Source organism: Anser brachyrhynchus, assembly GCF_964034855.1.
Source record: "Anser brachyrhynchus genome assembly, chromosome: 9".
NCBI classification, from domain to species: Eukaryota; Metazoa; Chordata; class Aves; order Anseriformes; family Anatidae; genus Anser; species Anser brachyrhynchus.
Genome location: NC_137703.1, coordinates 21976593 through 22048681, shown reverse-complemented (window position 1 = coordinate 22048681; position 72089 = coordinate 21976593). Strand labels below are relative to the sequence as shown.

The window sequence follows — 72089 nt, the reverse complement described above, 5'->3', positions numbered from 1 at the left end:
TAAAAATGCCCCTTCGTTATTTTTCCTAAACCCAAGAATTAACAAGATAAATCCAAATTCCCATCAATGTTTTGGTCTATCATGAAGTCTTCTTTTAAATACCCAGCTAGCTCTCTGGGAAGAGCACGCAGAAGAGAACAAAAGAGCAGACAGCACATGGTCACTGCGGCACTGGATGATGGGCTGTGCTGGGTTGCAGGCTGGAGGCAGCGAGAGGAGAAAAACCTTATTCTCATCTCCTGTGGGACACGGTAGCAAAGAACCAGACCAGAATAAAACAAAAGTCACATCTTTCAACTATGAGAAGGATAAAAGGCAACTGCAAAATCATTCAAAACCAGGAGCCCCGTCCCTGTGGCACTCAGCAGACTGCATATCATGGGATGCTGAGCCCCTGTAGGAAGCCCACGGCCCCAGGAGTGCTCTCTCACTAGCTCCCACTGTGCTCCATTTCTAAGGACAGAAAATGTCTGCTATATTACAGGCGGTCAAGAAGCACGGGCTTAGCCTGTGAACTTCTCATTTCCGTTAGATACGGCAAATCCTCCCAAGGGTCATTTCCACTGAAGTTGCTGGGTTTGTTTGTTTTTTTTATAAGGTGAATCATATTCTGCCCTTTAGGCTTAAAACCTAAATCCCTTCATAGATAAAATTCCTACTAACTCTACTAGCTCTGCAAGTTGCCAGCCTAATAACATCATATCCCATTGATGTCAATAGCCATGACGATCGATCAGCTCTACATAGCACTCCAAAACAACACGTCTGTCTGACTACAAGTCTGTCATCTGTCCTACTGCAGACGTTGCTGTAGCACCTCCAGGTCTCAGGGTCTACTGTTTCCCAGTTTCTGGTATAGCCCTGTCGTTCCCTCCATCTCACGCACAGCCCATCTTCTGTCTGCAATACCTCCTGCAGGTAGTAGAGCCTCCTCACAGATGAAAAGCCCTGTGGGGGAAGCCTAGGTCATTGCCAAAATACCGAGTTGTCCTTTTAGTTTTTTTTGTTGTTGTTTTTTTTTCTAATGAATGGTTTCAGGTATGATGAATCTCAAAAAGGGAAAAAAAATAAAAAAGATAGAGGCATTGACTCAGTTATCCAGCTCTCAGATACATCAAATAAATTGCCCAGCTCCTCTCAATAATCATCTGCTTTCCTGAGCCAAATTAACTAAATTAAATTTCCAGAAGTCTTGTTAGTACAGTGAACCGAGGCTTTGCCCCCTAATTTATTACAGCTTTCATTTCATTTCCGTTATCTGACTCAACCCTTCATTTCAGAACTGGTCAATTTTAAAGCAAGTAGGTTCGGTAGCACATGGAAAAAGCCATGTGCTGGACCGCAACAGAGCCCGAAAAGCAGCAGCTGCTGTGGGAGCAGCCGCCCCGTCCCTGGGCTGCCCGGCGTGGTGTCACCCATCCCGGTGTGGTGTCACCCATCCCGGTGTGGTGTCACCTATCCCGGCGTGGTGTCACCCATCCCGGTGTGGTGTCACCCATCCCGGCGTGGTGTCACCCATCCCGGCGTGGTGTCACCCATCCCGGCGTGGTGTCACCCATCCCGGTGTGGTGTCACCCATCCCGGTGTGGTGTCACCTATCCCTGAATGTTGCCGTGGCTACGAACGAGGCTCGGCAGCAAAGGCTGCTGCGGAAATGAGATTGCCATGGCACCGAGGCAAGCAGGATGCTGTGCTGGGCAGGTAACGCGCTCCAAATGCTGGACAGCATTTTGATTAATAAGGGAATGTACCGTGGTCTCTTACAGGCAGGCGATGCACTGCTTTGGTAGCGTCCGCTAGCATTGTTAAACTGGTGGGGTTTCATCTGTCTTTAAAAATGAACAGCAAAATGAAAGATCTTGTTAACAAATCAAAGTAAGGACAACTAGAGTAGATTTGCATTTTTATAAGAGTAAAATGAAAACAAATCATATGCACTAATTACAAGTGAAAACCAAATGAGAATTTCTTGCATCCATATTAACTACATATCGCTGCCTTTCTAGAGATGAAGGGCTTCTCGGGGGGGGCAGTTGTGGTGCACAGGACACCAAGCAAGAAGCAAAGTGCCATCCAAATCCCCAGGGACCCGTCCATGGCTGGGGGCGTGCCGGGCCCAGCCCGCATGCTGCACCAACACCGCCAAGCAGGAGCTGCGCTCCCGGCTGCAGCCATTTCGCGAGGAGCAGGGCGTTGTGGCGGTACTCCTACTCCTTGCGCTGCTCAGACGTTGTCAGGGCACCAGTCCCACTTCCCCGTCAGCCGCAGCTAATGATCGTCTGCTGGCTGCTTTCCAGAGGGCTCCAGAAGGAGTCAGGCTGCTAAGAGAACAAGGCGGAGGAGAGAAGCGGCTTGCTCTGTGCTCAGAGGTTAGCCTATGGCTTTGGGAGCCCCGGATAACCAAAAAATGCAACACCAAATCCCTTACTTCCTTAAACTTAATCATCCGGGGATCTGAGTTGTGAGTGCTTGGAGTTCGCGTGAGCAATCCGGACATGACAAGATCCCCTGTTTCCACCCTGCTCTCCCTCGAGGACCAGCAGGTCTATCCCCGCGCTCACACCCGCGCCTGGGTCCCCAAAGGCCCACAGCAGAGCCCTGCGTTTCTCAGCCGCTTTCCCCTGCTGCTCTGAGCAGGGGTGGTCTGACCAAGGCTCACGCGGGGCACAGAAATGGCTCACCCCGGGCCGAGCTCAGGGCAGCCGGGCTCCTTACACAGCTCGGTGTGGAGAAGGGCGGAGGAACAGAAATGTCCTGGCCAGCCTCGCCCCCATCCGTGTAGTGCAGCCTGTCCAGGCCCAGCGCCGCTCACAGTACAGGCTGTGACTGCAGGCTGGGCACGGAGCTCGCCCTCGGTTTGCCGTCTGGCAGGGCAGGCGGCCTGGTGGGGGGACGTGCACCGAGGCCAGCAGGATGCGGGGACAGAGAATGGAGGCCCAGCCGCCTGGCCTCTGCTAGAGCAACAAGACCATCCTCGCCCTCAGGTAAAGATTTTGGCTCGTATCTCAGCTTAACCTGATACAGCCTTCAAAGTAGTGTTCTGTTACGTTTTTTAAAAAACCCTTATATCTATGAAAGCAGTATCACACACAAAATGGAAGAGGTATGAAGTCCCCCTACATCCAAAGCAAGAGGGAATCATGTCAGAACCACTGCCCTTTGACCTTCAAGCTTCTCAAATTAATGGGAAAATGAACTTCATTGCTGTTCACCGAGTCACCCGTTGCACACGACTGCAGTTACAACTGATTCACTGGCAAATTACAAACACTCGTCACAACTTGTTAGCCCCATAAATTTGTTTTTCCCCTTTACTGGCTGAAAAGCTCCTGTAGTTCAAAGGAGTAAAAATATCAGGTGGCTGAGATAGAAGAAACCTTGAAAAAGCAAACCATAGATGATTATCTGGAAGGGAATTTCTTACAAACATCTTATCAGAAGAAATTAGCCCAGCTTTTCCCAGACAATGGCCAAGCCCTGAAGGCTCTGCCTCATGAGCAACTTGGAGGTATTGGAGCACAGAAGTTTTACACTGCTGTGGAATACAAAGACCATTCACATATGTATGAGCCCTCCTCAGCCTCAAGACACAGAATAGCTGTTCAGGATCCTAAGCAGTGTGTGCTTACGTATTAGTAAATGAACAGATAATTTGCAAAGATCCTACCCCAAAGTGACATTAGCAAACAGATCCTCAGAAGAAATGCAAATACTGGTTGAGTGTGTCAACAACAAGGGTAGAAATCTATGTGCTCAACAGCAGGGCTGGAAAGTGCATCCTGTGCCTCGGTTCTGTCTGCAAGTGGCAGCAGCCCAGCTTCACTGATGTCCAAGATGAACTAAGGATAAATATGCCAGACTGCAGCACTCACAGTAATGGGGACTCTGAAGCTGTTACAATAGGTTATTCAGCTGGAAGAAGAGGCGCATGTCGAGGGGGGGAGCAGCAGTGCTGCTCTGTGATGGCTGGCTGCACACGCACGAGGAACCCTAAGCATATATTTAAAATAAAAACCACACACACACACAGAACAAACCAACCAGAAGATAAACACCAAGTGGTGCATGGGAGCGGACTGAACTAAGCCTGTGCATCACCGCCAGCAGCTCCCCAGGGCTGCCAACCTGGGTCAGCCCCGCACAGGGACACCGCAGGACCATGCTCCCCACGCACACACCTCTGCTCGCACAGCCGAAGCTGGAACAGGCCCAGCTGTGAGGAAAGTAGCATGAAAATTATCCCTGAGTGACATGTTAATTATCACTTAGTATTTAAATTGTTTAAAAGCTTGTTGCTATCCATCATACTTACCATCATCCATATTTTCTTAAACTTTGGTTTCAGGGTATGAACATGCTCAGATCGTGCCTTTGGATATCCAGACAACTCCCTTTTAAGATCGTCACATGGACCAGCAGAAGAAATCGGCGGAGATGGCATGCTTTGAAATTACCAACACTTCAGTTTATTAACCTAGGAAATAAAAAAAAAACACAAGTTAATTATCCTACCCTTGGATGGACTGCGTTATTGATTCCTTGCACTGCTGAAGCATTGACCCGCTCCCAGAGGAGCTGCGCGGGCTGCACGAGATGCATTCCCTAACCCGGTGAGCACCGCACACGTACCAGGAACCCCGGCGGTGGAGGCGGGTGGCACTTGCAGGGCAGGGTGTGCAGGACCACCGCCAGGAGCAATGCCTGACCCCATTGCACGGCTCCCCAAGTAGGCTCTGTGGGCCAGCGCTGGAAAAAAATGGGCCCACAAATGAAGGGAGGGGGGAAGAGAAATCATCCAGAAGAGTTGAGTGGAAAGAGGCCTTGTACAAGTTAGATTCCTCAAAGGACCTGCTGTAATTACTCCTAGATGTTTTCCTCTGCGGTTTCTCATCCCATCTGTTCCCCATATCCTCAGCAACTTGAGGAATGTGGCATAGTTATGCTTCTTTCATGTGAATGCAGAAAAATACTTTTATTTAGTAAATAACAGAAAGCCTGTCATTGTTTAATTATACCTGGTGGCTCAACATGTGTCCTTAGGAGAGGAAGCTGTGCGGTAGTTGCAGGCTGCAGCAGACAGCTCTCCCTGCAGGGACCCGTGGACACTTGCACAGGAATGTGGCCGAGCAGCTCCATGCCAGGCCGATGGGAGCCAGGGCAGAGAGAACCCACAGTATCATACTGAAGGGCAGGAGGAGAAAGGACAATATGAAGGAAGAGCTTGAATAAAGCAAGGGAGGGATATGGAGGCTCTGGCACTGCCAAGAGGAAGTGCTGTGATGTCCATTGAATTTGGAGCATCTTCTACCCTTTTTCTACCTTTTCATGGAGTCACAGAATATCCTGAGTTGGAAGGGATCCGCAAGGACCATATGGAGCCCACATCCAGAGGGAGATGAGGAGAAGCGGGGTGCTGAGCAGCACCACTGTAGGCCAGCACTTGCTAGATTTGTGGAAAACATCGAAAAGAGTTCTGTCTCCTCGGTTAGTACAGGTCAGTTGCACTTCATTCCACATATGCTTCCTAATTTCAAGAGACATAAATTGTGAGTAATTAATCAGAGATACAGATTCTACAAGTGTTTGAGCTCTCCAGAGCTATTTTTTTTTTTTTCCTCTGAAAACTATGGCAAAGGTCTTGGCAACAAAAGCAAAAAAATAATCGCATTAAAAAAACAGGGCAAACAAGATAGTAACAATAATAATTATGGGTTTCTTAGATGAGACTGCGATGAAAATCAAAGTGGGAACATTTAACAGGGGAAGCTGGGTATAATTTTCTGAAGCCTCTTCTAAGGATTACAAGCCAAAACAGTGTCCTTCACTGAATAAAGTCATTGTTTAAGCATAATGGGCCCTTAAAGAGCTCCATCCGAAGTCTCCTGATGTCAGGAGATAAAGTCCCCTTTGCCTTAATGGGCTCTGGCTCAAGTCCTTGCTCAGCAGCTGGCTGCATGTGGTGATGAGCACTGTGGCACTTCTTATGGGAAAGCACGCGGCAGCCCCGTGCTCCCAGCCCAGCGTCACCGCGTGCGGCCAGTCTCGTCAGTGACGGAGAAGCTGAAGTGCGTGGCCAGATTTCCTAAAACGAGATCATCTGAAGAGTTCGCTCAGCGCTGGCGTCTCAGAGGGGTTGTCATCAAAACCTCGGGTCAGACCTGAAGTGCACGGGGAATACTACGTGGAACCTGGAGATGCGGCCAGATGCAAAAACAAAAATAAGAGCATGGGAGAGAAGCAGCCAAACACTTAAAGATAAGTCTTAATTACACAAAAATTCAAAGCCCAGGAGCGCGCCGCAGCCTCAGCCGGAGCTGGGAAAGGAAACGTTCAGCGGTGTCAGCCGGGGCTCTCCGGAGGCTTGCTGAGCTTTTGCTGCGCCTCATCCGCACGGCAATCCACAAATCGCAGGGGGCTAGAAGCTTCCAGCACAATAAAGCTGTTCTAAGCACTACTGGAGCTTTCCAGAAAAAGTAAATAAACAAATCAAGACAGATGGAAATAATTAGAATATGAATGATTGAAATCGTAGGAGTGCAGTTTTCAATTACCCCGCATTGGCTTGGGCTTTAAAAGCTGATCCAAACATCCAAAGCTACAAAAGGGGAGGAAAATCACAGCTGGCACAGGCAGGTGCGGGTCCCCAGAGCCACAGGGGCACCAGCTGTGCCCCTGCTCCACAGCAGCAGGACCCATCCCCCGCACCAACGTGTTTTTGGTAAGAGCACCGTGGCTGGGATGTGCGTGGGGCTGGGGACAGGCAGGTGACACGGGTCTGGGTGGCAGGCACCCAGCCCCAGCACGCCCCGGGGAGAGGGAGCTGTGGCATGGACACGAGGCAGGGGCAGGCAGCTGCACCAGTGCTGCGAGAGCTCCTAACAGCTGCCTGGGGCAGGACCACCGAGTTATCCCACCTGCACTTCCTCCAGCTGTTCCGAATGGGGAGCTCTTAGTAAAAATAACAGTAATTTAACCAATCAGCTAATAATAATAGTATCAGAAATACATGCCTTTTTCATTCACGTTTCCTTCTTGTTGCCAAGCAGCAACTTCTGTTCCTTTCCAGGTGCGAGGAAATGCCACAATCCAGGTTTCCCACACAAACCACCCTGGCGCCCATTGCTCTTACAGCTGTTACTGGTGACACCATTTCCAAAAGCCACCAGAGACAGGACTGACAGTGTGTGGCCCCTCCACAAAGTCATGGCTGCCATCAGCTGGTGAGTGACTCTTAGATGAGAGCAGGACAGCGGGACACCTGCCTGGTGGCCCCGGGCTTGGTGGTTCTTCTGCTCCAACGCAATGGGCATCAGTATTAGGTTGTTCTTTTGGGGTGTTTTTTTGTTTGTTTGTTGTTTTTTTGTTTGTTTGTTTTTGGTTTTGGTTTTTGGTTTCATGACAAAAGAAATACATCTGCAAAACCCTGCCCTGAGACTTCTATCAGCTTTGGAAAGCAGACAGATGACTGCAGCAGTTTGTGAGCAACACCAAATCACTGCAGCGATTCTGCTCGTGGGTCTTTGCCCCACCAAGCCAGCTGGGTCCCCAGCCCTGCAGCTCCCCACACCAGCTTTGAGCAGCACAAAGCCTGTGAGCCCTGGCAAAGCTCGGTCAGGGGCTGAATCACCCCTGTATACTGAATACTTGCTGCAATTTAAAGTTTTATATAAAAATATAAACAAATATAAAGTTTTTTGCCTGCCTGACATACTCCAATTTGCCCACGTCACTCTCGTGCTAGAGCCTGTCACGCTACAGCTATTCCAACCAACTCCATGTCGTGACCGCGGGACCAGAAGTTTGGACCACAGCATTTCTCTGTATATACCATTGGCATAGTCATGGAAGGTATATATATTCTCTGTATATACCATTAGTACAGGTAGTGGAAGAAGGAAGATCTTTATGGAGAGGTGGTAGCAGCAGCTCATCAGGCATATATCAGCAATTCTTGCTTCTCCGTGCACATGCCCGATGGAGGAGGACTGACTCGCTACCCTCTGCACCGGCCATCACAAGTGCAATGGCAAGGTGACAAGGAAGGAGTGTGGCACAGAGGGTGCCCGTGGGCTCAAGGGAGCGACGCACCTGATGCCAGCACTGCTCATGACACACACCCTGTGTAGAAGGCTGTGAGAGCACAAGGCAGGCTGATAAACATGGGGTGCTCATTGACATTTGATTTCCCTGCATGGCTCTGACCTGCTGTGGCTTTTGCACGAGCAGAGGTGTGCAGCAAGGAGCAAGGAGAGGAGGGAAATTTAATTGAACTGAAGAATTAAATCCAGCTGTATGGTGTGCTGGGGGGGATGATCCGGGAACTGCAGGGCTGGAGGCAAGCTCTGGGGAGCCGGGAACACCTCTGCACATCAGGAGCAGTGCTGTCCCTTCACAGCCTGCCGCTCAGTATTTCTGCTCATTGCCCGACCTCAGCAGACAAAGTGATAAAGTTAGACTGCCCTCTACTTGCTGTACCCCTACTTGCACATTCCACAGCAAAATGCAGTGGGAAAGTTTGAGCAGGGAATGGCGACTGCAACAGATTTGCTGCAGCAGCAGCCACCTGCCCGGATCCTGCAACCAGAAAGCTGTTGCTTTCTGCAAAAGAAATTTTGCAAAAAATACATCAAAAGAAAGCAGCTTTAGGAAATTTAAAAGTAAGTATCCCTATGCAACACTGGGAAAAATCCCAGAGAAAGTCCTAAATCGCATCTATTTATGAAAATATTGGGAAAATTATTGCCAAACGTTATCCATGGGCCATGGGTAAAACCAAGAAAATACACAACAAGCAGATCTGGGGGACTGGAGAGCACGCAAAGGCACAGGAACTTGCCTGCATACTCAGTAGAAACACCGTAATTGTCATTGGAAGGATAATTAAATTTGAGCAAACCCATGTTAGGCTACCCACAGAGGTCCTTAGGATTGAGGATGTGAAGGAAGCCAGCCCCGGGAAACACTCCATCGGTAACACGCTGCCTACAACGAGACCTGGCATCTGCCACTTCTGGAAAGCAGAGGTAATCCCATGGTTAGTAGAGACATGGAGACATGGGAGACCTTCTCACAGGAACCCACCTGTCAGGGCCTCAGACAAATAAAAGCAGGCCTCGAGGAGGCGTTAGTACGTTTTGCTCCCAGCATCCCCGGCAAGACGTGGAGCAGAGGTAGAACAGGCAGGCCACAGGCGGCCTCTCAACCCCTGTCCCCCAGAAGCCTCGTGCTGGTCAGCACCACGCAGAGAGAAGTCTTGTGGCCACACATGCAGCCAGTACCTGACCCACCTTCCAGACCTGCTGTGTATCACCTACACGGCGCCAGCTTGGATGTCTCTGGGGGTGTGCGTGCATGCACAAGTGAATATCCTAGTGGAGTCACGATAAATCACAAATTCAGTCAGTCCCTTTTGATGTGGAAATTACTTATGAAAATTGACCTTTTCCTATTGTTGTATGACTCTTGCACAACTTTGGCCAGTGGGGGAAGATAGAGGAGGCGGCTGCTGAATACCGAATAGGCCAGGTTGCTCGTTGGCCTTCTCATCGGCACTCAGCCTTCCCGATAGCTTTGTTACACAACTTCAGCCCGAACAGACTAAGTCATGGCTTGCAACAAATCGAGCAAAAACATTTCATTTCCAAGAATACTGGCAGTAATACTGCCAGTAAACGTGGGTGAGATTCCAGAGCAGTGAACTGATTAGACAGAAAGTTCTTAATCCTTAACAACTAGCTTTCTTACAGCTTGTAAGGCATCCACAACATACCTTCTGACTACAACAAATAATGGAAAATATGCCGGATGACTCTCTCCGAGTCATTCTTAACTCTAATGCATTACACAATTAAGTTTTATAGCCTACAACAGATACATATGGTACTAGGAATGGTAATGAAATAGTGTCTTGGCAGCAAAATCTGATACAAACCTAATTTAGAAAAGACTGAACCGTATCTATCAGTGCCGCTAAGGTAAATCCTTAAAACAATGTCTGTGTTAACTAGTTAGCCATCCAGAATTTTTTTCCCAGATTGGGAGAGAGTGAATTTTATGGTCGCTTGATACAATAGCCACTCCTTTTTGTTACTAGTATTTTCATACTTCAGGATGATGCCACTTTTTCCTCCACCCTCTCTAGGTGCCTTAAGTAGCAGGAACTCTACATATCTGTAAAGATCCGCATCAAGATTTTTCTGTTCCAGAGGTATTAAAGACAGTATCTACCAGGCCTGTGCAAAACAGTTACTGCAATCACGTATTGATGGAAAGCTGTACAAACTTTTCCATTAAAATCATTTACATTCATAAAGTTGTATCTCAATTACCTGGAAATAATTACCAACCCTTACCACCACTGCTAATAAAAAACGTTACAGAAAAAAACTAAAGCACATTGTTCAAATACAGTGAGAAAGAAAGAATGTATCAGAGACATTTGGAGAAAAAAAAAAAAGTGTTTTGATCCCTATTCCTTTCCATTCATTGTGTCTTTTTGCACCCTAAATGGTTATCCATATCTTATGGCATTTTGTTTTGTTTTTCTACTTTTTTTTTTTAAAGGGTAGAGCTATCTTAATTCATTCAGTTGAGTTTATATTTGGAAATTATATTCGTGGGCTAGAGATTAAAACATGGCACATGGCTATTTTCCTGCTCTTGTGCTTGGCAGCACTGCATAACCCCAAAGTCTGAAATAAAGGGTGTGGGTTTTTTTGTTTTGTTTCTAATGTTCCTTGCATGAAATATTTCATTATAGGTGGCTGTGTCACTCTTTAAGGTACGTACAGTCACAGAAAACACAGCCTACATATACTCATAGGGAAACGGTGCTTTCTTTTCTACCAGCCACTTCTCACCTGCGGCCACGTGCCCAAAGCACCGCAGTGCTGGGGTACCACCGCCGCAGGCACAGACACATGGGCGCACAGAGCTGTCCCAGCCTGATGTGGTTTGAACTATCCAAAGGCAAGAGGTATTTTCCTGGTAGCATTTGACATTTTCCCAATTCTTCTTTGTACCCCAGAACACAGATGAAAACTACTCAGCCCTTTTCTCCTAGGCAAGAAATATTTCTATTAATTAATCCCTCAGCACAAAGAAAAGGCACACGCATCATCTGTTCCCCTAGCTTGCAGAGTGCAGACAAATCCACTTCGTGTGTGAGACAAGGGAAAATGCAGTGGCAATTTCCCACACCATTTGCCTTTCATCTGCTCTTGGCCACAGGAGAACCTGTAACTCGGGCAGCAGGAAGACCCCCTCCACCTCAGGAAGACCCCCTCCACCTGGCGACCACCGCCGGGACGCCCAGCTGCAAGCAGCGAGGTGATGTCTCAGCTGTTCAGAGGCCATGCTGCACCAGCACGGCCACAGTTATGCACAGAGCCCAGGTGGTGTTCTTGGGTTAACTTCTGTGCCCAAAACAGAAAATGAATATACAGAGAAATTCTTATGTATATATTATTCCTAAGTATTAAAAGAGGATTCTATTTCATTCACACATCAGGACAGTTGATTCAGTTTTTCAACCATTTTGGTATTCCCTTTCCCTGCCACCTCCCCTAGACTTTTCTGGTGTGGACAACAATAGCAACTCAGAACTTCAGGATACTTTAGCTATAATTTTATTGTATTCAGTATTTTGAATCTATACCTTCTCAATGGTTTCCTTAACAGATTTATTTTTTTTCCTGAGAAGTAAAACTCCTAACATGGTTACATATTTATCCTTGCTGGAATTATTTGCTATAATAAATTGCCTACAATAAGAGTTCAGAACTGTGTATGTTATTAAGGAGCCTCCTAAAATCATTTTAGCAGCTGTAGGTGCCCAGGGCGAAAGGGGGAAAAATAAATAAACAAATAAATCGAGTCACATTATCTTAAATGAATTTGACATAAAAAATGTCAGTCCTTTGAAGGAAAGAAAACTACTTTGAATATTGCTTAAAACCAGAAGGAAACTGGAGATTCTCATGGTTGTACGGGATAAAGATCTATTCAGCAGGGAAGGCTTCACATTCAGCCAGCACTATGACCCTATGCATCTAAGGAACTTGTAAGTAAAGAAAGAAAAAAAAAAAGAGATCTCATCAACAGTTTGTGAGCTTGTGCTCACAATCTTCTAACTGCTCAAGATCTCAAGAAGTCCAATTGCAAGCATTAGCATCACTTTGGGACCTGACCCTTCAGCCCACAAACTTAAAAATCTAACACCAGCTGTAAGCACTAATACACCAGCGCAGTAAAAGATACCAGTACCTTACAGCTTTACATAAGGTATTACCACGGCTGGTGCTCAAAAAGCAGAAAACGTAAATGGCAGGTCATTTTCTTTACATCTGAGTTGGCAAGCTCGACACATAAAGGGTGTGTCGTTACCTTGTGCAGATTCGTAACGTTGTCAACAACATCAACATACAGATAAATAAATCAACAATGTGTGTACAGCACTAACGGCCAAGCAGCCAACCTGAATATCACCACCTGCAAAGCACAAGAGTGTGGCTATTAACACAGACAACTGTCGAGGTATTAAACATGAGTACCAGCACTGGGAGGCAGGAAGCAAAACACACGGGCATACCCACCACCCAACAGACCTCCTTTGTAACACAACATTTTGATCCATTCCCATTCTTAAACAGCCACATTCCCAACTAATTTGTTAGTCAATTCACTCATTTACAGCTGGAAGTTATCTAGGCCCAGACTGATAAAAATGAGACACCACTTTAAAAAAAAATGGACATATGGGGCTTAATTTGTGAAATTAATTTTATTTTTGAAACATGATATCCAATTACAAATAAATAATTCATACAATATAACTCAATTAGGATATACAATGTTCAGGCAGGTCATAGTAACAACCAAGATCACATTGAAAATGAGTTTACATTAAATAACCAATTACAGTAATATACAACTGGTCATTCAATTCATTTCTCAGCCTGGCCCAAGGTGTATGCAAGTTGACGATTGTTCCTCTTACCGGTAAGGAAACAGATGTACACACACTGATAGAAAGCCCGAAGTAGTTAATACACCACATAAAAGAAATGAAAAATGCTGCATTGCATGGCCTAGACGTAGCTTTAGTACAGAATAAAAGCTTGTGAATTCTAGCAGGAAAAAGGTTATTGCAAAGGAGTCGGATGTCCTATAGCAATCTCTGCATAAATTTGCAAGCTTTACAGGATGTTTTTACGTATGGTTTCAATCCCACAACTTTTTCCACATCCTGTCTATAGAACCAGAAGCATGAGGACAGGCATCATGTTCTCAGCTTCAGTTGCACATTGTTCTTTGCTTTCATTTCAGCAAAATATTTCACTGCTAAGCTACAAGAAGGACCACACCTCAGTGGGAAGCTGTGTGTAATCTGCAGTAATAGCAGCATCAGTTAACTTGCAAGGTCTTTTTCTGATACGTAATTTTTTTATTTTCCAACCTACCCCACAAATACTATTCTCTGCAAGAACATTTATGACACCTAGATTAAATTTAGTCTAAAGGCCTGAAACATTTTTTAATAATTGTAGGAATTCAAAGGAGATCCTTGGAATTCACAGCATCCTTGGAATTTCTTGGTTGGTCGTTATAATGAAATGTGTTTTTATACTACATAAATTTTCACAACAGGAAAAGTAGTTACAATTCCCAGTTCAGAATCCTGCAAGTCTTATATTTACAAAAGCTTTAGTAGAAATCCCCCCTCCCCCTCAGATGAGGTATATAACCCTTGTTCTTATTTTGAGCTCAAAAAGATTGTTCAGAAGTTTACAGCTCTTCTCACTACAAAATCCCCCGTGTGATGGAGACTGCTACTTCTAACCACGCACTTCTCAGAACTTACTCTACAGCTGTCTACATGTGCAAGGGGACACGTGCAACACGTTCCATCAGGTGGCTTTGACGTTGTTCTTGTTACACTGGGCATGGGAAGACAAAAACAATGAGAAAAAGGAAAGATAACCAGGCAAATTGCTGGCTGGTGAGTAGCGGGTCTATGCTGGTACCACCAGGATTTCAAATTCCCCTGAAGCTGCCTTTGTGCTCAGCAATGTAAGAGCACAGGGTAAGAATGTGGTGCCTGCTGGGGATTTTGGCTGCTCCGGTAGGCTACAGGACTAAGACTGCAGGAGCAAGGAAGCCCAGCACCTGAAAATCAGCCGTGACTTACAGTCCAGTCCCACCATAGCCCTGGCCAGATAACACTGAGAAGCACGGACACCCACGGGACAGATGGCCTCAATGGGACCTGGAGGAATGCAGAACACAGAAGTATTAAATTCCCTGTTTTGTTCTAACTTGAAAGGAAAACACACACATCACAAAGATATTAAGCCCACACAAGTATTTTAAAAAGACTTTCTAATCTTCTACGCTGAAGCTACAATGAACGAACCGCTTTATTTTCACATTCTGTAGAAGAAATAAAGGTTCACAACAAATCTGATGTCTAAGGAACTACATCTATTGACATCAATTTTAAATATAAAATGGACTGAAAGATCAAATGCACTGTTAGACTGCAACCCAATCTTGAGATTGGATTAGAAAAAACAAAAACAAGCAAACAAACAAAAAACTATTTCCAAACCATTTGAGTTTCATTTACAATTTACTCAAAAGTGCATTTAGACCCTTAGCAGAATGAAATACTAATTTCAAATTCCTTCTGTATTTGCCAAAGGCAGATTTGTTTTTTCTTAAATCTGCTGCACAATGCACCAAGTGACATACACAGTACTTCAGCAATTTATTAGTTTTCACTAAAACAAAAACCATTTGATCAACATACATCCTGCGCTGAGTGCAAACAATTCAAGAAGCTGTTGATGGAGCACAGATATATATTAGAACCTAATACACGACATGACATTTCCCTACAGACTTGGCAATTTCCACATTCTGATACTTCGTTTTCCAACATTTCCAGCTGAAGGCATTAATGCTCTAAATACAAACAAAAATAAATTATAACTGTATTTCCATTTGACCTGTTATACCAGAATTTACCAAATGTAACAATTTTTCATAGACAGCAGCAGAGGAAATCCATGAATAGTAGGAGTGATGAAAACGTAACATAAAATACAGCACAAACCTCATCATTTTACCAGAACTGGAGTAACTACTTAGTAACATTTAACTGCTATGAAACTGTTTTCTATAATCAATGGAATAATCAATGGAAAGTGTTACTTTAAATAATGTATTTCAGAATGCTTTTTGGTAAGAATTTGCATATCAAACATTTTCCACAATTGCTGCATCAAAGCTTCACAAGTGCTAGCAGCAGGAATTCCCTCTGCCAGACAAAGATTGTGCTGTTCAGAATTGCTGTATGCTACCATATAGCAGTAGTAAGCATCAAGACCTTTAAGTAAAGATGATAAACATGAGAATTAACTTACTATTATTAAACTTTTAACATTTGCCCCATTACAAAGTTGACAGATGTATGCTTTATCACATTCTCGTGTAACCTTGACTAAAATATTCTTTCTAGAAGTATTTTGAAAATAAAATTCACATCTGAAACAAATCTAAAATGTTCTCACTTAAGACAGAAAGATCCCCTATAACTCTTCAAACAATATTCACGTATCTGTAGTAAAACAGAATTGTGACCTTCCCAGAGTAAGAAATTGGGTGTAATGATAAAACAAGTAACAAACATGACTCTGGCTGACAAATACTTCAAATGCTTGTTTTTAAAAGGAAAACAAAAACGCTAAATAAAAACACAAAATTAGAAGGGAGATTTTTAATGGCACAAAGGGCAGCTAGGCACTGTGTGAGCTGAGGACGTAACTGTCATTATGACTTTAAAAATCCCCCCCAGTAAGATTGGGTTGCAGCTAGCACAGAAGAGGGTTCTTATCAGAGTTTCGCAAACAACAGAAGAGCAAACCCAGTGTGTTGCCCGAATCTAACAAGACAACAAAACAGAGCAGAATTTGTAACAGTCCCTCTGCTAAAAAGTCAAAGTTACAAAGCGCTAAATGAAATTACCTCTGAATTCTTACTAGCTCTATGCAATTCAGCTACTGTATAGAATGGTCATGCACTATTTCAAAAAGAAGTTTCTGTATTTGAGAAATTCTTAGGTGTAATTTCTGCTGTGTTAATATCATCTTTTGTATTAATAAAGATATAACTAACACCTGCAAGAGTACCCGCCTTTATACAGAGCTGTGCCATGACCATCTTTTCATTTACAGGTAAAAATAAAAGTAACCATTAGGCACGTATTAAAGGTGTATTACACAAGCTATAGTGTCAAACATTTTCTCCCTCAGATTTACACGGAAAAATAGCACAGCAGCAAAGAACCTGGTCCCCTGTTGAACAGTGATCTCATTATAAGCATTTTTAATTTACATAATGTCACAACATGAATACCTCCTTATCTTTAAATAATTAGGTAAAAAAAGGCCCCCAGTATTACCATTTCTTATATAGCCAAGTTCTCTCTATATACATCCAAATGTTAAAGATACAAATAAAACATTATACAGGATTTATAAATGTTTAAAAACTTGAGGCTTCAGAATCATGGTTTTCCAAAAAGAGTCAGGAAAATCCACAGACTGACAAGGTAGCAGAGAAAACTGGGAAAAAAAGGAGACAGACACAAGTTTGCTGCCGTAACATTTTACTAAACTTGCCAGTCATCAGGGTGATGTTATCAGAAATAACAGTTTATGCTGCAAATGAGGAATGGTGGTTTTGTGTGTTGATCTCAAGTGCTGAGACAGGCAATTCAAGTATTTCCTATTTGATCCAAGCTCACCGTAGCAATGTGGTGCAGAAAAAAGAATTATTTTACATTTTTTCCATACATTCGATCAATGTCCTGTTGATAGTATGCCGTAAGCTCTTTGCGTTTTAGTTTGAACGCGTCTGTCACTAGGCCAGTCTCAGGTGTCCAAGGATCAGGGCTCAAACGGATTTTTACTGGTATTTCAAACTTCTCCAGATTGGCTGCAAAAACGGAAGACAAAAATCACACAACCATTTTTAATGCAAAATGTAAACATAACTGTTTTTCTACAATTAACCAAAAAACAGAGGAACCATATTCTCACACACAAAAGCGTGTGATATGACTGAAGAAATGCTTCACAAATTCCCCATGGTCGAGCTGTATAAACCCCAGTGTGGTCACAAGTAGAGTTACAGGATCTACCACTGACTATTCTCCAGTTCCCCAGAAATATTGAAATAAACCCCCGACTTTTGAGTATCTGTGCTGCTCCCTAACTTCAGAAAAGCCTCAGTGCTTACTTTAAAGCCTACGATACTAAAGGGAAAGACAAAAATATAAATCGACACAATATATGTAGAAATGCCTCAGGATTAAATCAAATATTCCATTTCATTGATTGTTACAATCTATTTGCAACAATACAATGCCCTTTAAAATACTTAGTGTTGCACAACAAAGAAAAAGAAGGGGATGTTGTACATGAGCTCCACCATAGCAGCTTCTTAGAAAGATTTTGCCCAGATGTTCTGTGCCTTGAACGAAAATCTATTAGAGACATGGGCCAAGAAAAAAAAGTCTATTGTAGTACTGAGACTGCATTCTTTGTAAGATTATGTTCCAGTAACAGAACTCTGCAAATATACTACTCAGAGGTTTAAAATATTCACAAGCAATATGGAGGAGAGGTGAAGATTAACAGGACAAAGACTGTTGGAAGTATAAAATTATCCAGGATAGAAAAGATAAAAGCAAATTGCAAAGAGCTGCAGAAGGACATCATGATACAGATTGCAAAACAAAACAGCAGAAAACACTCATTGCAGAAAGATATAAAAGAGAATGCAGACGAAAAAACAAATTTAAACTCCACACTGACCATTTTAAGAACCATTCTGTCATTGTAACTGACAGCTCTTTGTAAAAAGCTCAGTTCTTGGTAATAGTCAAGTGCAAAAAAAACAAGGCAGAATTATTACGTAAGAAGAAAAAGTATCACAGTGCCACTGAATAATTCTGCACCAGAATAGCTAAATAGACTACAGCCAATTAGCATGAAAAAGATACAGCTGAGGGGAAGTATAATAGACAGAGAAAAGCCCTGACTGCATTTGCGACTGTTCACTGGCTCTTCCAACCCAAGAGCTCAGCAGAATCAAATTAAACTAGCAGATGGCTGGGCTAAAATACACAAAAGGCATTTCTTCACCTTTAACATAGCTGAGCTGTGCAACTCTGCCACGAGATAGCACAGATACTGATGTAACTTTAAAATAGGGCTGAAGAGTTAATGAAGAGAAGTCTACTGAAAGTCATTAGCTACAAAGACACTGCTTTCTGTTTAGGAAATCCCTCAGACAGAAATCGCTAGAGGCTAGGAGAGCCCACTTCACTGCGGGCTTTTTTCCCCAGTCACCTACACAGAGGTATGTAGCATGTGAGACTGCCCGATACCCCCCCCAGACGTATCAAGAAGATACTACAGGAAATTCTGAACAGCATCAGACACACAAACAGAGGGAACTGAGCTATGCTTGATGTATTTGTCTTGTACTTATATTCTTTGCTCAGGTATTGGCCACAGTAAAAGAGAGAAGTTACAAGACTACACGATACAAGACGACACGAACCGAAAGAACTGACCCAGTTCTGTGACCTACCCACATTTGTTCTTTTTGTTGTTGCTGTTGTTGGGTTTTGTATGAGAATTTCATTTCATGTATGTTCTCATGCAACATAGTACATGCAACACATGCACAAGGACATATTTTTAGGGCATATGCTTATCCATTTCACAGACATCACTGTCCACAAGGCTAGTATTTACCACCCAGCTACTCACCTGCCATAGCAGCCTCAGCTAGCACCTTCAGTACCTCCTTCTCCATCTCAGGACTGTTACAGATCTCTTCCCAGGTTCCTTTAAATCCTTTCTTTCGAGCTAGTTCTACAAGCTCCTTTTGATTTGGCACAACAAATCCAATGACATAAGAATGGAAACTGAGAAGTACATGTATTTTAGTATGAATTTTGTAACATTAACAACTCTTTAAACACAACATTTCAAGTTGGGGAGGATGCAGTTCATACAGTTATTGCTCTTAACAGCTGATTTTTGTTCACCTGATAAACTTTCTGTAGTAGTACACAAATTACCTTTGCCTGCTTCAAAATAAGTAGAAAGAGAAGCTACTTACCTTACAGCAACTGGATTGCTTCAAGGTGTGCTGTCCATATGCATATTCCACTGTGCCTCATGCTCAAGGCTTTGAGGAAGCAGTACCCACACGATGTCAATGTGCCCTGCCTCTCCTCATGTTTTGCATCCCGGTATGAAGACTGGAGTGCGGCTTCCCTACCTCAGTTTCCTCTCAACTGCAGAATCCAGTTACTGTAGAGGAGTAGAGGACTGCAGTGAAGAGGGGTTGGAGAGCAGGTTGTGGAATAAGCATATGCACAACACATCTCAAAGAACGCCTGCGTCTGTAAGGGAAGTGACTTCTCTTTCTCTTTCAAGTGGTTGTCCATACGCTCACTCTACTGCTGGCAATCTTTGTCTACTTCTGATATACCTGGAATGTATGAAGCTGTGACCTTAAAGTATTTGGAATACACTGAAGCACAATCTGCCCTGAAACGAGTAACCAAGGTTTTTGAGATGGAGTAAAGCAGAAGATCTAACTCATTCACCTGCTTTGAAGCAAGATCAGCACCATCTAAAAGATACTTAACCCATTCTTGAACATTACATCACTGCTCTCACCACTGGAAAGCTGTTTCTCATGGCTATCCTGACTTTTCCTTTCTGCAGTTTACATCAGTTGTACTGTCATACAGCCAACACTCAGATGTTCCTCTCCTTTCCACAGAAGCTAGTTATTCTTTCACATACTATTTTTTCCCCCTTCTCAGCTTTCTAGTCTTCCTGCCTTTCTTAACTTTCTTTAGGATTTTAAGTAATGCCCCTTCCTTGTAAGTCATGCCTCACAGAGCTGTCACCAGATGTTTCCGTTTCCTCCTGGACTCTTCTCAAGAGGTCCACCTTTTCTGAAGTGTTGTGTATGGAACCGAAACCCTTTAATGTTTATTAGAGCAAAAAGATCATTGTGCATGATTATGCCATATTATCCTATTTACCTGCGTAAAACAGCACAGCACTTGCAGACTCGTATCAGTTCCTACTCAACTGCTACCATCTGGTGGTTCTTTATCCTGTACATTTACGTGTATAATTTACATACGCTCTCCCTTAAACTGACTTTTTTTAAGCAGTATCTCCATCTAGTCAAGCTCACTCTGAATTCTAATTCTGTCCTCCACTTTACCTCAGTCCTGTCCTACCTTACCCATCTACAGACTTAAAAAATCATTTAAACTCTCTCTTCCACTACGCAGATAGTTCATGCAAAAAATACTGAACCATAACCCTGGTACGGAGATTACTTTAGTTTATCTTTTAAGGACTGTAAGATAATTTTAAAATACTAATTCTAAAGCCCCTTTTGGTCAACGTAAGCTGATTTTTTTTTCTTTTGTCACTGATATGAATTACATTTGACAGCAGTTGTGAAGACTGCATTGAAGTCCATCACAAACATAGGCTTCTCAGGCATCATCTGCTGACAAGCTCTGTCTGTTGGCTGACTCCAAACCCACCTTAGTTTTCTAAGAATATATTTACAGAAAGACTTCACATGAACCTCAGAATCACTTAATACTTGCATCTCACCTTCTGTCTTTGCCTCTCTCCCATATGCTGCACCAAACCCTTTGGGACTTCACTTGGCATCTACTCTGTAACATGTATATATTGTACATCCAAACGCATCCAGATCCTCCTCCCTTCTTGTATTTGCATACTTCTGCCTGGGACGTCTTTCCATCACTAACTCTGCAGCCATGTATTTACCTCCGGCACGGCTGTTCCCAACTAACCTATATGCAGAACACAAAGGACTCCGACACTTTCATCCCTGGCTCCTATGCTCTTTTGACATGCTTAAGGCCATGTTCAGCAATACTTCAGCATCTCCAGGGAAAAACAGCAAATGGAAGTAATCACTTGGCTGGGTAAGCCTCAAGCTTCCAATTCATCTGAAAATTCCTATGGACAAATGAGTTCATTCAACTACACTTTTTTTTCTGGAAAAAGCCACTTGGAGCTCACAGCCTCTCTGTAGCTCTTCACTTTATTTTCTTCATTTTATAAAACAGATTTTGCCAAAGTCTCTCCTACACTAGACATCCTTCCAACCTTTCTGTACTTGAGATCCTATTTGAATACAGCCCTCAGACTTAACAAAAAAGACATCTGCAGTGGCACTACATGTCCATACCACCAATTCTGTAAAGTCTGGTCCTTGTATCCTTGAGCTTCCTGCTGAGAATTCATTTTTTCACCATGTTTACCTGTTCCTCAGGTGACTGAACTACTCTGTTTCTGGATGTGATGCTTGAGATCCATTGATCAAGCTATCTGTCCTAATTTCTAATGGAAGCTTGATCAGCTCTCCTGTCCCAATTCACTTCTTTACAGTCAGCACACCAAACACAGTGGAAACTGGTGAGATTTAAAAAAAAAATTTTTTTGCAGCAACATGTAACCAGATTTGGCCACAAATTCCTTATCTTGGTAATTCACAAATAACTTTGCAACTAGTAGAGGTAACTAACTGATTTTCTTTTTTCAAACTCCAGTCAGGTGTATATTCCAAATATATGGAGTTGACTGTACAAACACTGTAATATTTTAAAAAATAAAATCTCAAAGCTTTCATACATGTCAAAGGCAAGCATAACACCATTAAAGAAAAGTATATCTAGAAAGCTGATCTGTTAAAGCTGAACTCTCTTGTTTACTCGATCTACACTCCTATACAGCTCTTCAAGAGCCAAATTCTTTCTCCAAATTATGCTGAACAAAAGCATACAAAAAATAACAGTACACTTTTGCGACAATGATCTTATGACAATAAAAAGTGCATCAATTAAGAAACTATTATTAGGAAAAGCAATATACATGTTTTGCTAGACTGACCAGTAAAATGGATGGCTCTTCTACTTAAGAAATGCTACAGACTGACCACGGAAGTCTGTTTCAGAAATTCCCATCTTAGTAATTTTAAAACTTCATTGCTATCACTTTGCAAAGTGATCAGTCAATGCACATCAAGTATTTGAATTATGGTACACAAAGGTATCGATTGTAGAAGAATTACTGAAATTTACAGGTCCTTTTTAAGTATTCTAGTACACTGTAGATGCTACGTTGACCTGGCAAAATTAACAAAAAATTTGACAGCACAGTTCTAGAATGAATTCCACTCATAGCACGGCAGCAATCACCATCTGTAGGAGCTTCTTTCTCCATTGATTACAGGGAGTGTTCAGAACATGCATGTAACCTCAGGCAGTCAAAGTAAGCAAATATGAGACTTGCTCGTTAGGTGAAAACCATAATAAAAGCCTAATACCATGAAAGCTTCTCAGCAGCAGTATGTCCAATATGTCTTAGTCTATTTTTATGAAACCGTCAAAACTAAAGTTATGTGATGAATACTGTTAGTTAAGAAATACACAAAGAACCAGGTGAACAAACCAAAAGTTAATTTACTATTACTATTGAGCAATTCCCTGGTGTGTTTGTTCTGGCTTTCTTCAAAGTTAAGTGGGACTTGTTTTGAATATATATTATACTGAATAGAACATTTCTGATCACTCAGATGCTCCAAAATGACCTTCCAAACTTCAAAATGACAAAAGGAAACCAAAAGCATCTGAAGGATATTTGTACATTTAAGTCTATATTCTGTACAGATAGGAAATTCTACCAACAGAAACTTCAGACATGTTTGAGCCCTTATATTCCTAACTTGGTAGTACGCTTAGAAAGAAAATAGAAAGGATGTTTCATCACTTTTTATCAATTGTGGCTCTGCATAGGAAAACACTCTACAGTGTTTTCTCTCCAGCTTCAAGGCTTCTGCTGGTGTTCTGCATGGATACAAAGCAGCTTCTGGGCTGTTGGGGATTTTGTTTTCATTCCCCTCCTTCCTCTGAAGAACAGCTCACAGCTGAATACAGCAAAGAGCAAGGTCTACTAGGGCTTCTATAGGTAGTATCTCTAAAGTGCTTGAGTGATGTCTGTTATGAATGCAGTTAGCCTTCAAAGCTCAGCTGCTTTTCAGGTTGGGAAAAAGGGAGTGAAAGACTCATTCTTGGCATTTCCAAGAAACAGTGGAAAAAATTGGGAAAAGAAAAATAAAAACATACAGTTCAGATGTTTAGTTTTGATAAAGAAAGCTATTCCATTGTATTTTAAATAAAATCCTTTTCCAACAAGTTAAAAAAATTCATGCTTTGAAGAAAAAACATTTTGCATATGACTTCAGTAGAGTAGACAAATAATATAGCAACATCAAAACATGAGCTGCCTCTTACCTGCTTGCATATGCACAAATATTATCTACCAGTGGAAGATTCTTTAGAGCTGCTTCTACTTTGCCAAGAGAGACATATTCTCCTGCCTGAAGTTTTACAAGGTCTTTTTTACGATCTATTGAGGAAAAAAAGAAATGCTAATTATGCAACACAAAGGTTTAGGCATTGAATTTATACTTTTCTGAAATGTATAAATGTCAAGAGGAAAGCTGACTCATGTTTGGTGAATGTACCAGAAACAGTTAATATCAGACTTCCAGACTTCAATCTCATCAACCTGTCCTTTGCTTAAACATGAGCCACACTTCAATTCTATGCATTTCCTGCCTTTAAACAGCATCTCCTATACTGTAGCACTAGCAAGTGAATGGAAGACAACTAGGGTTACATAAAAAACAGTGTTTGGCTAGAAGCACACATTTTGTGCTGTCTGGTCCAGATGCCTGAGGCAGCAGATGCAGCATTTGGTGACATTTTGCTATTTATTCCTAGGCTAAATCCATATTTAAAGTGCAACTGTCCATCTGTTATTTGAAACACAATTGAAACTGAAAATTCAGCCCAAATTACTTGAGCTTATTGTATGTAGACACAAAGTCAAGGTGACTATAGCACCGTACCCACTCAGCTGTGATGGCAGCCAGGAATACCTCTCCTTTGCTATATGCCTGTACGAGTGTTCAAACAGGCAAGGTCGTTTTTTGGCTTTTACCTGTTTGACCAGGGAAAGGCAGCTGCAATGGGGCCTAAGATTTTACTCATTTAATAAAACAAGTAAGCTTAGTTTTCAGAATTAAAGAGCATGCTGAATCATCCACTGACTTCAAGAGAGACACTTGGCAGTCTATAAGGCACCTATTTTTGTGCCTACAGATGTCAAAGCATTAGGAGACTATCACAGTCTTATGAGTAACATCTTTACCTTAGAATATTCTTCCCTTAGCTGCTTTACGATAAAGGAATACTCTTATTATAAAGAATGGTAGGATTAAAAAAAAATAATTCCTGAGAACACATTACAAAAGAGCCCTTTCACTCTACCAAACTTCACACTTACAAAGTTATAAAATCTAAGACAACTTATCTAGCTCAAGTTAGCCTACATTTAACTATTTACTACTCACTAGCAGACTGGAGTCAATGTTCAGACTGTTTTGAAAGGAAACAAATGTTTTAAAAAATAGCTTTAAAAGCACACGATGATGTTTATATGTTAAGATATCAGAATTTTCTTAGGATAAATCATAGGATTTTGGACTGCATGCCAAGATATGTAGATTTTTTTTTTTGTTAACTGCAGTATTTAGCAGCCCTGAAAATAATCTGTTTATATGTGTTTACCTGAATCTATGAACTCACCAATTATTTTTAGACATCCATCTTGATGAAACTCTCCAATGTCTCCAGTATGAAGCCACCTCTGCCCATTCTCATCAATAGTGAAATCTTTTTTGGTTCGTCCTTCATTTTTATAGTAGCCCACAGTCACATTTTGACCCCCGATAAGAATCTCACCTCTAGGATATGGTTTATCAGTGTTGTAATATCCACCTGAAAATAGTTTTTCTTAAGTTAGCAGGAATTAAAAATACATTCCAAAGCAAGAATTCCTATCACTGTTACTATTTAAATACAAAAAAAAATAATAGGTCCTTAGCCATCACTTCAAAAAACACTTAGTCACCGCTTGAAAACACTGCCTGAATAATAAAGTAAGAGAAGAGATGGTTCCATTTCTTTTCAGCATATAAGCAGCTATTTAAGATATGTGCTTACAAACAATGAAATTCACACGCATGTGGAGTGCAGACGCCGCATCTATGCTTTTTTTTTTTTTGGTCAGGACTAACATGCTTTATTAGCTTCACACAGGCTCAAATGAAAAAAAAATATATAATTTTCATCTTGTATTTTAGGAAGAAAAACTACCAAAATCTAAGGTCTCATATTAGCCCCAGAACTCCCTCAAGTATTATGTAGTTCTACTCTGCAATACATAAAAGCCTACCTTAGAGGAAATAGTCTAAACACACTTCAAATTTCGTTAAATGTATTTTATACAGCATCCATTAAGCTACCTTTCCATATGCCACTATCTTACTTATTTTATTAATAACATTATGAAGTGTATTTTAAAATTTCTTAATGACAACAGAAGGTATTGTGCATAGATTTCAGTTAAAGTCTACTGAAACCAACTCCAAGATGCAACATACAAGACTTACACCCTCTCCTGCAAGAATACTACTCCAAACTTGAAAAAGGTGCAATGCTGTATACACTTAAACAATATGCATTTAAAGTGACTGAAATAAACAAAAAAGTATTGGCAAAAAAAGCCATAACATAACTTAATCAAAACACTATTGATGTGTTGATAGCTTCTATCTAGATATGTTTACATTTAAAAATCAGAGGAATTTATTTTACTTTTTCTGCCTCCAAGATTAAATGTATACAGGTTCAAACGTATATAGGTAAAAGTAAGATTTAAAAAAATAAAAAGGCAAGAAACAGTCTTCTAATTAGTACTACTAAGCAAAACCCTACAGAAAACTACCATGTCTTGCAAATGCACTATAATTTAATCATATAAATTCTTACCTTCTTCCCAGTTCATTAATTTGATTTCACAGCAGACCAAAGGTGCTCCCACTCTTCCTGTAGTGTAATCCCAAACTGAAATTTAAAAAAGCATTTCTCAGAAAAAAAATACCAAAACTGACAAGAAAAATCTTTGATGTCATGCACTTCATTTAGCGAAAATTAACTATTTATTTCTGAATGTTAACGTACACAACAGAACTTCCAAAAATACCAATGGATATATCAAGGTAATACAGATAAATTCCTCATCCTGCAATAGAGTAGATGGCTGTATTTACAGATAGCTCCAGCCACATCAACACAACTCTGACTCTGTGTCCACATGGATCACACTGTAGAAGTAGCACAACTTTTAATAGTGCTTGATTGACTTTGAAATGATAAGCAACAGTATTTCATAACAATTCAGAGATTCAGCATTTTGATTCACTTTCCTGGTTTCAATCCCCAATGCTTCTGCATCCAGGCACCTTCCCAAATTACTAGAGTGATTTTTTTTCCTCCTCCAAACTTCTAAAGAAGCCGTTACCAAAGACCTCTTGGAATAAAAGCCACATCCCAGTAGTCTGTGGATCGCTAAGGAACAGTGTATGTTCTACAATCTAGCATAATAGCAACGAACATTAGATACTTTCCATATGACTCCTAGCTATATCGCACCACTGACAAAAACCAGCAGCTCTAACTGTTTTTGCCACCACTGAATACGAGTGGAATTTTAGGATTAAAAAGCAGCTGTAACCATGAAGTTCTATGCTACATAAAGCTAAAATTTGGCACAGGTTTTTGTATTCATCCTTTTTTTCCCTAACATTTCAATACGCTCACCAAAATTAATACTTTATTCAGTTCAACTATTAAGCACAATACTGCCACAATCTCATTCACGCTCTTACAAGTTTCTCTATTACAAATGAGAACACTGATTTTGTATGTGCCCCATGAGCTTTAGCACAGAGTTAAACTAGCACTCCTACTGTTCCGTAAATTTTTAGATTAACAGCATTTCCTAATTATGTTTTAAGGCAAAAACCAAATGAAGGGACTGGCAAAGATTATCCCCACAGAGCACTCAGCAAGGATGCACCTACACCAACCTTCAGTGATGGTTCCAGCTCCAGCTGATTCAGTTAGTCCATACCCCTGTCCTACAGGGCAACAGAAACAAATGTTCATAAATCGCTGGGTTGCTGCAGAGAGTGGAGCTCCTCCACAAAGCAGGACGCGAATTTTTCCACCTAGCAGCATTCGTACTTTCCGGAAAATAAGGCTAAAATACAAAGATGAGAATATGAAGAATTTGTTGCTTAAAAACAAAAGATCTGATTTTGTATTTAAGTTTTAGGTTTCATCCATCTTCATATAAACTTCAGAAAACCTTGCAGGAGCACATTTAAAGATTTTCCATAAAAAACAACATTTCAAAAATTTATTTCTACATTCTGACTTGAAGATGGATTAAATATTTTGAAAGCGCAGTTTCAGTAAGATGGTAAAATTGTGATTTTCTCTTCAAAAATGTTTTACAGAATTTATGTAATTACCCTTTAGGCTGACTTCTGTGAAAATGTAAAGACTGCAAATATCTGTAGATTTCCTATCTTACCCAAGAACCGTATAAACTCATCACTAAAGCCCTGATGAACATAATGCAACAAATGTAAATCAGCTTCAAGTTATGTAAGTCTTTAAATTATATCAGTAAATATTTAAAGCCATCTCACAAACTACAGATTTGTTGTTTCAATTTACAATCCATTACAGGCCTGTCCATGTTTTATTCCAAGGATAAACATTAAAACAAAGAAAAGCATAAAAATCAGATACTGGTCATGTAGTAAGATTTTGGTAAGTATTTTCTGATACCATTAAGAAAAAAAGTTAAAATTACCTGTCACAAAGAGGGGTAGTGTAACCTTTGGAAATCTGTTCCATTTTGTAATTGTAGGCCAATATAAATAGATTCCGCTGAAAACTTGTCATTTCATTCACTTTATTCATGACATTTTTGTAGATCCGATCCATAATTTCCTGGTTATAAAAAGAAAAACTTCAACTCAAAGCAAGAGAAATCTTAAATTCAATACAATAAAAAGGAAACAAACTAGAAAATCTAATGTAGCTCAGATGACCAACCACTCCCAGTTGCATTCTCTTCCATTACAAAAAAATAGCAAGATGCTCATATAAAGGAGGAAAGCAGAAATCTGAGCAGGAGCACTATTCAACCCCAAGCTGCCTACTGCTAACTATCCTTGTTCAATTAAGTATTACATGGGTATGAGTCCAATTCTCTTCACTACCACCTCATGTTCACATCAAAAATTAGTGTGAAAGCCAGCACATTGCTTGCTAAACAGGCAAACAACACCTTGTAACATGTTACAAGGTGGAAACATATTTTCTCTTCCCAGGTAAGGTCTAATGAGGTAAAGAGAAGTCTGTGTCAAGGACTGTTTTTATCACGTTGTGGCTGTTTTCAAATCATGTATGTATTATTCCATAAGGTTTATATCTTTTTACATATATATGATTTTAAAACAGCCATCAGGAAGAGAGTACATACCATAAACATGTAAATACACAGCATATATGTATGTACATATCCACACACACTGCTTATTATGATGAACAGATTACTAAAGTGGCGGTCTAATCCCCACTGCTATTTAAACTTCTTCCAAGTTTGACACTCACGTGATATATGTTTATCTTCAATATATAAATAAATACCAAATATATTATTTTAAGCCAGCTTAAAAAAAAATATTTTAAATGATCATTGCATTTATTTTACTGATAAAATTTGAATGATGAGTTTTATCTGTAACATGTTATATTATTCTTTAGTTACTTACAGGAACAGCTGCCATTAGTGTTGGTTTAAGTGTAGTAACATCACCTTTGCTTCCTTTTTTTATTTTAGAGGACTAAAATGAAGAACAAGTTTACTAGCAAACATATTCAAGACTTTTGACATAAGAAACAACATAACATAGCACATCTTCCAATCATTTTTATTTGAATTCTATTTTAAACAATTAACACTAACCCAGAGTATCAGTTATAACTCCCAATATCCTGTTTCATGAGTTGTAGAAATGGAAATGTATTGCAATATCAGACAAATAAACACACCGTATATACATATATACACAAACACACACAAATAAGATCTGACACAAGTAATTTTCTACTACATAGGCTTATATCAACAACGTACCTGGTCGGCTAATGTCTGCGGTGAAGAGTAACCAATGCGGCATCCATGAGACAGACACACGAGTTCAGCACTCAGTTCCAGAACATGGGCAAGAGGCAAATAGCCAATATAGATGTCTTTTTCCCTGTAAATAATTTTTAAGAAATAGGTTTATGCCACACCATTAGTCACTAAGCTAAATTTATACAAAGCTTACTGAAGAACTAGAGAAGTGGAAGAATGCGTTTGAGCTTATGAACGTATTTCAAATATGATGGACTTTGTTTTAAAATCCTTTTATTACATACTATAGATTTATGGCATGAATGAAGTGTGATGTTTTCTCATCCCAAGACAATTAACTGTGTGTTATGGTTGCAAAGGCAGCTCTGTGGACAAGATTAAAAACTGCACCAAACAGAAAGAAACCACAGAATTTAACACTAACCAAAGGAAGTACTGCTTAAGGTAGCTTTCAGCCACTCTACTGCAAGGCGGCCTCACAGGCTTTTGTGTCCTGGTCTTGCCCACATACAGAAGATGAGAGAGACAGCACATGGAGTAATTATGTCATTTAATGCAGTACTGGAAGATGCTCAGACATCAGTGCACAGTATGATGCGTCAAAGACAAAGCAACATAACACTGTTAATATTTTACACAATAATTCATCTAAAATTATATGCAGCTACCCAACTTCTTTATTTTTATTAAGTAATTGTTGGTACATACCCCAGATTTGGGATCCTTTCAGCCATTCCAGTTATACCAGCAATTATGTTGCAATGGGAGATCATAACTCCTTTGGGAATTCCTGTGGATCCACTTGTGTACATGATCACTGCAATATCTGAGGGTACAGGCCTGGCCTGCTGTTTGTTCCCTGTAATTTTTATTAAAAAAAGAGAATATATAACATGTGGAAAGCCTATCAGATTGGGAGATCTTACATGCTAACGTATTATAGCAATTGTTCTAATATAACATGACTATTGACATTACATTTTGCTTTCATTTCTGAAAGGACTGTGGGCAAGCTTAAGTGCCTTCATAAAGAGCAGGGACTTCTTTGTGTGAGCTGAGCAATACTTCCAGTGATTGCCCTAGCCTAGGAGACAACTTGGTTCCTGTTACGTTTCCTGTATTCCTGCCGAAGACAGAAAAATGGGCAGATCTTTGACTTCTCCAAAACGCCACTGAGCTCCATATGCTCATGAAGCTATGCTGCAATGGTTCCAAGCTGGCACAAGGCAAATCCCCATTTGCAAAGCTACTTTGTCATGCACTTGCAGCAGAGGAGTAACACGCTGCCTCATCTCAGCGCTCACAGCAAGGTTCTGCTGGGCCAACATGACCTCCAATTTCTATAAATATTCAAGTTCAATAGCTTTAATAGGATTAAAGCATTTTTAAATACTTGCACTGAAAGCAAGAAAATATGAAAACAATTGCGTATACTCAGACGAAAAACTGCATAATGTACAATACATGTGGCAAAACACACACTGAATGAGAACAGTGAAAGCATACTTCCCACTCACTGAACCCTGTCCATCCTGTGCAATGACCGGCAGAGAGGAAACAACATAACAAGAACCTCATTGATTTAATGTAACAAGCAGAACATGCTTGACCATAAAAAATTTCTTGTAGTATTCCATAATTTATGAGTGGTTAACTCTACAAAGGTAACGTTCCTTTATTGTATGCAATGTTTGAAAGACTGGAGGAAGAAGGATTAGACACCTTGTTACATAGCAAATGCACTAAAAAGCCTCAAGGAGCTAATGAGTTGTAGCCATAATTTATTCTGTTGGTGTTTTCTTAAACAATTTTAAGAGTAAACAAAATTGGTATATCAAAAAGGGAAAACAATCTTTTTAAAAAATTGAGAGGTTATCATGTTGGCAGCACAACTGCCATTCCCCTAAACTTCAACAGCAGGCAGATTAAACATCCATCCCACTCCTAAAACAAAATTCATTGCAACAGTCATGTGCCTTCAATGATTAGAAGACTCTGAAAACACAAAGAACAAGAACAAAAGCAACTATTGAATATAATGAAACCTTAAGATACTAGATTTAGCAGCCCTTCAGAGCTAAGAGTAAAAATTTGTTATGACAAGATAGTTAAAACACGTTCTGAAATTCTTTATTTCTAACTCTGTTACATCGTTTGGAAATAAATTTCAAGAAAATTACATGGTAGATTGAGACTATCAGACTTACAATAACCGTGACCAAGTTCTACCCGGTTTAAATAGCTATTTTACATTTTGTTATTTGTGAATTTACTGGTAGTGTATTACTGATGCCTTTTGCTATAAAATGCAGAAGTATTTCCTCTGTGTGTTCTAAATAACCTGTTTTTAATTCATCTGATCATAAGAATGCATGCTAAATTTCTATCCTGGTCTAAACAGATATGCTAAAAATTATTCTTTGACATACACGATACTTGTGGAGAAGACTGCTTTTATTAAAAGCATTTTATCCACTGCATAATTTTCTGAGACATGCAATTTTCCCAAATTTACTCAACAGGGTCAAAGTAGGACAATAATTTACATGATCCAAAAGGAAAGAAGAGATAACCTACCAGCATCTGCCTTGGCACCCATAGCTTGCACGGAAGCCATAGTGTGAACAATGACACCCTTGGGAAACTCTGACCATGTTGTTGGTTTGCCGTCCACTGTAATAATATGTCGCAGCAGCGGAACTTGAGAAACAATTTCCTGTGGAAATTCAGACATCAGTCATGAAATTTGTGCCAACAAGAAAAAAAGAAATTTATCTATTACACACGTTAAAAAAGACAAAATATCTGAACATTTATTTACAATATCAGAGGATAAACCTATCTAGCTCAAATAGCTGCAAAGCTTGAAACTTTCCACATTTAGATATGTGGGATTAATTGAACTTTCCACCTAGAAGTCCAAATTATTTTCCATCCATTTACTAATCTGGGTCTTATTTCAAGAAAAGCCCACAAATAAGACTATGAAGATCAGAAGAGATAACTGACTTTCCACTCTCACAGAACACTGAGAAGAAAAGGTCCTGGGCAGCTGGCGACACCGAGATCATGACAATACTTTGGTTACTCCTTGTTTACTATGCTGTTTAAAATAACCAACAGCAAGCAAAAATACATAAAATGATTACTTAAGCAATAGTTAAATATTTCAAACAAAACCCAAGTTTTCAGACAGTTATCAAAGTTCCAGAGAAAGAAGATATAATCATCATCTCTAGCGGATGAAATTCATTCTCTTACAATGCACATTTATTTCAGCTTGCAGTACATATAGTCTAATAACTTGAGAGAAAAACATAAGGCTTGGAAAATTCTCTCTCAACATGCAGCAATATTGCAGAGCTTTTAATTAAACAACAACTCTACGTGAAAGGTCTAGTTCCTCCAAAACACACTATGACCAGACTCATGCAGGTTTGTTTTTCCACCTCCGTATTCTATCTGGGTCAGTAAGGTCTCAGAAAACAGTGGGTATCCTGCACTCCGAGTTTTGCCAAATAAAGAGACCACCACAAAGTTACCACACATCACTTGTTTCGTAGACCTCTTGGACTGGCAGAGACAACGCAGGGGTAAGTTACATGAATTGTAAGAACTGTAAGTGCTACAGGCCTGTAGATGCCCTGGACAGTTAACCATGGAACAATTAATACACAATAATCAGCAGCTGATACTAACTCGCTCATACTCTTAAAGACCTAAACCTCTGGAGAAAGGAGCAACTGGGTCTGAGAAGTTCTTATGAAACCGGTTAAGGAACTTCACTGATCATTTACAGCACTTTGGAGTTTGAAGCAAGGCATCTAAGTTTCTGCAGCCTCCCAATTGCCCAGAATCACAACTGGTTAAAGCATGAAATTAAAACCCTTAATTACTCTTATCATGTTGTTGGGACTTATTTAACAGAAAATATTCAATTAAATACAAAATACATTTGGGGGGGGAATTTTTTTTGGACTATACTAATGTTCGTTAAGCTTTCTCTGCGCTAGAAAAGAGTTCTAACTCTCCGAGCATTTGTCTTTACATTTAAGAGCCATTCTCTCCTGGGAAAACGTCCAAGAAGTATGATCACTTTTAGCTATTCATATATAGTTCATACATTTTTCTGTTCTTCATATTTCCTTCAAACTGTTGATTTTACAGGCACTAAATCCACCCAAAAACCACAGAATTTCCTTGTAAAGGTGTTGTTCCAGACAGGATTACAGCTCTTCAGTAGTGCAAATAGCTCATCTTGTTCTCAGAAGTCATTTGGGAGCTTAAATCCCAAAGTTAACTATTTTTTTTCTGTATATGAAGATAGATACAAAATTCGTGTTCTGTAAGAACTGTCTGCACTACAGAAAGGCAATAAATCGTTGTTCCATACAGCTACCAGGCCGTTTAACAATGAGATACACTGGAGAAAGGCACACATAAATAAGCTTTCTGACCTTCAATTTTGTTTGCATCAATTCTTTACTAGTAATGATGGTGGTCACCTCCGTTTCATTGAGCCCGTGTACTATTGCTGCACCTCCTAGAGTAGCGTACAGAGTAACAACTGAAACAAAGAAAAAGAACAGGTGAATCTTTGTTTTACGCTTTCACATTCAGTTTTATAACAAAGGGCTGAGATTAACCTGTACTAAGTTAGGCAGAACAGTAAAACTATTTGTCAACTAATAGGAAGGTGGTGTAGTTTTGTACTTTAAAAATACACATTATGTGTATTTAAATACAGCATAATTTTCAGTTATTCACAGGGGGAACAAAGAGCAAATATTGTATGTGTGACTGCTACTTTTCAAGCTCTGGTTTGTAGTATAAAACCACATTACCCTACGTAATTCTCTTCTAGATCTGCTCTCTCATCTTCATGGTTTTTACTATTTTAAAAGTACACATCTGTTCTCAATTTAATAAATACACTGTTTTACAGTCCTTTTGTACACAGGTAAGAAACAGTATTTATTTGACTTTTCAGAATTCGTATACTCTTGTCACTAGCCTCGTACAACAGACTGCTAAGAAGAAATTATTAGACTATTGTTGTACATCTTATCGGCAGATTAGTTCTCTTACTTGGTAATAAATCTGTGACTATCATACTCTCCCATCTATTTAAAGCAACAAAATGAAGGTTTAATCACCACAGTCACAGCATTGAACTGACATCATGAGAATACAGAATAGTAAGGTAAGAAAACATTGAGGAGACTGACTCTTAGAAAAACTACATTTCTGGTATTTAAGGGCAGCTCATTAGTGATAGAGTGTTAAACCACAGTTATTTCAGATTAACGATTTTAAAACCAGATTTCATTTCCTGCCATTTTTATGGGATCTGCGTGAGAAAAGAAAGGCAGAGGCCGGGGGAAAAAAAGGCAGCTCAGAAAGGAAGAGAGGTATTACTCTCAAAAAAAAAAAGTGATTTCCTGTTTTCCAAGCAGAATGCTAAATAGGGGAATAGCACTTTACTACAGCTCACATCTTGAAAAACTTTAAAGATCAGATATCACAACTACTGAGAATTACAACATCAGTGCTGGAAGTCCTATCACATTAAGTATCTGAATTTATTTAACTAAATTTAGCTGAAAACTTCAACATAGCAATAATTATTAGAACAAGACACCCTATTACAAATTAGGGCTGTACTGCAGCAGAAGATCAAACTCCATTATATCCTGAGGATTTAAAATCCATGGGGTTATTAACTCAGTACAGGAGAGTAAGGAAGAACTCAGCAGCAGACATTTCTTACACAGAGAAGTAAATAGCTGACCTCTACTTATTTTTTCCTCCTTAAAACAGTCTATCATAGTTCAGAACTGTTGCAGGGCAAATGCACATGCACTGTGTTTTCTTTAATTTGGTGGGAGCAAAGTCCAGAAGAGTGCCTCTACTAGTTCCCACGAGCTCTCCCTACTTACTTCGGTGACCCCTGTTATATAAACATCTAGCAGAAATTCAGTTTGGCTTGGGAGCCAACAAGCACAACCGAAACGCCACACTGCTTCGAAAGTAGAATCTCCAAACTAACCATTTATATAATTAATTACTCATCAACAAAATAAATACATCAAAAACAACCTAGGGTTATGTGACAGAGAAAAGAAACAGACACATACCATTTATAAAATGGTGTCTGTCCACGAATGATGTCATGGAGAGGAAGAAACCGAGCAGTGACTGACCTGTGAAATTCTCACTTCTCCATATTAGCACCTAAAATTTTTTCCAGCACATCTGAAAATTGTTTAGGCATTAGCCCTCCCTTCCTTTTTGTCTTGAAGATATACCAAATCCCAAAGTGATTATCTTTTGTGCTTATCTTTACATATGCAATATTAAAAGCAAGTCTTAAATTCAAAACAAATTTCAATCTCTGCTACAGATATCACTCTTTTTTAGCGTTTTTCCCTATTTTTCAACTAACAATCCCATTCTACCACTGGCAAATGCAAGACTTACATAGTTTCAAATGATGCTAAAATAACAAACAAGAACATAGAGTATTTCTCATCATCAAACCACTTTTTCTGTGTGAGTAATACGCAACATAAAAATGACTTTTTCCATTTTAATTCTCAAATACAAAAGACACTCTCTCCAGCACCAGGTACAAAGCACGTGAACCTGTTCTGTTAGCAAAAATTCTGTGCATGTACCATCAGATTTAAAACATTTCATGTTCAGAAAGTGTCACAACACTACCAGAGCAGTTGCAGTTAGCAGTCGTGATACCTGAAAACTGAAAAGTGTTAATATAGGCAATTTTGCAATGCCTTGCCACACTACTACTTCAACAAAAACTGAGTTTTATCATTCATTCAGCAAAACGACCGCATGAATGCTGCAGGGTAACATTATCACCTGCCAACACACAGGTCACAACTCCACGTAAGATGACATACAGCTCACATGCTAAATACCACGTCAGACAGCAGACAGTGCGCTGAAGCACGTCTCAACAGGGGAATTTAAAACATTAGCCCAACAAAACCAAAAGCATATGCATACCATTCCACACACGACATCCATCCACTCACTATCTTAATTTTTTTTTCCCCAAATTACGAAGTCTTCCTAGTATTCGTAAATGTACTTCACTTCCAATGTTAGAATAACTGATGCAAGCCTTTTTATTTTATTCCCAGGACAGTCACTGAGAATCTAATATGCCAAAAGTGCTAAAAGGGAACTGACACAGTGTACTAGAAGCCTAGTTAAAAAGCAACACATTTGAGAACAGCCTGTGCAGATAAATCTCTGCTCTGGAAGGAACATTAACAGCAGTCACTCAATGAAGAGAGGATCAAAAATACCGAATTTAGGTAGGAGGGCACCTGGGAAGATCACACAGTCCAACCACCTGCTCAAAAGAGGTCATTTGAGCAGGGTGCTCAGTTTTGAGCATCTCCAGGGATGGAGATTTCACAACGCTGCTAAGCTCCTGTTCTGGTATTTAAGCACCCTCACAGGGAACAAGTTTTTCCTATTATCTAATCAAACATTTCTGTGTTTCAACTCATGTCTGTTGCCTCCTGTCTTATCAGAACACACCTTTGAGCAGAGTCTGGCTTCGCCCCCTGCATGTTCCCATTATGTAGATTTATTTAGTCAGCACTGAGATCTCAACTCACTTGTCTTAATGCTGAGCAGACCCTTTCTATCAGCCTCTCCTCATACGTCATGTTTTCCAACCCCTTCATCACCCTGGCAGCCCTCCACTGGACTCATTCCAACACATCATTGTCTTTCTTCTACAGGGAAGCCCCAAACTGGACACAGCACTCTGGATCTGGTCTCAGCAGTGTTCAAACAGAAGGGAAGGCTCACTTCCCTGAACCTACTTGCTACACTTGTGCTACCACTGCCCAGGATGCTGATGGCCTTCACTGCAAAGACACACGACGTGCTCACGTTTAATTCACTGTCCACACGGACCTGCAGGTCCTTTTGTGCAAGCTGCTCTCCTCCCAGCTTTGTCCCAGTCTGTACTGGTACATGCTGTTATTTTAGTACAGGTGCAGGAATTTGTAGTTGCCTGTGTTGAACTTGACGAAGCTCCTGTCAGCCCACTTCTCCAGCCAGCAAGGTCCCTCCTCAATAAAGGCATTAAACAACAATGGTCTCACCATCAATCCCAAAAGGCTGGCAGCTAACTCTGTACTGCTGATCATAGGCTTTTCAGCTAACGGTCTAAGGAATTCTCCATCCACTGTATCACCTAGCAGTGTGCCCAGGTGGCCAAGAAGGCCAACAGCATCCTGGCCTGTATAAGAAGCAGTGTGGCCAGCAGGGCTAGGGAAGTGATTGTGCCCCTGTACTCGGCTCTGGTGAGGCCGCACCTCGAGTACTGTGTTCAGTTTTGGGCCCCTCGCTACAGGAAGGACATGGACGTGCTCGAGCGAGTCCAGAGAAGGGCGACCAAGCTGGTGAGGGGTCTGGAGAACAAGTCTTACGAGGAGCGGCTGAGGGAGCTGGGGTTGTTCAGCCTGGAGAAGAGGAGGCTCAGGGGCGACCTCATCGCTCTCTACAGTTACCTTAAAGGAGGCTGTAAAGAGGTGGGGGTTGGTCTGTTCTCCTACGTGCCTGGTGACAGGACGAGGGGGAATGGGTGAAAGTTGCGACAGGGGAGTTTTAGGTTGGATGTTAGGAAGTACTTCTTTACCGAAAGGGTCATTAAGCATTGGAACGGGCTGCCCAGGGAGGTGGTGGAGTCACCATGCCTGGAGGTCTTTAAAAGACGTTTAGATGTAGAGCTTAGCGATATGGTTTAGTGGAGTACTTAGTGTTAGGTCGGAGGTTGGACTCGATGATCTTGAGGTCTCTTCCAACCTAGAAATCTGTGATACTGTGTGATCTACTCATCCAGTCTCTCTCTCTCTAGTTAGCTGAGCAGACGCTATAGGAGACTGTACCAGAGACCCTGCTAAAGTCACAGTATCCACTTTTCCCCCTTGCCCAGAGAGACAGTCATCTCATCATAGAAGGCAAAGAGGCAGATGTGGAAAAGGTACGAGCTACTGCAGCTTATCCTGTAAACAACCTGACCCTTAAAGCTGAGGGGATAATATAGCATAAGGGAATACACAAAATAACCATACAGAACTGCATGAAAACTGCTATATAGTCGTAACTCTATGGCTTATCAAGCAAATGGTTAGCGCAGAGAGTGATCATTTTAGATACAATTCTGCTAGGTTTGCTTCCAAAATCTGCGTGATACACATCTTCAGTGTAGGTTGGTAGTAAACCAGAAATTCCTGCACATCTGACTTTTATGACCTGGTTCTTAGTAAAGAAGATTAAACATGGTATGGGACAGGAGAGGCCAAAGCCCACAAGGAACAGCAGCTTTTAAGGTGTCCTTTGTGAAAATAAGGAATGCTCCCCTGAGAATGCCCCCACCACAGGCCTGCAATTATGTGGATGGCATATTAAGGCATGGCAATGAAATGGACATTAGAAAATAACACCTATACCAAGCCAAGATCAGCACTCGATGGGTTTCTTCACAAGAAACTTAGGCCTAGAGCTCCTGCACATATCCCTGTGCCTATGCTCAGGCCAGGTTAGGGCACACAGCAGGCTTTCTGCCTTGGCTGAGAGGCATCTTCAACACCACCGTGGCCCTTTATGTGACTCACATGAGGAGAGCGGAGCAGCCTGGCCGTACATCTGTCTCTGTGCCGCGCTGCGAAGTGAAGCTGTGTGAGGACAGCTCCAGCCACAACGCCCTGTTCTGCTGCCCCTCAAAAGGCACCTCCAGCACAGCCTGCAACCAGCCCGTGTACACATCCAGCACCAAACTGCCAGGAAAGCACCTTCTCCTCCTTGAACTGAATCTGCATTGCCCCACTCTTAGTGGTCTCAGCAATGAAATCCCCGAGGACTAAAGGATCAGTAACCAGAAGCTGGACTGTCACCAGACAGAAGAGCCCAGAAGACATCTCTCTTACAGTCACTGCGTGAGAAAATAAGGAGCATTGTCCAGCTCAGAGGGCTGAGTCTCAGACCACTGCCAGGGTTAAGGATCCAGTTACTGTACGATTAAACCAGATACTATCAATGAGAGTGAGACTGACTTTAAATAGCTCACCAAAACTAAACATAGGACAGCAAAGTGTCTGAAGTAGCAAGTAGGACTCAAGGCCATTCTCAGACAAAGTCTCAGATTAGCATTCAAGTAATATTAGAATTCAGTAAATGACAGAATAGACTATGAGAAAGTCAAGAGGCAGAAAGAAGAGAAAGCAAAATAAAAAAGTATCAGGCTCTGCTTAAGGTATGAATTAAGCAGTGTCTTATAGCTCGGTAGAGGAGTTACTAAGCAAATTTTTAATCAGAAAGAGCTCTCTAAAGTAAGTTCGTGACCTACTCATTCCTTTTCACTTTTTAGAGTTAATGTGTTTAACTAAAATCAAAATTGAAGAACTGACAAAATGCCCAGTTAAAATAAAACTTACAGGCACAGATGAAGGTTTGACGTCAACTCCTTAAATTGAGTCAACGCATTCATGTGTGATTTTTGTTTGTTTGTTTTTAGGAACTTGGGAATCTGTACTGATTTGAGATTAGAAGAAAACAAACCTCTCTCAGAAATTCATTGAACACAATGTATTTACTGAAACCATACTCCAGCTGCAAACACATACAGGTTTCCCCATTTAGTAAAGCAACTACCAAGTACACCGTTTCTACCTTATGCAGTTTTGTGGGTTTGTTTTTAATTTTTAAGTGTTCTATATAAACATCATATAAACTTTTATTAGTGTGTAAGGTGAAGAAAAAGGTTTATTTTCAGATTGTACTGTTAGGTTAAAAGACACCAAAATCTTAGGAAAGCCTCATACTTACGCTGGTAGTTGCACATGAAGCAGGCTTGTGCTGCAATCATCCACTCAGCTCTAGTCTCACAGAAGATAGCAATGTTGGTCTTTGGTTGCTGACCCAACACTGCTAAGCCATTTCCAAAATTAACAGCTTTAACATATACATCTTCATACGAAAGCCAGGTGTATTTGCCAAGGATGACCTAATAAGGATAATAAATTCAATTTAGAAAACAAAAAGCCTTAGCATATGTCCTACTTCATCTTTATCCACATGAATAAGCCACAGATGTTTGAAGTAAAAGTTGTTTGAATTATAACACCAGTTTATTCAATATAATGAATAATGTTCTTCGCCAAGATTACAGGGGCTGTGGAAGTTCCAACACAAATACTGCGACACCTCTATGCACGTCACCACCTTTGTTGCTGTTTTCACAATAGGAGAACACCCTATTCTCACTGTGTCCTACGCAGATATGATACTTAGGTGTTAATCTGATGAAAAACTCCAAGGAAACTGGAATTCAGAAAGCACTGGATCAATGGATTCTCGGTCAGAAATTGTGAAATTCCCTTCCCTTTGTTTGTTCTGAAACTAATGTCGGGGGAAGAGTAATCTTCTTGCCGTTTTTTACTGCTAAACAAAAGTGGGACAGCAGACTGGACAGGAAATTACTGGCAAATATCAGCACTGAAAAGCCATGTGGAAAAAGTTAAGCAATCTCATTTTTCTTCATCACGGGAAAGCTGTTGCACAGGAAAATTGGATATGAATTTACAGTTCACTATCTAACAGGTTTCTGTGCGTACACTTGCACCTTACGGTACCATTTTCTCAAAGAGCGACATGTTATTTTGAGGATATCCTAGAAATTTTCACATACAGATGCACTACAAAATGGTTTGCACTGAAAATTCGAAGTCTAAATGATTATACCTTACCCGTTTAGTTATACAAGCACCCTGACAATTTTGAAACATATCATTTTCATTGGTCAATTATTTCAGACCTTTCCTTTCACTACAATGCATTAATAAAAAAAGACAACAACAAAAAAAAGAAAACTTCTCCCTCATCACCCTGTTCTGTTTTCCAGATTTAATTTTTCAAATTTAACTAAATTTTGAAGTTGTAGGCTATAAAATCTAACTTTTCTGACATCTCTAATAAGGCTGTATTTCCAAACTTCCTAACAAAATGGATTTGAAAATCTCTCTCAAATTTTAATAGAACAGAAAAATAAATTCTAATAGAATTCTTTTATCAAAACACTTTTCCACACTGCTGATGTTTACCTGTGAATAACTGAGTTGTACTCACTACAGCCTTGTTGCATATTGTCCATTAACATACATGTTCTGCAAGACAATGCTTTCTTAACTCATGATAGGCATAGAGGAAGATGCTTAGAAATTTCACAAGTATTTTCATTAGAAAATATTTATCAAAATGGGAAAACAATATTTGCCATCAACAGCAATACTCAGCGATTCCACCAAAACATAGACACATCTCACACGGATTATCTGCTCAGGATTTCCTGTCTTATTTACAGGAAGTTTGCTTCACTGGCAAGCAGGCTGTTCAAGAGCCCAAAACCTTAAGGTCACTGCCAATTCCTCTGCTGTACCTGGTAGAGAACCACAGCAGAGATGCTGCCTGGTCACACGCAACACCACGGGCAGTGCCTGGGTACCGGCACCGACTCGCTGGTCGGATGCCAAGGAGGACCTAGGACTTCATCCGGTTGACACACTAAGGTAGTTCTGGTGTGGAAATATTTTAATGTTTCCAAAAACAATATTGCACATTTTCCAGTCCATTAAAACTTCAGTTATTTCAAATTCTAATTTCAATTTGGGGCATTTTTCCCCCCAGACTCAGTATTTTTGACAGACTTGCAAATTCTCAACAAAACAGTTTCCACCACCTTACACTACTTACAGAATGGTATCAGAAGGCCTTACTGCTGCTTTCCTTTCTTAAGGCATTAAACAATCCACAGAAAGGGCCTAACACATTGGAAGCTACATTTCTGAAGAACACTGATGTGTGGCCTCTTCCGATCAGGCTATGTTGACGTCTACCTTTGCTGCTGCTTTCCACGTATTGAAATTCTCATGTCCTCTATCCCCTCCCTATTACATATTCATATACTGCCTCTGTCCGTATGCCCCTTTCTTTTGGGCATCCCTATACGCTTCCTTTGAGGAATATAGAGCAGGTTTTGGTTTCTCTCACCCTTACACTTGAGTACTAGTCTCCAAATGCATCTCTCTTCTTGGCCCTTTCCTCAGCAGCTTTTCACAAATATTTTTTCCATGTACAGTTTGTACTGTAAACAGCTGTTAAGACTGATGGTAAGCACCATAATCTTTTGAGTGTTCACACACATGCTTTATTTTACAGCTTTCAGAACTTCTTCCTGCTTGGTAACTACTTACACATGTAAAGAAAATAACGGTCCAAGAGTTTGCAAGAGAAGGGCCCAAGAAGCCAACATTATTTGTAACTGATTAAACAGACATACAAAACCAAGCATTAAATCAGAAGCAACAGAACCTCTGAATGTTTTCTTAGCAATAGCATATTAATAGAAAAATACTGCCCTCTAGTGCACTCAGTTTTTAAACGCACTTAGCTGCAAGTTATTAAAATATTTAAATTATATACTTCAGTGCACTGGACAATATTATTAAATATCAGTACTGTGTTAATATTTGGAAAGCTGTCAAACTATTAAAGAATAAGTTATTGCTACAAGATTAACATTTTTTTAACCTGGACTTTAGGGCAACTGTATTCACATCCTTAGTATGAAAGTGTCATAAAATGTTCTCAAAGAAACAGCAGGTGCATGGAGAGTCACAAAGCTACCCAACCTCAGTCACCACTCACAATCTTCTGAAGAGTAGCTTATAAGGCTCAAAGAATCTCAGCTACAGTTTGAAAACCACTGATCACAAGTTAAATATACTTCCTTGTAGAAAAATGTATTAAAAATGCAAAAAGAGGTTGTTTGCAATGTCTACTTTTGGCCTTATTTTACATGAAAACATGGATTGCTACTGAACAATTCTAGGGGAAAAAAAACACCCTGAAGTATTATTTACGTAAGAGCACCCTATGTTTTTCATCATCATCAACTACCCTTGTGCTGCTCAACGACTTGTCATGGCAAGAACCTTCTTGCAGCCCCACAGCAGATTTCAATACCAGCTAACCGTAGCACCATTTCTTACGAGGAACAATGTTGCTACCTTGCTGCTCATCTCCCTCTTTCCAGATTTTTTATGAAAGTGTTAAAGAGCACAGATTTCACATTATGAAACTCCTGCCACCATAAGCACCAGATAACTACCCTCATGCTTTATTTCCTGCCTTTGTTTGCACTGACTAGACCAGGACAAGGCTATGAAACTGCAGGCTCTTTAACCTCTTTGGTGACGTTCTTTGCAAACATTTTGTGGACACCACCTCAACTGGACCACTCCTGCTCACGTGCCTACTGTTTCAAAAGAGCCTGGCAGGTTTTAGAAGCATCCCTTTCCTCTACCAAAATCATGTCTTCTTTTCGACATTGTGTCTTATTTACTATGTTTCCACTAATGCTGCTCTTCATTACTAATCCTTTTCAAAAAAAAGAAAAAGCAACAAACTAAAGTAAACAAATGAAAAAAGACACCTCCAGAAAACTATGAAAATAGAGCAGAAATCTACAAGCAAAGCAAAATCCACATACCAACATATAGGAAATCAAGCACATGACAACGAAACCTGTAGCTAAGGTGATACAAAATAATTAACCAACAGAATAAAGTTCATCTATGGGCATCAAAAAAAAAATTTAAACTTATAAACTCCACACTTCTTTCTCAAATTCTTACATCTTAACTCAAGGATTTTATCCTGACTTGAATACATACTTTATGAAATTAATAGTAGGTTATTTCATCCCAACATTAAAACATTTTTTATGAAATTTATATTAGGTATGCTGTCAAATCTTTGTATTAAAGGACATCATAGAAGGAAACAGAAACATTGACTACATAGGAAAATTTATTTTCTTCTGCGCGCTTTGCATTTAATGTTTTTGTTGTTTTTTTAGTTAATGTCTATGAATTTCTGATTTTTTGGCCAGTAAAAAGGAATAACTCTTACAAACAAGATCACAAAAATTCAAGAAATTACGGATTATCACAGATACCATTGCTCTCAGAAGATATTACAGTAGTACATGATCTTAAAGATGTTAAATATCTAGCTTTAAATAATTTTTGCTAGTGCGAGTTACTAAGTGTGAATACGCTTAGTTTTTCTAAGAATCAGAAGCTCACTTTCAGGGGATATTTATTTACCCAAATAATTTCTCATTAATTAGGCTAATCTAACTGTGCAATTTGCACATCAGAAAGGCACCTTCTAATAGATTATGCAATTCAGTACACAGATCCATGATCTACATTGAGATCTGCCACTGACTTGCAGATGACCTCAGAAAAATGTATCAATCATTCCCACCACTCCGTTCAATTTCTGGAATGAAATAAATAACAAGTTTTGCAACTCCTGTAAGATATACAAATTATATGCATTACACATAAGAATTAAGAACTGTCATGTACCTTTTCAAAAACCTGCACCAAATAAACCTTAGACTTTGCCTTCACTAAAGGGAACCAAGCAATAACAAAGATATATGGTATGAAAGAGAAAATTCAAAGGAAAAGAACCCTAACATTCAGAAGCAAAGGCACCTTGTGAAATCTTCATGTTTACTCACTTGCTAAAACATGCTATGAGATATTAAGAAACACTGTATTCCTAATGGAAAAATAAAATTTTAAAAAGTACAGTTACATGATAATGCCACAACCTGGAACAGCATACCGCTAGGGCGAGCATGGTAACCGACCATAATGAACTGTTGTGTCAAGCTTAGATAGAATTACCTAGCTTAAGTAATTTCTGAGCCTAAAAACAAGTAATTTAAGTAGGTCAACATCAACATTCTTCAACTTTCCACTATTCGGAATGAATTGCTTGCATAATGGGAAAGGCTAAAACTCCTAAGTTCTTAAGTCTTGTGCTACTAATTACATTTGAAGAACAGAGCACAGATCACCCGCAGCCAAAGTTCTGATCTGTGCTCAGAAGCCCAGTTTGCACAACACAAACTTCTTTCTGTTTCTTTACAGGGCAATGAAGTAAGAAAACATGCATCAAACCAGACCGTAGGTTAAACAGCATTTACCTCATAGTTAATTTTAACTCTAATGACTGACAGGAAGTTCCACTAACAAAGCTTCTGTAAAGATTTTAAACATAACTAAATTTTGCCAGGCATTGAGATATAAACCAAATTCTACTTTAAGCATTAATCTCCTATATCAGAATTAAAATTAGCATTGTTTAAAGAATCCTTTATTATATAATTTTTTCTTCTACAGGAAAACTAATCTGAACCAAGAATTGTCTTAAGAGCATGTAGTTAACTTCTAATACAGAAGCAAAGAACTCAAACACTTATTTGCACATATATGTATATCCTGTTTACGGTACCTTGACTTGCTTCTTCAGGCAAAACCGTATTTTTAAATGCCTCTGAACAAACATGAATCAGCAACCAACAACACAGGCCTGAACTTAAAAGGCTACAAAAACCTCAGTCCCTCCAAACAACAAAGTTTTATACTGAAATTGCATCTCCCTCCCCACACTATGATTACAGATTAGCAGAGGAGCAGTTGGGTAAAACTGTAAATGCTTAATTTATAATTAAGTTCACTGAAAAGGCACATCTGAGTATAAAGCATCTACTAATTTTCTCTACTGTATCTAATATAGTTCAGAATAATACAAAGGGAAACCTTTTTTATTCACCTAAAATAAAAACTTTAAAGCCTCTTACATCATCTGCTAAATCCTTTTTTAAAAAAATAAACACATTTGTGCTTTTTTTTTTGGCTAAGACTATAACAAAGGATACCTACTCAAGAATGCAAAAAGAAGTTTTAGATTTATTTTATGGGAATTATATAACTTAATTCTTTCCACAACTACATAATCTAAGCAGAGAAACTTTCTTTTTTCACACAATTTGCTTTGCTGGGCTAGAACTGTTGCAACAGAAAACAAACACTTTGAAAAAAGATCCTGAAGGCAGACAGCAAAAACTCACCTTTTTAAAAACCTTTCCTGACGGTTGGATTTCATCTTCCTCTTTCAGGATTTCACGTGTTCCCAAGAGCTTTTTGTCCTTAAATTTCGTTTTAGCATACTTAAAAACCTTGTCGAGTGTATCACACCCAGGATATAAAACTGAAGCTAAGCAATGTAGACTGTTAACAGACCTGTATGGACCCCCAGGTCTGTTGTTCACAGGTTTAGCTTTAACCTGCTTGGCTTTTGCTATAGCCTGCCTTGATCCTGAAAATATGTACCATGGAATGTACGTTACAACCGAGTACACCAAGATTATAAAGTTTATAAACTGCAGAAGAATGGGGTTGATGTTATGCTTCAACTTCATTTTGGCGGCCTTTGAAGGTTACAAGGGAGAGTCTGACAACATGGATCAATCAGACAGGGATCCAAAAAGACCTGGGGGGGGAAAAAGAAAAAAAAAAAAAAGAAAAATTTAGCAGTAAACTCTACATACATTGGGGGGATGGGGGTTATTTTCAGACATGTTATTACAATCCACATCAGAAGTAGGCCTTTTTATGCAGAAATCAGGCTAAAAGTCTTAATCGTTAACACAAACATCACAAGACACCCATACAAGAGGAAACATTTCCATTCCCATTTAACAGACTGCAGTACTGATTAGTATTTTTCTTTTGATACTGTACAACACAAATACATAATTGTTAAGGAATTCAAGGACTTGGGGTTTTAATTAAGTTACACATATAATCACATAACATTTTGAGATAAATATAGACCATTCACATTTTCAAAAGATTCTCTCCGATCACACCAGAACTCCTATATGCCTATCTTAACTAGCGATCTGCATGTCCTTCAACTGTAGACAATCAACCTCCATACAAGCCCTAAAAAAATAATAATAATGCTACCATTCTATAAATGGGAACCCTACTCACTAAGTATGTTCAAATGCCTTCCAAGCATCATGCAGATTGGGACACCTACCTAAGAATCTTCAATTCCTAGGGACTTTCCATTAGTTGCAAGATTTCAGACTTACTACTTGCATGCAATCAACACTTTTTTTTTTTGAAATGTAAATAAACATAATAAATTACATAATAGTTCATAAATTTTGGAAAATGGTTTTTAAAAAATTCCCCCAAATCCTAGCAACCACAGTATGAAGAGATTGTGCAACTTTTTCCAGTGTCCTTAACAATACCAGTACCACTTTTACTTTCTTTTTTACTATCATTTATCACATCTAACAAACATGATGATTCAACTTCCTAATGTGTTCTACTGTGGAGGAAATAAATTATCTAAACAAAAGATCCACACAATCAAAAAAATAATTAAGATCATTATGGGAAATCGGGGCCAATTGTCATAATGGCTGAAGATGAATTTCTGCAACAGTGAATGAGCTACCAGTTACAAAAGTAATTGTTTTGCACATAAAAGCGAAACAAACAGTCTGACTATAAATACATTTAATTTAGTTAACCGTTCAAAGGTATTGATACAACTACATTAAGTGCAATAACATAAATCAAAAAACTAATACTGATGTATATGTAAGATGCACATATTTGTTTGTTTTTTCCCTAAATGAAGTTTTCATTCATAAAATACAATGCCAATACTGTATCATTTCTGGTGATGTCTTACAACATTCACTGAGTTTGAAAACGCTAAAAAAAAAAAAAGAAAAAATAATGCTTATCTATGATTCAGTAATGGAAAGAAAACTTGCTTCATTATGAATCTTAGATTTGTAGGTCCTTTTTTAAAGGAATCAATCCAATATCCTCCATTCGTAGGATGGGATTAATTCTATCTACCTTTCTCTAAATTAATTTCTTAGAATGCCAGCAAAAATACTTCAATGTCAACTTCTTCCCTAACAAGCTACTGTAACCTCACCACTAACACTTCTTCACTGTAGGCAGTACAGCACCCAGACAATATATACTTAAAGCACGGGAGCTCTTCATAGTAGAGACTTAAGGGATCAAGCAGCAGCAGGGCAAAGGGATTTAAAACCAAAAATGGAACAATGCATATATTTTAATTTTCAGATCAAAGGAAAACCAAGTGATGACATAAAAAAACACTTAAGTAGGTTAAAGGGCAAATTCAGTAATCGTTTGAAGAGACTTAAGTTCTTAGGCTGTCACTGAAGGATACTTAATGGAAATAATCATGTGCCAGCCAATAAGCTACTGCAGTCCAGAAAAATTATGTTGCCGTTGATGGCAGCATAGAATGTGATGTTTTAAAGCAGAATCCAGAGTTCACCAGACAAACGTTCACCCGTTTTACAGAAAGGTATGCATCGTACTATAAACTTGACTGGCCCAACTCAGGGAAAGGAAGAGAAGACATGTTTTTTTCTTTTCTCCTTATAAAGCTGGAGAAGTTCTTTGTGTCTACAAAGTAGAAAAAGAGTTTAACCACCGTGACAAGCAAAAATGAAAACAACTGACTTAATACCTTTTGGACAATTCTTCTCCAAAGAAATTCCCTGACAAATAAACAGGCCTGTCCCAAAACATTCCCAGTAGGTTTCATAACTTTTAGGGAAGCACCGAGACCTTCTAGAATAAGAGCTTTCCATTTAGTTTTGCACATCTTCCAACAGCTTTATTCCTGCCTCAGAATGAGAAAGGTAACTTTTTCCACTCTTTCTGGGGAAAAAATAAATAAATACACCAAGGTCTGATCTTAGGATCTCTTTTCTGACTTAACTGAAGCCTTGCACACAAAAAAAATTGGAAATTATTTCTTTGAATTGCAAGTCATAAATTGTGCTAACCTGCTATTTCATAAAGGCTGCACTGCAACCAAAGGTCTGAGGAATGCTCCAGCAGAGCAGGTGAAGACGAACTACTTGGGAATGTCACTCTGGTTCGGAAAAATCAAGCGTCCAGCACAGAAACCAGCTCTAGAACTCAATTCTGATAAACCTTCATTACCCTAAGTTGCTAATTATTGCATTTTCTCCGTCATTAAGTTGAGGCTATTACAAGTAACTTATTTCAAACAGATTCTTTTAAAAATTAACCCTTGTGAAAAAGTATTTTTCCACTTCAAATATTTTTTTTTATAGATAGAGAGTATCTTTTGCAAATACGGTTTCTTGCCCCATGGGCCAAGTAAGACTCAATTTTCCTCTCTTTATAATATTCTAAGATTTGTTTGAAGATATCCTTGAAGTTACAACTTGCGGTCAATCTATTATTACACCTACTTTTGATCATAAAGAGAGGGTAAGTAAACCCAACATTTGGGCGTAGGGAATGGAAGGCAGAGAAGAATGGAATCCTAAATAGTTTTAGTAAGTATTGACTAGTTTATTTCATTGTAACAAAGTTCCTTTATAATACCTGAGTTTTGTTCCTGGGTAACTCCCATTTAGTCACTGACAAATAAAAATACAAGATACACGTGAAAACATCTTTAAGTTAGTGGTCCACTCTGCAGAGTAGCTGTAAACATTCAGGTTCTTGAATAACATGCATGCATTCTGGTTTCATGCAACAGTGTTGGGGGGTTTGAGGCATCGTTTTTCAAGCCCTGACCAGTGATGCAAGAAAAGCTGGCAGATTAAATCCTGGAGGAAAGAGCTGCTAATTTATGCAAAAGCACTTTTACAGAAAAGGTGTGGAAGCAAATGTTTCTGCACATGCATAACAGCTGTTCTGGTTTTATGTAATTCTATTTCACAAAGCAGTCACCAAATAGCAGAGTAAGGCCATGTTTTGTTTTCTGGTTTTTTTCCTGTTATTGTTGTTTTTGTTTTTTTTCCAACAGCAAGGAGAAAAGGCAACCTGCACACTCATTGAAGAGTTTGGGGCAGTAAACCGGCAGTGCTCAAGACTGATCCTGCTTAATGCATAATCAGTGATTTGGCCTGATATACTTCTTACACTAATACTGTTACACCCTTCAGTTTTAGGAGCAAACTTTTGCTAAATGAAAGATAAAATCCTTACAGGAATGTGTTTACTAATTGACCTGCTTACAGTAATTACACTACAATAAAATCATGAATTAACAAGAAAAGGAAACCTTATGCAACTTCTCATTGTGGCAGGTACAGGTACAACAGCTGATACAAGGTGCTCCCGTCTCAGTTTACTCAACAGGTGCTGTCACAGGCAACTGCAAAATCTAAAAATGGAAAATCCCAATTAAATATGGCAATTGCAAAACACATCCCCTGCTCTTTCACTTGGCTTTTGTAATAAGTAAGTAAGTAAATCTAAGCTATATCCAAGTTAAAACCTGTTACAACACCCAGAAGACAGTCATGGTTCGTAGTCAAGCACGGTATATTCAGGGTAGCTAGAACTGTCAGATTTGGCAGCCTGCGCCACTTGTCTCCCTGACAAACTCCAGCTCTCTGGTGCCTCTCACTGTAACACTGATTCCACCATTTTGAGTGGGAAAAAAATATACCTGTCCTTGTATAACTATGTATAAAATACATTTCAGCATTAGTAATAAATATTCCTGGAAGATTACATAAAACAGCAATCATCCCATGCATTGACTTTGCTCTACTATACATCAAGGCTTTATTATTTATCACCCTTTGTGGAAGTGAGTCACACCTAAAAACCTGTGCCAGCAATTCACATTTAAATACACGGCAAATGGAAACACTTCCCATTACTTATTATTTACAAAGCTATTCATTTCTCAGGCAGATAATCTTTTCCAGAAGACAGTTTGGTGGGCAGACTAGTTGGTGCTTGAGGTAAGCTCCCAAGGTGCTCCCACCCAACTCCGGCAATTCCTCGACTTACGCCGTTTCCCATGACCAAACCCACACCCCAGGGTTCCAAGATCCCCACTCAAGAACACTTCAGTCAATGTTTTAATGTCACAGGAGCACACACAAAGTTTCTCACAGCAGTGAATCTAATCTCACAGACAGAAACTGATTTGTTAATATTCACAGAAAGGATAAAAAAGGGTTTGCGACAGGGTTTGGCTTTACTGGACAAAATACCGGAGTATCTGCATGTATTGTCTGACACCTTGGTTAAAAAACTAACTCAAGACAATATAACAAAGCACATAATACAGAACTTAAGCTGCATTAGAAGTTAGCCTCTGCTAGTTTCCATCTGGACTTTACTAGCATTCAGCAAGCACACTTTTTATTTTTACAAAAAGTTCTAACAGAAATTACAATTACTCATTTATAAATATTAATGCACTTGTCTGTGCAGAAGAAAATGAAATACGCAAAAGTAGCTAGCAGCCTCTATTTCACCAGGAAATTCCCTTCAATATGAAGCGAGATATATCCTGAGGTAATGAATGTTGTCAGGAAAAGAAATTGTAACATATACCAATGTGAGTGGAATATCCATTTTGCAAGATAACTTTAAGACAGTGATATTTGAAACAGATGTTCCTCACAGCTACAGCAAGAGTGTTTTTGCACATTTCTTAAGAGGAAACGGAGAGGATGGAAATCCCTGAGAGCCCCAAAGCAGGGTAGAAGGGAAGAGCTGGGTCCTGAGAAGTGCTGGTGCCCCGCACTCCTGCCCCTTCCTGAGCAGCCCCACCTGGCCCCACAGGGCTTGCCAAGCCAAAGGCCTTTCATTGAACCATTAGGGTTGGAAAAGACCTCCAAGATCATCTGGTCCAACCATCACACTACCACCAATGTCACTCACTAAACCACGTCCCTAAGCACCATGTCCAACCTTTCCTTGAACACCGCCAGGGATGGTGACGCCACCACCTCCCTGGGCAACCCGTTCCAATGCCTGATTGTTCCTTCTGAGAAGGAATGTCTCCTCATTTCCAACATAAACCTCGTTATCACAACTTGGACTCCAGTCCTATCACTAGTTACCTGTGAGAAGAGGCTGACCCCCAGCTCCCCACAGCTTCCTCTCCAGGTACCTGTAGAGAGCAGTAAGGTCTGACCTGAGCCTCCTCTTCCCCAGATTAAACATCCCCAGTTCCCTCAGCTGCTCAAAGGATGGTGCAGCCCTGCCAGCCTCACCACTACTCTGATCTCCCGAGGCTTCGCTGCCCTTACCACCGTGCGCGTTGTGGCCTGCGCCTGGTTCGGCAGGAAGGGCTGTAGCGGGAGAGCAGAGCTGCCACTACAACTTTCTCTTAGAAAGACATGGGATTTATATAGCAAGTGTGGGGAATAACCATGCTCCACGAGCACATCCAGGCTGATTTTAAACTACCTCGCTCAGGCACCCCTGTTGCCTCCAGCTCTGCCGCCCGCCTCTCGCACAAGCGCAGGCAAATACCCCAATTCTCACAACTTCCAGCGGCTCTGCCTGGCACTACGAACACGAGCAGGCAGATTCCCCAAGCCACCTAAACACTCCCAGGAAGGCTCAAACATACACAAATCCACCATAACTTCCACTCCTGCTGGCAGCACAGGCAGGACATAGGACTCATTTGGGCCCAAACAGAGGCCGCAGAAGACACGCCAGCCATGGCCTGGGATGAAGCAGCTCCCAGGAAAAGCGTCCAACAGGCTGCTGGGGCAGCCAAGGTTGCTCATGAGGGTAGGGTTCTGATGCGGCTCAAGCAGATTTAACGCTGGGCTGCTAATGAAAACAGACCGTTTGTTTGCAAAATCCAGCTCTCTGCCTCCATTGTACCGACACGCTAGCGCCTGTGTGGCCAGGAACGAGTCAGATTAGCTTGCTGATCCAGTTTAAACCTTCTCGTCAGTGCAGAAGGGTGGATTTTCCTTTGTATCAACTTTGATGCTTACTTGAGCCTAGGGTGAGTCACTGCAGGAACCTAAGTCAACGGAAAATTAATACTGCAGAAAAAGTTAATTCAGGAGCAATACTTGAACAGGCACTCCTAAAGCTACTGTTACCTAAGATGCATTCATAACCTTTGAAGATATTAAAAACAGCTGATAAAAACAACTACACTGTAGTTGTGCATCTTAGGAATGTTCCTATTCAAAACATTTTAAAGCTAATTATTTCATGGATCAACAAATATATCTTCTACTAATAAGAGGGATTAAAAACAGGTAACAACTGTTGTCAGCAAACACAAAAGGACTCCCCAGAAAGTTGCCGACACTGCTACTCCTACTACAGAGGAAAAGCAGAGGTATAAACACACTTACCCAAAACCATTCAACCAAGTAATGGCTAACCCAGGAACACAACCAGTGCTGCAACTACATCTCTGACTCCTTTTTCCTCCCACTACATAATATTGCTTCATAGGAAAAAAGTGTCTTATTCATTTCAGACACTTTTGATTCATCATATATTGTCAACACATCGGTTCTATCCCTTCTCATAAGCAGTTATTACAGCATTTAAGAGATGTATTTAACACCACGCAAAACTAATGCTTTCACTTCTGTGTCAGAGAAAAATAAATTTAGTGGGCAGTGTACCTTACTACTGCTGAAGATCTCAAAGTAACTTTGGTATCTGCACGTTAGCTGCCAGAAAGAGACACAAATACCCATTTCCCAAGTACACTATTAGATTTTTAAAACACTATGAATTATACATGGAGGAGCAGTTAAACAAAGACACCAATATCACTACACATACAGTATGGAAAAATCCTGTGTAAAAATAAAATGGAAGCTTCATCGTTATTCCCAACCTTTGGCTACTGGAGAAGTAGCAATTCAGTTATCACTGCTGATTTATCATTCTCCAAACTTCCATCATTTTGCAGTCACTGAAAACAATCGTCCTAAGTACTTCCACTGGGAGGCAGACTCTGCTTTCAATCTGAATGGAAGGGAACAACCAGAATGGTGTGATGTGCCATTTTCTACTACAAAATACAGCCTCCGATCAGTCCTCTTATTTATGGGAAATCTGAAACAGGCTTGGTTCTTTAAAAATCAAAATAGAACTAGATGTTCTGTTGCCGTATATAAAATCTGGCTGCATGCTGCATTCTAGTCATTTGTCAGATCAGGACAAAAATCTAACCTAACAATACCAGAAATTTTTAGCCATTTTTAGCATGCACAAAAACATTTTCACTTACTTTTAGATTAATTACTTTACTATAGTGTGACAGTAAAAATGATTACCCATTATCCTATATTCCTTTTAAAAAATATCAGTGGCCAGCTCCAAAATCTGGTAAGAACATGTATTTATGTTAGATCTTTGCCTTCTTTCTCTAATACTTCTTTTCTTTGATGGGCTTCTGTTAGGGATAACCTTAATGCAGAATGTCTTCAGAGAGCAAGCAGTAGATGAATACACTTAAGCCAAGCAACAAAGCAATACAGAGACACCAAATTGATGTTACAGGTTTCTGAAGAAAAAGTAAAGGATTTACTCCAAGCCTTTAAAGGAGTTCCTCACAAGAAAAATATCAGCCAGTGAACAATACTTTCAAGAGGAATTTCACAATACACTTTAAAGGAATAAGGATATCCGCAGCACGATTAAAGCCATCCAACTGATACAGGGGCACGTTTCACCACTTCATTTGAAAGGCTGAGCTGCTGACTTTTCAATACACTTCCTCTTCTAAGGAAGGCTCCGACCGCTTGCTGGATTTTCTTGTTTGTAACACCATGGTGTCCATTCATCTACAAGGACTTGCTACCAAAAAATGTAATGAATTCGTTCCCACGAACAGCTGCTTTCCTTCCCCTCACTGTCTGCTGCGGTGTCTGCATCTCCAGGGCAGGAGGAATCCCTCTCCCCTGGCCAGCAGGCCTTGCTGGAAGGCACAAGTCCCCAGGGGGGTCCACCACCTTCTTGCCTTCAGGTTTCAGACTACATCTTGTAGCAGTCCCTCTCAACACAGAGAACCCTGAGCCACTGGGCAGGAAGGCAAACGGCACGTTTTTGAGCTGTCAAGTCATTTGGAAAATGACAGCCGCAGGACAACACTTGCACAAGACTCTGTGGGGACTCGATGCCTCACGAAGTGAACCTCTCCGCAAGGGCCAGGCAAGGTGTATCAGAAGCGGTATTCATCCCAGAAACTGTATAAATGCAGAGCATAATCCGTGGAGCTTTCTCTGAGCATGAATAGAAAGTGCAAAATGCAATTCACTCATCCTAAATTCTGTGAGTATGAAATGTTCAAGCACACTTTTTGCAGACTTACTTTTATCCCAAGGTACAAATCTATTCTCAACACCAGTCTTCTGTTTACTAGATTGCTTACATTTCTATCTGTGAAATCCCATCTCCAAAACACAAGTTTATAGATGATTACCCTTGGCTCCCAAGCTGTGTTTTTACAGAAATACTTTAAGATTATAAGGCTGGCTACCCCAGCAGGACACCTCAGCTGGTCCCGTTCTGCCCTCCGTCCCCCTGTGCCCCGTCCCCAGGTTATCGATGCAGCAGTCAGCACTTCCCCTGCACTCGGAAGGCATGTGGAGAGGACACGGGGGAGCTGCACAGAAGCTTCAAGTACGAAAGAACTCGCAGGCTGCTTTGCAAGGCGATTTCCCTTGGCTACTCTGGCTTTCTAGGGACAGCGGGGAAAATCTGACATTTATTCAGGTAAGATATGAGGATGCCTAACCTGCTCATTTGAGATACCATCCTATTTTCTAACCCTAGAAGTAAGAGGACATCAGGACAACCCTTCTCCTCAGCTGCACCAGAATGACTATCATTTCCTCTCTTTTTATAATCCCCTCTTGCTTTTTTGTAAGCAAAGCCAGGCAGGATCAGGGATGAACATGCCTGACGATTCGACAACATGAAACAAAAGCACAACAGGGACTCATTACATTAGAGCGAGTTTTATTCCAGGCAAAGAAGCATTAAGAGCGTGATCCTCAGCTCCTGCTCCTCATGTGTCACCCTTAAAAGCAGAACTTACAAACCCAGGTGTTGAAAATGAGAGGATAACATCTAGCACCCAGTGATGCGGACTGGAGGGGATAAAGAGGAGGAGGAGGTAATTACCTGCTCACAGGAGATAATTCAAGTCATTAGTTCGGAATTGGTATACAAATGCTATGTAGGTAAATAGTTTTTGGCAGAAAGGAATCCTGTTCTTCTATTCAGGGAAAACAAACACACCCTCAGACTCTGATTACATAAACAAGACCAAAATATTCAAGTACCTGGCTGTGTGGAGTCTTCACTATTTTTAAAACAAGAACATTGACTTTGTTAAAAAGAAAAGTGCCATTGTACTAACAGCACTTGTAGGAATTTTGTGAATATGCTCAGTCAAAATTATTTTGCCTGTGTTATACAGATGGTCAAATTAGATTAACGCAAGTTGACAATTAGAAGTCCAGAATAAACTATTAAACATTTCTAGGATATAAGAACAGAAATAAAGTTTGTAGCTCATGAAGCAGCTAAAATACACTTCAAACAAAGACATAACTACATCCTTCACTAAAAAAAAAAAATCCCCAAAAGAATCATGAAAGATGAAGCTAATTATGTAATTAAAATATATACAAATTCAACCATCAAACTCTTAGACTCTTATCATAGGTACGGAAACATCTATCAATGCACAGAAAAAAACGTCCAGCTGGAAAGATCTCCCTTCTTTCATAAACTGGGCCTGTGAATGCACAACGCAGGATGTGAGCAGAATTTTTTTCCTTTTTGATAAAACTTTTTTTTTAATTGGTAAATGACCGATTTTTGAAAACAAAAGCTGCCACAAGCGCCTCCATGACCATCTAACTTTAGCTCCCGAACAAAAGGCCTGAGGCCACCTTCCACCTCCCACTAGCAGCCTTGGTCAGGCGACACCTCCGTGGCCGGGATGCTCAAACCCTGGTTCACAGCACTGCTACGCTTGGTCGGGAAGCAGATTTGTACTGTTCACAAAAGTCTGGGACATTACAAGGTTAAGTTATTTATGCAGATTGTAAGAGAACTAGACAAAAATCTCCATAAGCATCTTTCTCTACAAGAACAAAAAAACTACACAGTTATCACCACTGCAAAACATTTTCTATGTATCTCAAACTGCCCATTAGGAAAACGATTTCTCTAGTCACAGCATACCTAAAACAATACAATGGAGCAATACTTCATCAGAACAATCGAAGATGCAGCTATGAATAAATGACAAACCCTGGTGGCAGAGCTTCCCAAGCAGTTTGTGAACTTAGGGCTGCAGAACAGCTGTAACTCGCATTTTACCACACGCAACCAAGCTCCCTGCCCCAGCACTGCAGGGACTTCTGCCTCCTTCCTACGCCTGCTGCCTTACTGTCTCCTCTTCGGCACTCACCATACAAATCCTGACAAAACCTGGAAACAAAAGCAGCAGACACATTGCACATCTGGGAATATACCCACTCAAACCCTCCCACAAAGCCTTCGCAACCTCCAGCTTCTCCCTGTTCCCTTCTGCCTCTCTCATGCACCGATATACTTAAAACACAGATTATAGACATCTTCTTTACCAAATATAAATTACACACATCTAGCTTTTAAGAACTCACCATGCATGCTCCACTTTCCAACTTTTTTGTAGGTTCTCAGAGCACAAGCCCATAAATTTTGATTTTTGTAGCAGCTTGGTGAAACAACTGCAGACCATGCTGCACTGCTTCACAGAATATATTCTTAAAACTTGGGTTTGTAGAAATCACACCATATGTTTGATCCAACAAGCCTTATGCCATCACGCACTCAGACGCATGCTACTGTACTAACTGCTCTGAAGTCTGCCTGAGAAGCAAAGAAACCAAACAAAACCTCCCTCTGGACACTGAGGTTTCTTGCAGGTCTCTCAATAGCCAACATGAACAAAACACAGCAAGTTCTACTCCCTGTTCCGGGGAGCAGGAAGGCAGAAAACTTTTTCCTCTAAAGATGCAGAAGAGCTGTTGCTAGCGCTATTGTGTGCTATATTAATCTCCATCAAGTCACTTCTACTCTTTATCATCTCTTTTCCCCTTCCGGGTCTTACCCTGGTTTCATCTATTAGACACAAGCATTCAGGGGAAGCATGGTATTTACACGGTGCCCAGAAGAAACAAAATACTCAGTTTCTAGTTTTCAAGTGAAATGGGAAAATGCTTGCAGTTTGTTACTGCTGCTTTCGACTATAAACAGTGAAAATCTGCAATCCCATAACTTTTGATAAACCTTGCTATCTTTCCTGCTTTTTAGGAAACTGATAAAACTGAGAAGTCAGTTTGTCCCACATGAGATACTGTAATTAACCAGCATGTCTTTGTAATTAACAACGCTCACAAGCACTGAAACATGACTTCCCGACACACACGTGTTGACAAATTGCCACCTCCTCCCGTGGGATTACCGACACCCAGCCAGTACTCTGACTTCCCGCGAGCTATAGCCTCGCTTAAGGAACAAGAGGACACGTGTGAGGGTGATTCCTTCCCAAGCACCAACGAAGATTGCTGCAAAACAGTTTTGAATTTTGATCATTTTTCCCTGATTTAGAAGCTAATGCAGCATGAGACTTGAGCTTTCTTCAGAGATCTCAATTTCTGTTTCACCTGTAGTTCTGGATTTAATAACAGTCATTTGGGAGGTATGATTGACATATGGCCTGTCCAGGTGATTTCCTCCAACAGCCTCAAAGTTGTCAGATCCCAAACGGTTCCCCAAAGCAGAGTACTAAAACCCTCAAGAGCCCTCCAGGCCTTAGTACAGTGCAAACCACGATGTAGATCAGGATCTCGGGATGAAGAGCAGTTCTTTCAACTCTAACTGCAAAATTAAACAAATAAAAGTTTGCCATTTGAGAGCTTCTTAAGATAGCCTTAAGTGCTTGCTATATTCCTCCGCGTACGATAAATAAACCTGCACTGCCAGACTGCACGAAGCCCTAAATAAGCTGGCTCAGAAACTTCCACGAGGACGCCTCTGCGGGCAGAAGCTAACCAGGACCACAGGGTAGCCCAGGTGGGAAGGGGCCTCTGGTGGTCTCCGGTTCAACCCCCAGCTGAAAGCAGGGTCACCCACGAGATCCGACCTGCTTTCTGAGGGCTTTATCCAGCTGCATCTTGAACATCTCCAAGGAAGAAGACTGCACAACCTCTCTGGGCAGCGAGTCAGCTGCTCGACCGGCCTCACTGAAAAACGCCCTATACACAAACCTTTCCTATTTCAGTTCATGCTGCAGCCTCCCGGCCTGGTTCTGCTCTCCCCAAAATCTCCCCACGGGTACCCGCAGGCCCCTGCAGGCCCCCCTCATCTCCAGGCTCAGCAGGGCCGGGTCCTGCCACCTCTCCTCGCACCTCAGAGGGCCCCGACGCCCCTCCACCACCCCAATTTATCAACACGCGCCTCGTCCCGGGGGCAGCCCAAGGGGCATCAGTGCTCTGGACGTGGCCAACAAGTTGCTGAGCAGAGGGGGACACTCGCTGCCCTTGTCTCGTTCACGTTAACACGGGGCAACGAGGGGCTGCTCCCCGCCAGGCAGCCCGCTCCTCGACATGTCTAAAGGGTGAATTTGCTCAGTAACCTGCAGTACACGAAATGGATGGAAATCGAAGCCAAGTCTTCTTAGTGTTAATACACCTTACTTAGTGGTACTAAGTCGCATCTTAGGGCCATATTCAGATGGCCTAAATTCCACATAAATCCTTCTGCCTCCCATTTCTTATTAGCTGGCTTTCAGGCAGCTCCCCATTCAGCATCTTACGTAAATTCTCTGAACTGCTCTCCAAAAACACCTCAATTTCTCCACTGACTGGGAAATGGGGGCTTGAGTTACTCTTCCAAACAATTCAGGATTTAATTCTTCGCGGTCCCTCCTGGAAATCTATTCCTTATCTGGATCTCCCTGAACAAGGAAGCTCTATTTCTCCACAGTCCTCTCATTTTGTCCTAAGCCACATGTGTTGCTTTGTTTCAGGTGTCTTGACGACTCTGATAAAAGTTTGGTCTTCAATATGATTATGGCTCAAATTATTCACTGGTCTGCTGAAAGGAGGAATAAAAGCCCTCTACCAGCACTAAATGTGTTCTGAGGGATCAGTGGCTTAGACACTCACCAGCTCAGAGAGCACACGCACAGAGCCTCCCGCCAGGCAGGAAGGTTCTCCTTCTAGTTCTTCAAAGACTATTGGCTTTCCAGTGAGTACCGTTATGCTATTTTTTTATTTTTTTTTTTTAGGATTCAGGCTGAGCCAGATCCCTTGATTTGATAAGTTACTTCTCACGGCGTTATGGTTTTATAATAGCGTCCTAAGTTGAGAAGTTACACACACCAGCGTGCTCATCCCACCACGCTCTACTCAAGCGGTTTTATGTAATTAGGATCCTCCACAGGCAGAGACGGAGGAAGGAGACGGGAAGTGCCCACCACCACCGCTGAGAAGAGGAACCGGGACTGACACGCCACTGTCCTGGCAGCTCGTCTCATCAGCACAAGCTCAGCAGGTGGGCAGTGCTCGGGACCCCCCTGCGGCAAAGCCACGGCACTCCAGATGCCCCAGCAGGTCTCCCCCTGCCCACAGCTCCAGGCCAGCTCTGCCTCAATACACAGCACGCCAACAAGGCGCACGATTGTGAAGTGTCCAGTATCTGCTCACGTCTTTGTTTTGTTGAGGCTGACGGTTTATTCTTTTCACAATTACTTTGGGCAGAGTGGGATGCTTGGAGACAACACAGCCTTCAGAACAAAGTGACAGCTCACTGCGGATCACACAGGCTATTTTAACACAGATTTGGTAGGTTTGCCACTCTACGAGGGACAGTTTCCATGAGTAAGAAGCTGGCTTCCCTGCACAGCCAACAGGGAGCGGGTCCGCACGCAGTGAAGTTGCAATGTCTCAGATACCTTGAGCACAGAGCCCAGCAGACCCCCCAGATTTACTCAGGTTTGCCAGCCAGCCAACACCAAGCGCAACGAAGCACGAAGCCCGGCCCTGCTTCCAGGGACTCCAACAACAAACACTAGGACAACTCGACAAAGGTGAGCCCTTCCGTCACAGCGCTCAGCTCCATCCCTTCCCGAGGAACAAACGCCCCGGACAACGAGAGCTGCCAGCCTTACCAACGCCTCTCCGGACTTCGCAGCCCGGGCAAAACCAACGACGCTCCCGCAGCAGCGCACATGGCCACACGCGCCAGGTCTCGTGTCTGCACCCACACCGCTGTCGCCTTCCCCTCGGGAGGCAACCGGGGCAGGACGAAGCACCCACAGTTTCCGACCACTGCTTCTTACCCCAGAAAGACGTGATGTGGCACAGGGACTTCTTAAATTACTTACGGACGACTACCCGCGGCTTTGCTCTTCTTCCACAAATTCCGGATCGATAACCACGCCATCACTTTTAAAGTTAGCGAGTTAACCCATTTAAATATGCGAATTTCATGCTCGGTGCCAGCAAGACCATTTTATAGGCCAGAAAAGCAGTACGTTAAAAATAAAGTTGTGTTTTTTTTTTTTTATCATACCATCGTTACGTGCCATAAAAAACCCGCATTTTCCCTTTCTTCACCTACCGGTCGCTACGCACAACCCCATACCCATCACACACCAGCCGGGTGCCGTCGGGGGGTTATCTGCAGAAAGTTACGGACGCCACAAAACGCAGCGGTGCCGGCGGCAGCGCCCACGCAGCCCTTAACCCCCGGCCCTCCTCTCCCTCCCGGCCGCCTCCGCCCTGCGCACGGAGCCCCCAGCCCGGGGCCCGTCCCTCGGCGCGGCCACGCTGGCACGGCCCGGCCCGGCCCGGCCCGGCCCGGCCCCGCCGCACGCCCCGCACTCACCGCCCCGCCGCGCGCCCCCGCCGCCCCGCTGCGCGCCCCCGCGGCCCGGCTCGGCTCAGCCCCGGCGCGGCCGCCGGGCGCGCTCATTCCGTATGCGGCACGGCGCCCTCCCATTGGCTGCCGGCCGGTGGCGCGCGGGGCCGGGCTGCGGAGCGGGGAGGGAGGGAGGGGGGAGAGCGGCGCTGGGGTTACTACAGGTCAGCCGCGGCGCGGAGAGGGGCGGGGCACCGACACTGCGCCTGCGCGGCGCGTTCCCGCCTCCCTGAGGCGCTGAGGGGAGGGGGAGGCGCCGCACAAAGGGTACCCCTCGCACAGCGGCAGCGCCTGGAGCGCGTTCTGGTCTGGGGGGCTCCAGGTTGCCATTTAGCAGTAACTGAAATCCTTCTGTCAGTATTGGCTCGTTCGGATCCTGCAAGAATTCCTTCAGAATCAAAGGTTCTCGTTTAACGTAATACAAAGGCAAAACCGCTGACATAAGGTGTTACTGAAAGACAGTCGCTGAGCACCTGCCCAAGATGAACAAAATGAAAATAACAGATGGAAAAAACGTTCCTAAGCCCAGAAGAAGATGTAATTAAAGCAGACTGGGGGGTTGTACCGGCTCTGGTGGCAGCCTTCGTTGCCAGGAGGGTTGGGTTTGCTTTCCCCTGTATGTGCAGCTCAGGTGTTCTCTCACACAGCCCCCAGGCCTGGGCAGCACAAGGAACAAGAAAGTCGTATTTAAATGATAAGGGCAACAGTCTGAACCCAACCTAACCTACAGCTTGCCTGGCAGGGAGTTACTCCGTACCATTTATACATGATGCAGCGGACAACGGCACATGGAATATGTCCCACAAAGACCCTCCTTCTTTCCCTTCACAAACACCACACATTTCAGAGGAAAAAACACTGTTTACATCTCTGGTTGCATGTGGAGCCCTTGAGTGGCAGAAACATACTGACTTTTCCTAAAAGTTAATTAACAGGGTACGTACTTTTTTCCCAAAGACCAACTGAAGTCACCTCGGTTACTGGAAAAATTGCTTCCAAGTATTTAGAAGTGGAACACAAGAGAAGACCAGTGACAGCTCTGAAAAGCAGAAAACGTTATCCACAGGAGACATCTGAGATACAAAGGTCATGAACTGCCCAGCCGAAAAATATGCTAACTGAAGTAAGGGTAGGAGCACAGAGTGGTCATATTTAAAACAGTTTCACACTCACTGGGAAAAAAATAAATAAAAATTAAAAAAGAGAAGTACACTTGACAGGAGAAGAAACTCATTTTTCAAAGATGGAACACATGGGCATTTCTGCAACAGGAAAGAATTCAGCTGGCTTTCTGCCAAAGGACTCACATCAATAGAGATAAATTAAACTTAATAAATATGACATCTCAATATTAGCACAAGGAAAGGAGTCCTACATTTCGGTCATGTAAACTTTCACATTCCATTCAAGGCAAAGAATTTTCAGGATAAAAAAAGAAAAGCTCTTTTACAGAAAAGAAGATGGGCAACGCAACACTGGATAGTGGCATGGGGCAGAGCTCATCTCACTGAATTCACGAGTAATCACCAGTGCCCAAACACCACAATAGCTAGGCAAAAGCCCCACTTTGAGAAGGGCATGGAATACACAGCTTGAAATTAAACATGACCCTTTGTTAAACTGCTAGATCTGAATCCTATTGAAGTATTCAGTGAGATAACAGCTACGTTATCCAAACAATTGCTCCATGCCTATATTGGATTAGCTTGCTACAAAAACCAAAGCAACTGAAGTACTTTCATTGCTCTAGAAATATAACCGGCCTAACCCTGCCCGGATGCCCTGTGGGCAGGACTACATGTCAGGCATTCAGAACGCAGCATTTTTTATGTCCCCAAAAGCTGTCCAGTGTACTCCATATCTTCAGATAATTTAGACAGGAGTAAGCCATTCAAACAACAACAAAAATGCCTAGAACGAACTAGGAAATCTTGACAGGTTTTGAAGTTTTCATTCATTAATGATCAAACCAATTTCTAAGGAGTTCTAATTAAAAAGGCTCAATTGTGTCCAATTCCATTAATCTACAATGACATCTCTTAAACTTTCCTCTGTGCAGTTCAGTGCTGGCAGCTGCTGGAGGCAGTACTCCAGGTTAGATGGCCTGGCTCCTGGCATTCCCTGCGCTTCCTCATCAGAGGTGAAAGACTACCTGCAGTCCATGCTGATTAAGCAACTTCAGAGCTAGAGACACCTAAGTTTTAAACAAACACATGACAACATATTGATTTAAACAACATATATTCAGTATTCTTTTGAGCCTTTTTATAGATTCCTGATGTATACATCTAGCATAGACAAAGTTTTACCTGATTTCAGGGACCGTACCATATTATTCTGCTTGAACATAGTTTGGTACAGAGTAGGGCTTCGGAAGTTGTGGAGGGTACCAGTGTAATTAATGTGTGTTTTACACCGGAACGCTTTTCCTGTATAAGGTGCATACATTAGCGACCGTGGGAGGTTGCAAGCTTTCCTATACAAACTATGTACGATGATAAGAACTGCCAAGTTAAAATATTAGCTGATTTATATTTTAAATAAAAAGGCACAGCAGCACAATTAAAGGCAATAAAGAAGTTCTTGTGTCACCCTAGGCAGTAAAGGAGTTTCACATTCAGGCAGTAAAGGAGTTTCTGCAAAAACATAAGTGGCTCCTACAAATTGCATTAATATATTCACAAACACTTGTTTATTTTTTTTTCAATTTCCAGTAAGAAAAACTCATTAACTGTTCTCACTTTAAAAAGTTTCAGGCGTCCAGTGAAGGTAAAAGGAACGCTGCCATATGTTTTGATCAACAACAGAGAATGAATAGCAAGTAGTAACTAGCAGGGAAGCTTGCAAGTGAGCTTATGAAAATACTGATTAGGAAATGCAGTCAACTGACTCATCAGGAAAGAGAACAGAAAAGCAATGTTAACTTGTTAAATATGGCCAAACTAATATCCAGTGGGAATTAATAAAAACAAAAGTAAGAGCTGCACTGAAAGAGGAGAGTCTATGGATGGGTAGATGTGTGTGGAAGGTTGGCATTAATCTTTGATGAGCAGACTGCTGCGTACTGATACTCAGGAAGAAGCCAGGGGGGAAAAATCAGTGCCACGGATATAACAGATGTGAAAGCTTTCAGCTAAAATTCCCTGGGGGGACACAAACAAAATTAAGAACTTCAAGAAGGTGCATATGGTTAAACTAAAACCAAATTGACTTCTTATGTGAAATAACAGAGACAATTAAAGGAGGACTTGGGTAGGACAAATCTCTTCGTCTGGATAGAATGTATTTCTTTTGTATGCCTTCAGACTAGTGAAAAATAAATGACTCTATAATTAGCAAGCTTTCTCCATGACTCATTAAGTTATTGAGCATTGCAAATTAAAATAGTTACTCAAATTAAATGGATTTTAACTAAAGAGAAGATTTTAACTAAAGAGATGAAGTTTTCAAACTGTTTGCTTAGAACTTACTTTATTTCGGCTACAAACAATAACCCATCCAGCAAAAGGGCACATACACCTTGCATTTCTTAACTAAACAAGCAAATTGGCATTGCAATGCTCTGTTTCTAAAGATAGCCTGGTTGTGGCGTTCCAAATGCCCTCTTAAAACATGGGGAAGGCTGAACTAATACTGCGGAGGGCAGGGAAACCAGCTGGTATGCAGGTTCTGGCAGCAGAAGCTGCTTGTGTTCCTGAAGTGATCAATTCCCAGAACTACTAATTTTGGGGTGTTGTTTTAAAAGATGGATTTATTTTTCTCCTAGAGAAAGCAGCATGAGGTTTCTATGCTGAATAGTCTCCACTTACGTATCAGTACATTTGACTCATTTTTATCCGTGAAGCTTTTTGTTCCCAAATAAAGGAACAAATGAGTAAGTTGCTAAGCTTAAATTGGAAAGCAACAAACTCTGGCAACATCCCCCAAATGATTAATTATTTATTAGACCAATTGGTAATATGGTCATGCCCAGAGCTAATATGCACCGCCACTTTTCACAGAGAGAGATTGATGACATTAATAATAAGGTGATCAAGGGTATAGTGTAAAATTCATCATCACTTGACACGGTTCCACTTTGTAAATGCTTGTGTACTTCTTTAAATGCTTCTCTTGTATTTTCTAATGCCAAATATATTGCTAACCTGTTGCAATAAATCAGCGTGCCATTTAAGTATTAATAGTACAATAACCCCCAAAAACTGAAATTTCCAACTGGGGGAAGCACGTAAATCTGTAAAACAACTTACAAGGCGCACTCTGTAACACCACCACACTCTGGACCTGCCATGCCATGAGAAATTGTGTCGCCCGCGCAAAATCAGAGGCAGGATTAAAAATAGATTTTATTTCTGCTCTTGAACTTTCTTGCTCAAAAGCCTCCTGTCATTTTCTAGGCCAATGAAACTTTACAGCTGAGCTGACAGCGTCAAAGGCAGCCAAGAGGAATCAAAAGCGTCTAACAATGAACAGTGACTCCAGCCTGCAGAAAAAAGGTGATCCTTACGGGCTCCAAAGACAGCAATGTTCTGAGTGACCAGTGTCTTACAATATAATTTAATCATCAAATAGACCAAAGAAACACCCAGACATGGTCTGAGCCCCTGCCCCTGTCTGAGCTCCAACGTGCCTGCCGGCTGGCACCTCACCATGCACCCAAACTTCACTCCACGGGCACGGATGTGCTGGGCATGCCACAACCTGGCGTGCCAGTGCCTGTTGCAGCTTTGTGCTCAATATTTAGCACACCTCATATTTAAGGTCGCAGCGCTGTTGGCAGCACAAGTAACGAAGCACTGGCCACAGCAGCCTGTGTGCTCACCGCACAGCAGGGGCCGATCAGCCTCCCCCAGGGGCTGCTGGCAGAGGGCAGGACCACGGTGGGAGATCTTGGTTTTTAGACTACCATCATCAGACTCCCCAGATTTGTCCAGATTACCCTGTGCTCACCTGAGATTTGAGAAGGAAGCAGGAAAAAAGGCAATTCCCAAGCCAGACTTGCTTTCTTCAATAATCTTGAAAAAACAAGCACGGAAAAGAAGCAGTATTACAGATGGAGTCGGTAGTTATGAACTGCTTGTAATGGACAGTGAGTGGCTCAAACAATCAAAGCGTGCCTTCCCACTGCAGCAAGTGAAAGCTGCACAGGCCTCTGAGTTTTTGCTTTTCTTTACAAGGTTTTGTTTAGTCAACTACCTGCAGTTTTTCTAAGACAAAAACATTTTCCAGTCTGAGACTTTGACTAGGAAACAAACATGGTCAAGAGTTTCCAAAAGAGAAACTTAAATTCAGGCTCTTGTGCGAGTCAAACGTTTGGTGTTATCTGAGAAAATTATTTAAGGTAAACTACTGGGTACTTGGCAGTTTGGGAAACACTAGGAACTTAACTAAACTTAGGAAACACTATTACTTAGGAGCCAGAATGTGCCTGAATGTGTTTGGGAAAAACATCCCCCAATTCTTTCTCATGTCTTCTGTGCAAACCAAATCCCTGATGTAACTCCTCCGCAGACATTTGCAATGTACTTCTGTCGCAAGGGTCTACGTCTGCGTAAAAATTTCATGAAATTAGTCATTGCTACCCTACTGTATTTGTATAACATCACTTCAAACATGTAAACCTGAGAATCGTAACCAATGCAAAAAAAAAAAAAAAATCAAACATGAAAAACGAAAGGAGGACGAATGAATACTTTTTCTTTCTCTGGCATATTAGCTGAAGATAAGTAAAGTTGCTTTGGAGTAGAGCAAATTTCAGACACAAAGTTGTGACTAAGTGTAACAGTACTTTATGGTGAACTTGGTTATCCTGGAAATTAATAGAGAATTATAAAAGTAGGGCTAAAAGGATTTAGAGTTCTGCCTAAACTATAAAGCAAGCTGTGAAATCATTCAAGCAATGGATTCACGCACTGCAGGTTCACCAGAATCATTTAATTACAGAGAAGTTATTCCTGGAAAAACAAAGGCAACTTCTGTAAAAAACAGGCAGTTGCTCTGTCTCTCTTGTGATATGTAAGAAACAAATGTTTCTTTCAAAAAAGAAAGCTATTGCAGTAAGTCTCAGGACTGGTGTGTAAAAATCAAGTGTTTTGTGATTTACAGACACCAAAGTGCTGTTGATCAATACATTCAGGGTCAGATTATTCAAACTGCATTATGTATTCATGTTTGAAATTGATTTTGAATCTGGAGTTGCTTGAATCCTAACACCTGCATCTGATTTCATTTTGGCATAACAAATCAATCATTTTAATACCCATGAAATTTAGTCAGCAAAAAATAAGTTCATTGAACACACTTGGATTTCCTTTGTAGTGAAGTGCAGCAATGCTTCAATAAATCTGTGAAGCTTCAGACGAATGGCTTTCAGCATGCTGTGTACAGGAGGGAGCAGCTACCTTCCCCCTGCCAGAGGCAAGGGAACTAAACTATCACACTGATTTCACTAAGCTCAAATAGTCAGTCCTTCAAAAAGTTAGGCCCATAGCAGACCTGCGCTGTTCTGCAGGCTGTGCTCAGCAGTGCTGGACTCTGCTGCTTGACACTTGCGAGGCAATAGTTTGTTGTGTTTAGGTAAGACAAACTGCTGTTTGCACATTAAACTTCTATTCTGGAGACTGGAGCTACAGAGCAGAAGAGGAGACAACCTTAAACATGTTGTTAATGGATGGGAGAAAAAAAAAAAAAGGTTAACTCTTTCCATAAAACCTAATTTATGACAGTTGCACATGTGTAAAAACTGTGATTATTCAGGGCCTTGCATGTCCATAGGTTCTTCTGGGCAGTGCCAAGCAGAATGTCACATCTGCTCAATTCTGCATTTACAGTGTTCCCTACTGATTGCCTCAGACAAATAATTCAACATGCGCTTAAGGCAACCTTCGCTCTTCAGTTTACTCTTCAGTAATGGTAGGAGATTTAGTTAAGTTTTGACTGATGGATGTACCCCTTTGCTTCATAGCGATTGCCTAGTGATTGAATATCTGGCATCAGAGACAGCAGACAATAAAATAGAACTTTGCTAGCAGATAGATTTTCTGTGCCTAATAAAAAGTAATTACAAAATTCAATAAATTTTAAGGATATCTCACAGCAGTAGTAAAGAAAGGGATCACCAGCTTAAAAAAAAGCAAAATAAATTCTAAAACAGTGATACTCTTACATATTAATATTCTATTCTATATAGTAAAAACATATTTAAAAGCCATAAATATAGAACAGAATTTACGGTAACAAGTAAAATTAGAATACATATAGATATAAGAAAATATCAGAGAATAAAAAGAAAGTATTCAGAGACTAAGAACAGGAGGATTTAAGAGAAAAGTCATATTCAAGAATTTATTCTGGAGGGTGCAATAATGAAAGTATGATAATAATCCTACATCTTGGCATTTGTCTGAAGTAAATCTAAGAAGGCATAAGTAATGGAAGACAGTGTGGTCTCTGATGATTACAGTGATACAACACTGAGTTCAGATATAGGGTGGTTTGGGTTTAGGGAAAACAGGTCAGTAATATCTGAGAGTATACAGAGAATTCATCCTCACCTGACACAGGAAAGGTCTAAGGATTAGGAGGATTAAGATTAAGGCAGACAGTTCATGCATGAGGAAGACTACAAGCACGTTTTCTTAACAGCAGATAAATGAGGACATCCGCATGACCTGCATCCCTAGAAAACGTTTGCTTGGTCAGCTAATGGGTCATAGGCATGTTCTTCAAAATACTGCTTTATGTACCTCTTACCTCTACTGATATTTCCAAGACAAGAGCATTTCCAAGAAATGAAAGTTGAATATACATGAATAAGTATAAAAAAAAAAATCAGAAACAACAAATACTTTGTATGTACAGTGAACATTTTTAAGCATTTATTCCCCAAAATCTTTCCCTTAGGAGACCAAAGATCTATTACGTTTGCAGGAGAACATCATAATTCAAAGAAATCTTAAGTCATAAAGGAGCAATCCACCTTAAACACGAGCAGCATTTCTTGCTAACTACTGCATGCTGAACCTTGCTGGAGACAACCCATGCCAAGAAATTCTAACCTCAATCCAAATATATATTACCTTTGGCAAGACGATAACAAACATGACTTTATCCTCTCAAACTATAAATAACTCACAAAATACATTTTAGGCTTGTCTTTGGTGGCCAATTAAGCACAGAAAAAATGCAATATGCTTGGCACGCAGCGCAGACGAGGACCATTGCATTCCTCTGCAGCCAGCTGTCATCCAACATGACAGATAGCACAGGTATTCACAGAGACCTTCTATAAGCAAAGAAAGCGTGTTTTTAATATATTAAGCTTTCATGCCCACGACAACCTGGGAAAAACTCAACATACTTCAGCTAGTCATCACCTACTCACTGTAATTTTTTAAAATTATATCTGCACTTCATTTAAGGTTATTTGAGTTGTTTTTAAGGGCACTTTGTCTCATCTATTTCTCTAGTTGAGACAAAAGCCTGGAATTTCAAATCGTCCTAATTCACACAGCTCACCGAGGTCATGTTCTCACACAACCTGTTCTGCTCCTGGAAGACATTCACAGAGAGATTACGAAGCTCAATTGCATCGACTGAGTCAGCTCCATTTTCTTCCAGAATAGGACGCTAACACAGTCAACAGCATTATTTTGCTTGTAGCAAGGTAATGCTACTCACTGGGGTGGGGGCAATAACTACTACTTAAGTAAACAAGTAGAAATGAACTGTGTGTTCTGGAGGCCTAGGTAGAAGTTTTATTAATTCCTTAAAAATATGCACAGATGTAAAATCTTGGACCTGATAAACAGTCATCATACACTTGAAATTCTATTTAATCTCTTACGTTAAAGTAATAAAAACCATTGGCTCTGTACTGTGCGGACTTGTTAGTTACGTCTGCAAACTGTAGGGCTGTTTTAGCACACTGTCTTCTAAGAAAAAATTGGAGCACCATTTTTTCAATTTTGAGTCTGTAATAGACAACAATACTACTCTGGTGATACGGTAATTAGCAATGATGTAAATGTAGTAGTGAATAATTAACATAGTTACCCAAAGTGTATTGTGGAATATCTAATCTGCGTGTGAAATCTGGATGCCTTTGGGATATGATCAGCTAGAAGAACTGTCATTAGGTGCCATTTGCTTTGTTCCTGCTGAGCCAGTGAAAGCTTGATACAAACCTTTGAGAACTAATAGTTATTAAGAAATTTAGTTTAAAAAGCATTAAACATGTATCTCCTTATTTTTCTTGTATAAGAGATACCAGATTTTATAGCAATGTGAAGTTTCCTGTGACTGTTTCAAAGAAGAAAACAGAAAACAAACATGCTTAACTGATCCTTCTTTATTTCTACCTTTAACAGTTTGCAACAGCAATACACGAGCCCCTTGAGACTTTTTTTTATTACTCCAGCTCTTTCTCAGTACACAGCACTGAAGGTAACAATCAGCAGCTCAACAATTACACCATGAAAAGAGCAGTTATTTTTTAAGCAAAAGAAAATCCAGCTTGCAGCCTGATTCTAGAAGTTGATTAAGGCTATTCTGCAAATTTACAAAGAATCGTGCAGCGTGGAAGAGATTACACCCCATCACCCTTACTCAGTAGTTCTATATTATATTTAGTAATTATCTTTTGCCTGGAGGAATACTAAGTAGCCATGTTCCTAATTCTAAGGCACCAATCTCTCACCATGCCAAAAAGCAACGCTGCCAAAGCACTTAGTCTTCAACAAAAAAAAAAAAAAAAAAAAAAGGCAAATAAGGCTTCAGTGCTTATATAAACAAAGTATGAAATTTTGACAGGCTCAGAATCCAGAATATGAAGGATGCAATCTTAGGTTTACTACATTTTTTTTGTTTAGATTTTTTGTGGTGCAAGTAATTTTTTTTTAATTGTAGGCTTACAAAGTGGCTTTCAAGAAGTACTTATTGTCTACAGATCCCAGTCCTTGATTTAGCAAATATATATATATATGCTATGATATCATGGGAATTGACTAACGTAAGTGCAAAATAATTCCCATTTGAAATGCCAGCTGTGAAGCAGCACAGCTGTGCTCTACCG

The 72089-nt window shown here is 40.8% G+C and overlaps 1 protein-coding gene across 4 annotated transcripts; it reads right to left on the bottom strand.

Annotated features, from left to right (window-relative positions):
* Positions 1-14601: 14601 nt before the first annotated feature.
* Positions 14602-62140, bottom strand: ACSL3 (acyl-CoA synthetase long chain family member 3). 4 transcript variants are annotated; one of them, XM_080603724.1, is made up of 16 exons: positions 61985-62140; positions 50358-50459; positions 46309-46730; positions 40146-40323; positions 33731-33840; positions 31851-31989; positions 29982-30132; positions 29271-29394; positions 28906-28977; positions 27939-28078; positions 27145-27317; positions 26045-26119; positions 24800-24991; positions 23441-23555; positions 18843-19000; positions 14602-16998 (listed from the first exon to the last, which is right to left on the bottom strand). In XM_080603724.1, exons 3-16 carry the CDS (start codon positions 46657-46659, stop codon positions 16835-16837), a joined length of 2142 nt encoding a protein of 713 aa, XP_080459850.1. In that variant the 5' UTR covers positions 46660-46730; positions 50358-50459; positions 61985-62140; the 3' UTR covers positions 14602-16834. The 4 variants fall into 4 exon arrangements, 3 of the variants coding, with proteins under 3 accessions (XP_080459850.1, XP_080459852.1, XP_080459851.1); XR_013954678.1 differs by lacking the exon at positions 14602-16998 and adding an exon at positions 19198-19391 and having other exon boundaries at positions 18863-19000; XM_080603726.1 differs by lacking the exon at positions 50358-50459 and having other exon boundaries at positions 61985-62113.
* Between the last annotated feature and the right edge of the window lie 9949 nt (positions 62141-72089).

Excerpts from the sequence above, each read along its gene's own strand:
- ACSL3 (XM_080603724.1), bottom strand. The coding sequence starts at position 46,659 with ATGAAGTTGAAGCATAACATCAACCCCATTCTTCTGCAGTTTATAAAC. Across the intron at positions 29,395-29,981 it reads GAAAGGATCCCAAATCTGGG|GGAAAAAGACATCTATATTG; the intron begins GTATGTACCAAC and ends AATTATTTACAG. Across the intron at positions 24,992-26,044 it reads ATTAATGAACTGGGAAGAAG|GTGGATATTACAACACTGAT; the intron begins GTAAGAATTTAT and ends AACTATTTTCAG.